General features: G+C 42.0%; 1 protein-coding gene across 1 annotated transcript; it reads right to left on the bottom strand.

The window, feature by feature from the left end:
* Positions 1-38,181: 38,181 nt before the first annotated feature.
* On the bottom strand, positions 38,182-43,059 carry LOC135702313 (uncharacterized). The gene is made up of 2 exons (XM_065223343.1): positions 42,770-43,059; positions 38,182-41,782 (listed from the first exon to the last, which is right to left on the bottom strand). The coding sequence occupies exons 1-2, from the start codon at positions 43,057-43,059 to the stop codon at positions 38,182-38,184; spliced, it is 3,891 nt and encodes a 1,296-aa protein (XP_065079415.1).
* Positions 43,060-72,089: the final 29,030 nt, after the last annotated feature.

Genomic DNA, 72,089 nt, shown 5'->3' on the forward strand with positions numbered 1-72,089 from the left:
CCAACATTGCGTCGACACCGCTGTAGACTACGTTGTCCAACCGGAATCGTCCAAAGATGTTGACCGGTGTCTGCGCTCCATCGATCAAGCAATTTCCCGGGCCAGGGAGCTACATGTGCCAGTATCCAGACAGGTGAGTAATACTCTGAACCTTGACAGGCCTACCAAAGACCTCATTAGACTCCGCAACACGATTCGTAGGCAGTACCAGCGTACTGGACTGCCTAACCTGAAGACCAATTGCAACCGTTTGAACAAAATCATCCAAGCCAGGATGGTGGATCTCAGAAATATCGATTTTGCAAACAAGATTCGCTCTCTCCCAGATTGTGCTAAGCCATTCTGGAAAATGGCAAAGATTTTGAAAAATAAGCCGAGGCCCATTCCTCCCCTTTCCTCTTCTAACCAAAATTCGGACCCATCTTTACTAATAACCCCATTTGAAAAGGCCAATGCTCTTGGACAACACTTTGTAAATTCACATAACCTTGGCCACGCCATGGTGAGTCCCCACGAGCCTGCAGTATCACAGGCAATGTCTAGAGTCGCTGCCACCCCCGTAGTTGTCCCTGACGAAAGTAGAATATCGGCTGATGAGGTGATAGCAGCGATTAAATCAACAAAGAACATGAAGGCCGCTGGTGTCGATGGAGTGGTCAACCTCGAGCTGAAAAACTTGAGTGTTGACTTCTTCAAGCACCTTGCAGTGGTCTTCAACAAGTGTTTAATGCTTGGCTACTTTCCTGCATGCTGGAAGTTAGCCAAAGTTATTCCAATTCACAAACCTGGCAAATACCCTACCAGTGCCAAAAGCTATCGCCCCATCAGCCTCTTGTCATCCATCTCGAAGCTATTCGAAAAACTGATACTCAGCCGTCTGCTGGGGGTTTCAAATGATAATAACATCTTTCTCAAAGAACAATTCGGATTTAGGAAAGGCCACTCTACCATCCACCAACTCGCACGGGTTAGTAACATCATCAAGCGGAACAAATCCGTTTCCAATACATCTGCCATGGCATTGTTGGACGTCGAGAAGGCGTTCGACAATGTCTGGCATGATGGCCTAGTGTACAAGCTGCATCGATACAACTTCCCGATCTTCCTCGTGAAGATCATCAAAAACTACTTGTCGGGCAGATCATTCAAGCTTCTTGAACAATTCTCCTTCTGATACGTTCATCGCTGATGCTGGGGTTCCCCAGAGTAGCCTCCTTGGTCCTATCCTCTTTAACATCTTCACGTCAGATGTTCCTCCCCTTCCGGGTGGTGGTATTTTGTCAATGTTTGCGGATGACACTGCCATCATCAATAAGGGTCGAGTGATCCGTGCTCTGACAAGAAAACTCCAATCAGGCCTGGATGTTCTGTCCGACTATTTTAAAAGCTGGAAGATTTGTATCAATGCAGCTAAAACACAGACCATCCTGTTTCCACACTCCAATTCACCCCGGCTTGTTGCGCCTGCTAACTCAAAAGTCCACCTTGATAACACTCCCATTGAATGGTCGAGTGAAGTCGTCTACCTTGGTCTCACCCTTGACAGTAAGTTGCTATTCCGGTCCCATGTGGACAAAACATCCACCAAGTGCAACATCTTGATTAGGTCGCTCTACCCACTTATCAACAGGAAGTCCACCCTTTCCCTTAAAAACAAGCTTGCCATCCACAAGCAAATCATCCTCCCCTGCATTGAGTACGGAACGCCAATCTGGGAGAGTTGTGCTATGTGCCATCACCTCAAACTCCAAAGGATCCAGAACAAGATCCTTAGGATGATCCTAAACAGTCCTCCACGGACCAGCAATTCTGAGGTCCACCGTCTGGCTGGCCTTCAGCCTCTTGAAGAGCGACGAACGGTCTCCATGGAAAGTTTCAGAGACACCTGTCTGAGATCAGATCATCAGATCATACGTGATCTGCCACGTTAGGTTAAGTTAGAGTCGTAGTTAGGTAGGTTATCAAATTTTTCAATTAAAACAAAAAACACTCCCCAAGGGGTATTCTGCTAACTAGATGAAATACGCAAATAGTAAATTATCCAATTAACCAAATATCCAATGAACAAAGATGAAGAGCCAGATAGGCTAATCAATTAAACTGTAAAATCAATGTATAAATCATAAACAACAGAAATAAACGAACATTTTACTACTACTACTACTGCCTCAACTCATTTTCGCTTCGGACGGCGGGTAAGCAGGTAGTAGCAGAAGCAGCAGCAGCAGAAGCAGTAGGAAGGCGGTTCCTGTCAAGCGCGCAGAGTTCGAGTTTTGCACCTCGAACTTTGCGTGTCGTTCCCGTCGAGATCATTGGCTGCTCGTAGCGGCGTCGCCTCGATGGCACAAGCGCTCCTTGTCTGAATGATAACTACAAATCTCGATTACTTTTCAGAAGGACATATCAGCTTTTGTAAACAACGCATTTTATCGTCGGTTTGGCATAACTAATAGCTCGACCCACATACTAACACCGCTAACAGGTTGGGAAAATTTTCCCCTATCTGGTGGTAGTACTAGCATGTGTGGGCGAGCTACCAGTTACGCCAAATCGACGATCAAATGCGTTGTTTATAAAAGCTGATACGTTCCTTCGAAAAAGTAATCGAGAAATACTTCTTGGGCTGTGTACCAATTGCCGAGTTAAATTTAACTCGTGGTTAAACGTGACATTTCGTAAGTTATTTTCAATGTTCGAAAATGCCGGAAATTGATCAGTTTTCAAACAGAACTCAGCCACGGATACCAAAATTTAACTTCTAGTCGGTCCGAAATAACCACGCTCGTATAGCAGTCACTTTTAACCACGAGTTAAATTAAACTCACCCATTGCGACACAGCCTTGGAAGTAAAATTAGGGCCATCCCTTCCCCCTCGGAGCGTGTTTTGCAATACACCTAATACATGGCCGGTCCCAACTTCTGAAACCCCTCTCCTCCCTCAACTACTACGTTATTTATGAAAGTTCCCTTATCATAGGGCAACACTAAAAGACAGCAGCACACACCACACAAAATGGGTTGGACATTTATGCGAAATTTCGGTATTGATAGTCAATATTTCGCGATCAGAACATTTTAGCCTGAAATCCCTCCATTTAATTCTCGGTACATTACGGAATTAAAAAAAAAATCTTAATATGGTTTTTTAAGATTTCGTGCGTTTTGTGAACGCACATTCATTATTTTGCATAAGAAAACGGGAACGGGGTGTTTCTGTGGTGATGAAAAGGATAAATGTGATAAAAATATTTATGCTTTTAGATTACTTGGAAAATTATGCTATAAAATTGTTTATACAACCCCAGTTGCTAGGTTCTGAAATTCGACAGTGAGCATTCAAAAGGGCCTACTTGTAATGTTCGATTCTCTTCATCGATTTTCTGTTTACAGCTAAACGAAACAATTCAAGCTGAACATTGCATTAGGTCCAAAGTAACACTGACAAGATTCTCTTTGTCGAAATTTCTCCTTGAATCCACTCAGCCCAGGTATTTTCAGCACACATATCGATAAAAGAAGTTTTTATCTAGCATCTAATACGACAAACACAACAAGAAACGATCCTGTGCTCAAGTTATTAAGGCTGTGTTCCATTTGGTGAATTTTTACCTAAATTTGACCGATGGAAAATTTTCAAATAAACCTGCTATTCCAGCAGACTTATTTCTGACAGACAAGGAATCAATTTGACAGACGCTCTCTCGAAAATCGACCGATCTAAAACAGAGGGATTTTCGAACATCTTAATTTATTTTCGAAGTGTCAAATCTAAGTGAAAATTTTCCAAATGGAACAAAGCCTTGGTATTTTTTTTTTATTTGTTCAATCGGTAGATAAAAGATGTACCGAGAACATATTGAAGGGATTCATGGCTAATTGATATCATCTCGATCAACTATGACATGTTGCATAACATTGATGCAAAATTGTGCACTCCGTTTTTGTGAGTGCATTTATTTTTAGCGTTTTGAAGTTGAATCGCCAAGGATCAATCTCATTTCTATAGAAAAAATTTAAGAGTACAGACAGCAGCTCTCACAAAACTTTTAACAAAGAATCTGGAACTTCACGTTTGTTGCAGTCCAGTACACAAGGAGTTTCAATTTCATGAGTGATGTCACAACCGTCCAAGATTTGTGTCTTAGAAATCTTGAAGTGATAGGGAATATCAGCCATCATGACGGTCATTGTTGGACGCTTCAATGAATCGCTTGAAGAAAGCCTTACTCATATCTGATTGTAATTTAGGAACCAAATGAAATAGAATATGTTTTTGCATTTTTATGAGGTCCTGAATTTAACCAAGTTTTACTAAGTAGGAAATCCAAAATATGTACATAGGACCGAAATCTAGAAAAAAAATGCACGAGAATTTCACTACACAGCTTAACGTAGTCTACGTCAACCCTGCGGTCGTGTCTTGTACACAACCCCAACAATTTTTTTTAGAGTCGGCGCCGCCGGGATGTTCTGAGGCAGAACATCTCTGATCACGCCTTCCTTCGGAAGGGAAGTAAAGCCGTTGGTCCCCGGTTCATGAGTTGATGGGTCGATAGGTAGGGTCCAGGTGTTGGAGCTCCATCCCTGGCGTCGATAGCATTGGTGCTCAGCACGGAAAACAAGATCGACGGAAAACAAATCAAGGGAAAAAAAATACTGGTTTTTTAGGTTATGTAACTTGTATTGGAAAACTTCTAATCATATACGACATAAACGCTCAATCAGAATGAACACTGTAAATTATTTAAAATAGTCATCTCTAATGCGCAGCAGAAGTAAAATGTAAAACATCCAAATTTAAAATATCATCCACACAGCTGGGCCACAGAGCCAGACCGCTGCATGTGCCGACGAGTTGATGCAGTCCCGCGTGGTGCGCGCTAACCCAACCTCGTAATCGTAAATTCCATTGACGGCTGGGTGGTTCTTCACCAGCATAAATCGTTTCTTCCGCCCATCCCGTGAAAACGGAACTCCAGCCAGCGCAGCGCGGTCAACCTATGTGCCCAATCAATGGAGCTCATCACTTGGTTCGTATCTTTTGACTTCAATTAAATCCACCTCTTTCGGACTTCATCCAACCGCACTTGACTCTTGGCGTTTTTCGGGCTTTCCCTCCTTGCTCGCATTCGACGCCGAAAGGCTCCGTTGTGATCCTGTGGCAGTAAAAACTTGCGAAAGAAGCACTGTGAATGAAATATGTTGCGCGATTTTCTTCCACTTGCGGTTCGACCAATCCCTAAAATATTGCTTTTATAGAGGAGTAGGTAGTTCCAGCTTTTGTGGGCCAAGAAGAGAACAGTGAGAAATATTATTTACGACTTTTATTGAATCTTACGTTCATTTGGTTTTATCATTTCAATTTCGAAGTTCATTTTTTTTCGGCAATTCAATCCTTCCCGGTCGTACACGGCTGTGATTTAGTACGCCTCGAAATGAATAAAAAATCGTTCGGATTGCTTTGCCCAGAACGGACCTGCCGCAGTGGTGGCAGCAGAATTCTGTTTTAAACTCGGTCATTAGGAGCAAAAAGTCCGCAACGCCATCTGTCGGTCACGTCACCGGCTCGTAATTAATTTATCATGCCACTAATTAAGGAACAAATCCGACAAACGAGGATCCCGTGGAATAAAACCAAACTCAACCGAAAGATAGACAACGATTGCATCCCGTGCTTCCGAAGGTTGGCGACCAAAACAAGAGAAGGCATCAATGGGTGCAAACAATCCACCAACGTCAAGCGGATGGACATCGAGGAAAAGCTAATGCAGTGCACACTGGAAATTGAACTATTGCAGAAAAAAATGATTCATTAGAGTTGGTTGTTGTTGGCGAATGACCAGAATCCCAAGCGGTTGTGCCATGAGCTTAGGACAGTGCGGTATGATACAAACATTTGATTTAGAACGCGATTTTTTTCTTTGTTTTTTGTGGCGATGGGAATTTATTCATTTTAAATAAAAGTGAATATATTTGTTAACTTTTATATTACGTGAGTTTCGGCTATGCAGTCTGGCCTACCATTTAAACTCACCAGACTGCATAGTTAAAAATCCCGTAGATTAACAAGAAAATCACTTGTCACCAGGCTTAATGGAGCCTCACTCACGAGTTTGAAATGAGCCGAGCCTAGAATTTTTCTGAGGAGTAGAATACCTACTGCCAAATCATTCCACTGAGCTTCAGAGCTTGTAAGCGAAGGGGAATAAAATGAGAGTGAGGTTTGCTGCCATTCATGTTCATGTTTTCTATCACACGCTCTTACTCTCACTCTGGGTGAACTCTGAGCTTCATGCGTCGAACAAAAAAGTCATCCGGAGTCTCGAAAAGCGCACCTCTCTCTCGAGGAGTTTTTGTTTACTTCTTCCATATTCCTGCCGCCACTCACTCGAGGCTGGCTAAACTCGCAGGACAAGAGTTTTGTAAAACCTCCAGTGAGTTTGAGGAGTTTCAGCAAGCCTGCTTGTCACTAACCTCTAAAGTAACAATTCAAACTGAACAGTAAGACAGAAGCTGATTATTGGTTGATTTAAGGTGTACAAAGCTGATTAACACCAGGCTGAATATATAGATGATTAGTGGTGCATAAAGGGAATTTAATTCCCATAATTCAATCTCAATAAGCTAGCTGATGTAAAGATTGAACAAGACTTATTTAAGATTAACACTACTCCACCAATCAGCGAAACGCTAAAAATATATCAACATGGTAGAAGAAAAGGAATCTATTGCATAATGTTGATAATTGTTGTTAATGTCACGCCTAGCATTTGCGGCATTTTAGTTCTTCTGAAAAATGAGCCTGGAAAAAAAACGAATTATTAAAAAAAAAAGTTCTTCTAAATTCATTGCCTACCTTTCTAATCCCAAGAAGCGCCAGCAGTACAGACAAAGAAGATGAGCTTTTTATGAATATTTCCATGTAGAAGTGAACTGCGGCGACGTCGGATGTATTATCATTTGCATTCCTGTGTTGACTTTTCACCACCTTATATTGCACTGCATTTTCATAACGCATTCCGGAAATTTAACTCAGTTATGACTCTAAAATAGCATCCATATGACCATCGAAATAAATCGCGCACTTAACTGCACTGGAAAATGAGAGCAATGTTTTACATTTCTACACTGCTGTACCTACTTGCACACTATTCTAACGAAGCGCTACCTCTACTGATTCTGGACTAGAGATGGGCGATCCGCTCCCGAGCTGTTCTATAGACCCGATTCTCTAAAGTGAGCTGATGACCCGCGGTTCATTTTTTAGGAACCGCAGCTCATCAGCTCACTGATATCACAAGTCTAAACCATTCATAGCGGAACTTTTCAAAAAAGGACTCATTACTTCACTTACGCATTGCATAGTCACCGCGTAAACCAAGACGCAAGCGTAATACACTGATCGACAGCATCAATGGAAAAAGCAAACTTCCAAGCGGCTGTTTGGGAGAGAGAGACATAGTATGCACATGTGCTACGGGGTGTTAATTTTCTACTGGGATTATCCAATTTATTTATGTACCCAGCTCTTATTGCTTATGTTATTCCTCCAGCATATGTGCTCTCACCTCTCTTCCCATCATTCTCTGGGGGAGCGGAAGATCCACTCAAAACAAATAACCGAAAAGCAAAATGCAGCTCTCCAGCTTATCAGCTCAGCTCCGGATCCGAATCATCTACTCGAATAATTCACTGGGAGCTGTTGACAACTCTCGGACCCGTCCAGCTCTTCGGATCTTTTTTCTCTCTCGATTCTTCACGAGAGATAATAGTGAGAGAAATTCTGCTGGAGAATTAACATCAGAAATAAAATCTGTATGTAGACTGGATTGCAAAGCTTAAGAAAAGGCGTAACATCGTGTGCCACGATGTGAATCATATTATCGCGTGTGGCATAGGTGCAGCTCTCTCGCATTTTTTGATTTTACTGATATGTTGTTGGCACATTTTGCGCGCATTTCGGTTTACGCGATGGTTGATCAGTTGTTGCGTTAGTGGCGTTTTCCATTGAAAAGTAGTGCCATATTGTAAGGCACGGATTTATTGGTTTAGACGACTTTTACGATTTTATGCAGTTTTAAGCACTAAAACCACAAATTAATTATCCGATTTTGAATTTGTGTCATAATTTCTATAATTTCAATGTGAGCTGAAGAGCTGTTCAGAAGAATCGACTCCCTTTAGTGAGCTGGATGGGTTTGATCCACTCAGCCAGATGAGCTGTTTTGCCCACCTCTATTCTGGACCACCACCATCACCACCGAGACGCATCGTGGATAGCACTGTGGAAGCGCCCGATTTCTCTGCCTCAATCGCGCTTACTCCAACCAGCACTCAGCATAGTCTTCTCGGCCCTGAGTGTAGATGTAGGTCGGGGGTCTTCCAACTAGCTACTACTGCATCCGTCCACAGGCCACATCTTCCTGGACCTTTTTAATGAATCATTACAAACTGAACATGTGCCACAAATGTGGAAGGAATCCTAAGTGGTCCCTATTCAAAAAGTTGCTGGAACGATTAAAGCCGAAGAGTTTCGTCCCATAAACATGTTGCACACATTAGAGAAAATTTTAGAACTTGTTGTTAAAGGCCAGCTGTTGGAGTATTTAAATAGTAATAGTTTGTTGATACCAGAACAATCGGGATATCCGGAAGGTCATTTTTGTGAAACCGCGTTGAATTTGGTATTAGCAAAATGAAAAAAAAAATAGCTTCGAGTGTAAAGATACGATTGTTGCTGTTTTTTTGGATCTTAAACGATCTTTTGAAACAATTGCTAGGCCCTAATTGTTGAGATCAATCAAGCGCTTTGGAATTACGAGTACTGCATATAAATGGTTTGAAAGTTATTTATCTGACAGAACTCAACGGACTGTTATTAATGATTCTGTTTCCAGTCCCGTAGGGAATAACCTTGGAGTGCCCCAGGGAAGTGTATTAGGGCCCCTGTTATTTATTATGTATGTTAATGACTTGCGACGTGTTTAACGATTTTACGACACTGATCTTTTTGCAGATGATACTGTGTTATTCATTGCAGCTAAAGATTAAGATGATGCCGTTTTACACTTGAATGAAGATTTGCGTTGAATGAAAGTAGAACTAAATTTATATTAATTTCGCGGAATCGAGTAAATGATAACGTCTCTGTTGTAATTGATGATGAGACTATTGATCGCGTTCGGGAGATTAAATATCTTGGCGTGATTGTTGATGACACACTTAAGTTCAACTCTCACATTGACAATGTCATCAAGAAAATTGCCAAGAAGTATGGAATTCTATGTCGACTGAAAAACAATTTAACTATTGCCAGTAAAATACAGCTATACAAATCAATCATCTCTCCTCATCTAGACTTTTGCGCTTCCATTTTATTTCTGGCCAATATAACACAAATATCGAGATTACAGCGCTTGCAGAATAAAATAATGCGTTTGATTTTAAGATGTAATAGATTCACTTCCTCAACTTTGATGTTAGACGCCTTACAATGGTTGTCGGTGAATCAAAGAATTGTATATTTGACTATGGTGTTCATTTTTAAAGTAGTTAACGGTTTGCTGCCTCGATATTTGTGTGATCGAATTGAAAGAGGAAGTGACTTTCATAGATATAATACTAGAAACGCGGTTGAAATAAGAACACCACATTTCTTGACTTGTGCTTCACAAAATTCATTATATTATAAAGGAATAAATGTTTTCAATTCGATGCCTAGACATATCAAACGTTTAGCAACACTTACAGAATTTAAAAGACACTGCATTTCACACGTAAAAACTGTCTTTTGAACAGTTATCCAGTGATTTTTCTTTATAAATTGACAAATTATGTATCTTGACGAAGTTATCTCGAATGGATTATTTTATATGGATAGCTGTCATAACGACTTTTTTTTTAATAATTATTGTAGAACTGCAAAAACTATTTCTGTTCGCCTCGATGGTGATGATGGATTTTAAATACATGATTTAGTAGTAGATTAATTAAACAAAAAGTAGTCTACACAGGTTTGAGCCTCGCGCGCATATTACGGATATAGAGGACTGAATTTAACATTTGATAAAAAAAAAAATGCAATTTTGAAGCTTATTTGGAAGATACCTTGAGTTAGTAGTAAGTTTTCTGGCAAATGTTGGGGGTTTGTGAGCATTCCTGACATTGCTGAAAATTATGATAGCATCAGATTGCGGGGTTACTAGTGTAATAGGATGCTTTATTGATTGTTCATTAACTCTTGATTGCTTGTAATACTTATGAATATTTTAGGTGGACAAAAAGGCGAGCTAAGAGTTGGACGCCTGAGCTTTTCCACATTTATATCGCTGTGAAGCAACTGTAAACTCTAGAGGGAGTTTATATCTGTAACTGAAACCAGTTCGATTTTGTTTGCCAACCTGGTTAAAATGTCATATTTAATTATCTTAAAGATAAATCGTCCAGCTCAAACCTTCACCATCATCATCCTGCCAACTGCCAGCATGAGATATCCGTCTACTACCAGAACGCCGGTGGTATCAACTGTGATGTCGACGATTTTCGCGTAGCTACCACGGATCTTTACTACGATATCATTGTTCTCACGGAGACATGGTTGGATTCACGCTCGCTCTCTTGTCAGGTGTTCGGCGACGAGAGAACGTGCCGGAAAGTTAAAGGTGGAGGTGTTTTAGAGGCTGCAAATTCTAGGTTTAAAGCGAAGTAACTAGAAAACAGTGCCTGTTGTTATCATTTACCATCACACGCAAGGAGCAGCGCTTCAACCAAGTGTAGATGAATTGCGTTTGTTTTGAAAATCATCGCTATGACATACGAGCAAAATGAACTAATGAGTTCAATATACATCAACGAATACGCGTTTGTTGATATTCACCACTGCTTGATTATCCATCTCAAAATTTTCAAAATTAGAAGCGATCGTCAAAAGCATAATTCAGTGCCAAAATTTCAAAGGGGCGTAATTGTATTTGTAAACAATGACTCAAGCCGTCGATTTCTCGCGAATAAAAGTTCACTCATGAAAAATAATAACACAAATAGGTAGATGAATGTTTGCTCTACTATCTTGCATTGTTATTTTGAAGGGGTGAACTTTTAGTTGCGAGAAATCGACGGCTAAAGCCATTGTTTTCAAAAGCAATTACGCCCCTTTGAAATGTCGGCACTGAATTAATCAAATTAATTTTGGGCAAAATGATAATTTTTAATATTGTCGACCCCAGAGCCTAAAACCTATATATTGGGCCTTATTACGGGTGTCACTACACGGTGATAAGGAAGTGATAATCAGAATAAGCGCCGTGATTGTCGTACAAACCAAATGGGAATCACTTTACCGTGACGACAAGTGGCAAGTTTTCACCGTGAAGTGACAAGCCCCATTATCAGCAAATCGGCATGGGCCAATAATATTCAATCGATCTGCGTGTAAAAACCAACACGACACATTCTTCAGCGCAATATTTGAGTAAAAAGAAAATAATCATATTGCATTTGATCCTCAAAATCATCCTTACCAAGATGAAAACGAATTTTAATATTGACACCATCACAGGCGATAATGAACATCCAGTGACGAACAAATGTTGACTTCGATACTCAGAGGTTGCCTTGATCAAGATAATGTTGTTATGTCAAAATTCAAATTAATGCAGGTAGCTGGTCGATCAGTTAAGGTTGTCTTCATTTTCAGCTATGTTGAGTGTAGAAGCAATGTTTTTATCAGCACTGCTAGAAAATAATGCTTGGATATGCTTAGAGCAGGTGTGGACGTCGATCAAACTGGGCGATCGTCCTTGTTTCTCTGTGCGGTGTACTTTCCTCTCGACCGTATATGCGAACGTGACTTCATCGAAACCTTTTGCCAATAGGTATTCTCTGTTCTGGATACCGCTAAAGTAACCGATGAAGTTATTGTGTTTGATGACTTCAATCTCTCGCGAATTTCATGGAAAAAATACTCGCAACGGCTTTCTCTATCCTGATATGCAACGCCTACTATGGTAAGTTACTCTCCAATTTAGATTGGGACGACTTATTAAACACCGTTGACATTGAGTCCGCCGCTCAAACTATTTTCAATGTCTTGGCATATGTCATTGACAGACACGTTCCGAAAAAGATTCATCGTCATACGACGCATCCACCATGGCATTAGGTTCTGCACTGTCGGAGTTACCCTCAATCTGATAACAGTTCAGTGGTACTGTTTACATGGACTTAATTGATTTTTTCTTGTGTAGATTTTCTCCATAATTTATCAGACTGCAGTGAGATGTAAACCACACTTATGCAATGTCAACGAGCAGCATCCTTCACCGCGCATTTCCTCGACAATTTTCAAGATAAAATTCGGAAATTTTAAAATATGTTTTTCTTTGGAAAAATGACTAAGTGCTTGTAAACAGTACCACTGAACTATCAAAAAGGTTCTGCCGATTTTGATAGTGAGTTCATTCGTGACATCACACCTAATACGAGCGAATTTCATCGACTGAAATCCAGAAACAGAGTCGTTCTTAGGAAATTCACCAAGCACCGCACACTATCTCTTCAATGTCACTATGTCAGGATCAATCACGAATACAAACGAGTTGCGAAACGGTGCTTTCTTCAGTATAGACGTGGATTGCAGAGAAAGCTTAAGTCACGTTCTATGCAGTTTTGGAAGTTTATCAACGAACAACGTCATGAATCTGGTCTGCCGTCGTCTATGATACATAATGTTAACGCGGCCTCATCTACGCAAGATATCTGTTAGATATTCTCTGACAAATTTGCAAGTGTCTCCACTTGCTGTGCCTTACTTCCTACCAGTCTTGTAAGCGGTCACCGTAGTCGACACATTTTCTGTGATAATCGACTGCCTTGGCTTCCGACACTTGCAAAACAAGCTATCAAATTACAGTACCAAACTGAAATGTCATATGAAAGGCTCTGTCATACGACATTGTCGCCGAAGACCGTCACGAATGTTTGTATTTTAGTTTTTCCCATAATGAGAGCTACTGATGCTGTGCTTGTGTGAATTCTGAAAATATCAAGCAACGATGTTCTAGTAATTATTAGCATTTCTGATCAGAAAAAGTTTTATTTACACCAAATTGAGAAATAAGGACGAAATCACGCATGTCATATGATAGTTATTTGATAATTTTCTTTTTGCTCGAATGTTGTTCTACCGTTTGCGTTGTGTAAGAGAGACGGTGGTAGAGTATGAGAGTACGAAAACAAACAGACTGTCGCACCGGACAACGAAGCGAGTGTAGTAAAAAACGTCAACAGTTTCAACCCCTGCTTCCTACATTTCTAACAGTATGTCGGATCGTGCTCAGACGGATGTCATTTATACTGACTTATCTGCTGACGTCGATAAATTGCATCGCCGCATATCAATCGCAAAACTGGACAGGCTTGGTAGCCATGGCTGCCGTTCGTCGATCGCTATCTTTTTGTTGTCATTGGTGACCACCAGTCCCGTATGTTCGCTGCCACGTCCGGCATACTCCAGGGTAGTCACCTGGGACCGCTGATTTTCCTGATTTACTTCAACGACGTGAATCTGGTAATTGAGGGACCACGATTATCTTACGCAGATGACCTTAAACTCTTCCTTCGAATTCACTTACTTGAAGACTGTTGCTTCCTTCAACGTCAGCTGAATGGTTTTGCTGATTGGTGTATTCTGAATCATATGGAAGTTAACCCGTCCAAATGCTCGGTTATTTATTTTTCGTTCAAGAAAGAGACTATTATGATCACGTATGTTATATTAGGTACTGAACTTGAGCGTGTCAGCCAAATTAAGGACCTAGGTGTGATTCTGGATACACAACTCTCTTTCAAGCAGCACATCCCGTATGCCGTCAACAAAGCTTCCAGAATTCTAGGGTTTATCTTCAGGATTGCCAAAGACATAAAATATTTGTACTGTTCCTTGACTTGCTCCATATTAGAATACTGCTCAGTTCTCTGGAATCCTCACTACAACAACGGTGAAATTCAGAAACGTAGAGTTAACTTTCATTCCCGGACTATTAAGCACAACCTGCACTTAGTATTTCTTTATCTGGCTTAGTTCAGCACCAAACGAAATGTTATTATTACAGGTGGCTTCAAAATTTATTTACCTTTCCATAAGTACCGCTAGTTCTGCTAAGGGGTCCCGAAATATTCGTTTATTGTTGAAAATGCAAAACTGTTTCCAGCGGCCCAACTTGGCCTACGGGTTTTCTTGGGCCTATTGACCATTGAAACGCCAATGGGATCAAGGCTGCAAATACTCATTACAGCTAAAATAATGTTTTTCGGAATGATAAATCCAAAAGCTGGTATGATAACATGTTTAACTTGTAACTTACAAGAAGAGGTTAAAAAGTATGCGTTTGAAACATAAAACCTGTAAATTTTGCTTTCCATGAGTCACAAGCAGCGATTTTCTGATCGCTGAGTGAGTGAGTGAGTGAGTGAGTGAGTGTGTGAAAAATCGCAGATTGTGACTCTCTTGAAGTAAAATAAACAGGTTTAATATGTCTAACACATGCTTTGCAACCTCTTATTTTATCTTACCAATTCAAAATATGATCATAGCACCTAATTATTTCATAATTTAAAAAAAAAACATTGCTTTAGCTGAAAAGAGTATTTGCAACCGTGAATGTGATTCTCTTTGGCATATGGAACAAAAAGAGAAGTGAATTCGCGTGCGTGTTTTGTACACTTTAAGTGCACCATTTGTTTTCGAGATCTTATTTTGCGTTCTTCAACACTTCGTTTTGCAGCTATTGAATAGAAGCGTCGTAGCATTACAGGATACCTTAGACAATTTGTCTACTTGGGCTATCCAGCTAGGTATCGAATTCTCCACGGAGAAAACTGAGTTGGTCGTTTTTTCTAGGAAGCATAGCCCAGCACAACCGAAGCTTCAACTTTTGGGTAAGCCCATCTTTCATTCCATGTCTTTCAAATATCTTGGGGTCTGGTTCGATTCCAAATGCACCTGGAGATCCCACATTGAGTATCTGAGACGAAAATGCCAACAAAGGATCAATTTTCTCCGAACAATTACCGGAACGTGGTGGGGAGCTCATCCGCAAGATCTTCTAACGTTGTACCGGACAACGATTTTATCGGTTTTAGAGTACGGTAGTTTTTGCTTCCAATGGGCGGCTAAAACTCACATCATCAAACTGGAACGTATCCAGTATCGTTGTCTTCGTATCGCGTTAGGATGCATGCACTCGACTCATACGATGAGTCTCGAAGTGTTGGTGAGCATGTTGCCACTATAGGATCGGTTTTCGGAATTGTGCCTCAGGCTCCTCACCCGTTGTGAAGTTATGAACCCACTGGTAATCGAAAACTTTGAGAAGCTTCTTGAGCTAAACCCTCAAACTCGTTTTATGTCATTGTACTACGTGTACATAACTCAGGATGTCAGCCCTTCACAGCATAATCCCCATCGTGTATGCTTCTCCGACTTCGGCAATTCAGTTAGTTTTGATTTATCTGTGACGCGGGAGATTCGTGGAATCCCAGAACATCATCGTTCCATGATTGTTCCGTCAATTTATGCTGCGAAGTTTGGCCAAGTTGATTCCGCAAGATCGTTCTTCACAGATGGATCACTAATAGAGGCGTCCGCTGGTTTTGGTATTTATAACGAATTTCATAGCGTCTCCCGAATGCTTCATGCTCCTTGTTCCGTACATGTTGCTGAACTGGCAGCAATACACTATAAAGGGTGATACGGTCAAAATTTGGTCAAGGGAAAACGCGTGTAAATCGGTGAAATCGTTTATTTAAAAAATCAAATTAAATTTCTTTTTCAAGTTCAATTAGTATAAAATTCAGGAAAAATATTCAGTTAGGCTTCCGCTTTTCCAAATCCGAATTGCCGGGCCTTACGCTTGACCCCTGCCATCATATTTTTTACAGCCACCTTGTCCACCTTCTTCCCCGCAGAAAGCCAGTTTGCCTTGAACTGCTGCTCGCCCTTAGCAGTTTTTTTGGTCTTCTTTAGGTTCCGCTTGACAATAGCCCAGTATTTCTCAATTGGGCGGAGCTCTGGCGTGTTGGGAGGGTTCTTGTCCTTAGGAACCACCTGCACGTTGTTGGCGGCGTACCACTCCATGGCCTTTTTACCGTAATGGCAAGATGCCAAATCCGGCCAAAACAGTACGGAACAACCGTGTTTCTTCAGGAAAGGCAGCAGACGTTTATTCAAACACTCTTTCACGTAAATTTCTTGGTTGACAGTCCCGGAAGCTATGAAAATGCTGCTTTTCAAGCCACAGGTACAGATGGCTTGCCAAACCAGATATTTCTTTGCGAACTTTGACAGTTTCATGTGCTTGAAAACATCTGCTACCTTTCCCCTTCCTTTTGCCGTATAAAACTCCTGTCCCGGAAGCTGCTTGTAGTCGGCTTTGACGTAGGTTTCGTCGTCCATTACCACGCAGTCAAACTTCGTCAGCATCGTCGTGTACAGCCTCCGGGATCGCGCTTTGGCCGTCGTATTTTGTTTATCATCGCGATTTGGAGTCACTACCTTCTTGTAAGTCGATAGTCCGGCTCGTTTTTTGGCTCGATGCACGGTACGGACGATACACCCAGCTTATTTGCGGCATCTCGGAGATAGAGGTTAGGGTTTCGCTTGAAACTACCGGCAACGCTCTTTGTCGTCTCAGCGGCTTCCGGTTTTCGATTTTCCCCCGATCCAGACTTCCTGGCTGTCGACAAACGTTTCCCCAAACACTTTAATTACATTTGTAACGGTTGATTTGGCAACTTTTAGCGATTTTGCCAACTTTGCGTGCGAGTAGCTCGGATTTTCGAGATGCGCGAGCAAAATTTTGATACGCTGCTCTTCTTGCTTGGACGGCATTTTGACAACTGAAGAGTGAATTCCAAAATCAAAATAGGAGCAACATTCTACACACACACACCTTCAAAATGAGGGGTGTTCAGGTTTTTTAAATGCAAAATTGAAAGAAATACGTCAAGTTGATATTGACCAAATTTTGACCGTATAACCCTTTACGCTAGAAACGATCGCCTCACTTGCACCAGATCACTATTTTATTTTTACGGATAGTCTCAGTTCTGTCGAGGCTATTCGCTCCATGAGGCCGGTAAAGCACTCCTCGTATTTTCTCATGAAAATACGAGAGCTTCTGAGTGCTATATCTTTAAGATCTTTTGTCATCACCTTTGCATGGGTCCCATCTCATTGCTCGATTCCGGGCAATGAGAAAACGGACTCACTTGCTAAGGTGGGCGCTATGCAAGGCGATATTTACGATCGACAAATCGCCTACAATGAATTTTTCTTCATTTATCGTCAACAGTCGCTCGCCAGCTGGCAAAATAAATGGAGTGAAGGGAGTTTGGGACGATGGCTATTCTCGATCATCCCTAAGGTGTCGAAGAGTCCTTGGTTCAAGGGGTTGGATGTGGGTCGAGACTTCATTCGTCTGATGTCTCGCCTCATGTCCAATCACTATTCGTTAAACGCTCACTTGTTTCGTGTTGGGCTGGGAGACAGCAATCTCTGTGAATGTAGACAAGGTTACCAGGACGCAGGTCACATTATTTGGTCTTGTGCTGAGCATCGCGGAGTCAGATCTGAACTGTACGATTCCCTTCGGGCTCGAGGTAGACAACCTAATGTTCCAGTTCGGGATATTTTGGCTAGACGTGATCTGGAGTTTATGAAACTCATATATGTTTACTTTAAGAATACTAACCTTAGATTGTAAGTTTGATTAACCTTGTGTTTAGTTTGTGTATTGTGCGTGTAGTTTTTTTTTTAATGTTTGTTTTCAAGATGAATAGAAATAAGTTCATGTTTTAGGATTAATTAAATATTTGTATAATAAATCATATTTCAAACCTCTTTCTCCCTTTCCCCATCCAAAAAATTGTAAATCTCCACTAACCTCGAGACGACCGCGAGTAATCGGTTCAATTCCTTTAACTCTAGATTTAAGACATTAATCATGTATAATGCAAATGATAACTCGGCTCTGTAAAGTTTATTCGATTGAGCCTGTACAAATAAATTAAAATATATAAAAAAAAGCGTCGTAGCAAACGTTTGTTTGACACGTTCACGCCGAAATCATAGATATATTTGATGTTTTGTGCTCGATAGGCTGGGAATCGGCGATTAGGCTATGTTTAAATCTTGACTGGTGGTTAAACAGTTGATTTTTTACTCCAATTTTGAACTTTATTTAAAGAACCTTTACGAAATAATGTTTACTTTAGTAAAACGCTTGATTTTAAACATTTCTTCTAGTGGACGAATTTTAGAAAAATTAGTGGAATATTTATGACTAAAAATGAGCAACATTTCAAAAAGTTTAATTCATTACATTTCAAGATATTAAGGTATTTCAAGAAAAAATTGTTTTTCTCGAATAGCTCATACTTTTAATAAACGCAACCAAATAAACCGATGATATGTGCTTACCTCTCAGTATGTTCAAACTTTCCTATAAACAATTAAATTGACTGCAAAGTCGCTAAACCGTAAATCAAAAAGTAAACCCAATACTGTACCAATATTTGATAAATTTATGATGCTTCAGCAGCCGAAATTTCAGAATCTTATCTCTTTAAATTAAGCTTTTACAGCTGTATTTCTAAAATTTAATGACATCTGTACGCTCAATTTTGAGATACACTGTACGTTTGAAATGTTACTGCAAATATTTTGTCATTTTTATGTTTCATCGAGGCCTGTAACTAATATACAATACTCTCGATAGCATCCGGTAGGACGACAATTGCAACGGGAGACCAGAAGAATCCGAAAATTCAAAATCACTGGAAAAAATCTAAAAAAAAGCTAAAGAAAGTCTACGAAATTTTATGATAAATTGGGAAAAGCGGTATCAAATAGAATTCTAGCCCTGGAAAAGTGGCAAGCAGGGATGGAGTTGCGAAATCTTCCGAAATTCGTTTGATTCATCTCACCAGCAAAAATGATTCGGCGGCCTAATTGCATTCGCCTTAATGAACCGTCGCAAAAACATATAATGTTTACTGGTTCCTCAGTTCCTATCACAAAAGAAGCAGTGCACCGAGTCTTCGTCCAGCATCATTGATTATCCCACATGTGTGGGCGTCGATAATGCCACACTGCAAGCTGCGGTTCACCGTATGGGACCGATGTAAACAGGCCATTATTATACTTTCTTCGACTTGTTCCATCGCATCGCTTGGTTGCTCTGCCATTGCCGGCTGCTATGGCCTTGCTCCAACCTGCAATGGTCCATTACCTTTATGAGAACAAGTACCCAAGTGCGCGACATGATATAATCTTTCGAAACGGAACGATGACTATGGGGACTACGCTCCAGCACGATGCACCGTAAGGATGGCCATAATATTGCACCTCCTGTCGTTGCACAATGGCCACCTGGATCGGCGCGTCGTCGTGGGAGAGGGTCTCTAGGACGACGGCTCCGGTGATAGTATGATGTATGTCATACGGTGGAACGATGATGTTACGCACAGGTAGGTTCACCGTGGGGACATTTTGCTAAAAACAAAACAATGAACTTGCTGCTTTTGCAATTTAGGATCGAGCATGGGTGGGATCGAGTGTTCGAGAAAAAAGGATTTTGATACATGGGGTGAAGTATCCCGAAACGGCTTTTGCCTGCCAATCACAGATAGTAAGACGCACCTGGTTCCAACCGGGTCCAGATGACCCAAAGTCTGCCATCTATCAACGTCATACTTCAACGACCATTCTGCAGACTTCAGGCACGCCTTAAATCAACAAGCCATCAACGAGAGTGTATAGTTTTTTTTTTTCTTTTTCCTGGAATCTAAAACACGTGATGCAGTGCGGCTCAGCAAAGTCTTGAACGGCTGGGTAGGTATGACACGTAAGCCGGTGATGTCCACCCGGTTGGATCGCCCCACTGCACGACGCATTTCGTAATAACAACCATCGGCCAACGACGGCGAGACGAGATTTGCACGGAAAGACAAAAGGAATTCAGTCAACAATTTTACAGTCAATTTACATTGCGTACATAGCCCGGCTGTTCCAATGCGTCCTCCCTGGATGGCGTACATGTTCAGATCATTAGAAACAGATACAGTCGATTCAAGCCATGCATTCGGAGGTTAACCCCGCAGCCGCATCAAAGCTACCACCACTGGACCTGGATGGTGTCCTCTCGCTCGAAGGGAAAATGTTTCCTCGGCGGCTGCTGCCGGTTTGATAGACGACCAAGCACTGTTCCTATATAATTTATTACTATTTATTTCAACTAATGACATAATATAGAAAATGAAATATGGCAAACGTCTGCGTACAAAAGCTCGTACGTACCGATGTGCTACATGTCGGTACACCTACCTGCGCATGGTAGGTGAGGAAAAGCGACATCTGCGGTTTTCCTGCTGGTTGCGTTCCATTCGTAGGCATTCATTGGAGACAAACGTGGACCTAAATAGGCGCGCGCTGCAGCATTTGGTTTGGTACGATGGTTAACCGACGACGACGGCGACGGCAATGTGTGGTTGGTGCGCCTCTAGTTGGTTGAATTTTCGGTGGTTTTGCGAGCAGTGGTTGTTGGGTGGAATGAAGCTTAGGAATATGTAGATTACTCAGAGCTCCAACGTTTGTTTTATAAAGTTTAATACAGGCAACAGGTTATCAGGTCCTAATCGAAACATGTCTATGAACATTTAATTAGTTGCTGACAGCAATGGTCCAGGAATGAAACTTGGGAGAAAATAAATACGTTGACCCAAACATTGCAACTTAAGCAGTATAGTGTCTTGAAGTTGTTGCTATTTGTTGAAAATAGGGTGGCCCTTAAAATCACAAAATAATCATTGCACAAGGATCTATACTGGTAACGGTTGTGAATAAACGGCGCCGGTGGTGTAGTGGTAAGCGTGATTACCTCTCACCCCAGCAGGCCTGGGTTCAATCCCAGTCGGCGCCGCCGGGATGTTCTGAGGCATAACATCTCTGATCACGCCTTCCTTCGGATGGGAAGTAAAGCCGTTGGTCCCCGGTTCATGAGTTGATGGGTCGATAGGTAGGGTCCAGGTGTGGGAGCTGCCTTCCTGGCACGTCAGTAGCATTGGTACTCAGCACGGAAAACAAGAACAACGGAAAAAACAAACCAAAGGAAAAAAAAAAAAAAAGGTTGTGAATATTTCTCTTTATCAGTTTTGATGATTTAAGATAGGGTGTTCCTATAAAAATAGTTTCAATTAATTGCTCTTTTATTTCCATTTGTACGTGAAAGTTGTCTTTTACAACTTATTTTTACTCATTAAATTGTATATTTTTGTCGAAGGAAGTGCCTCGTTTAAACTTTCAATGAAAAAGTTACGACCAACTTTCTCCAAAAATAAAGTCATTTTTAATTGTTGATTTCTTCAGTTTGGCTATAATTACCATAAGCGATGCATCACTCAAGCTGTTTTTCGCAGAGCTGAGAATCGATAGTATTTTTATCTCTCGTTCTTCAACGATTATCCATTTATCTCTTCCTTTCTAACAATGAATCTAACCATCACTCTCTCTCAAAGTGGCTTAGAACATTTTATCATTTCCTATTGGACACAGTGATGCCACATATACATATTTATCTGTAATCATACAGATTTTTTTTAAATATTTTAATACAGATATATGGTTTTACAGATTACAGATTTTTGTAAAATATACAGAGTTTTCATATTTATCAAAAAATAAAAACCGTGCTCTGCCGAAGGTAAAGATATTGGACTGCCTTCAAATGCAGTCAGTATCCATCGTAGGCTAAAAAAATCGTATTCCTTGTCGAACTCGTTTCGTGTGACCTTTTCGGGTTCAGCGTTACCGCACTACGACGCTATAGGCAAGGTTCGGCTGCCTGTACGTCTGTTTGTACCTCGGGTAATGAACTGCTCGAAATGTAAACAACTCGGTCACACATCGGACTACTGCTCGATCAAACCACGCTGCGATCAGTGTGGCGAGCAACATCAAAAGGGCCCTTGCGGTGCTCCTCCAAAATGCGTGTACTGCAATGGTTTACTTTCAGATATGCAATTTGGTTGTCTTGATGAAAATTGCTCGCTAAGGCAGCTTGTAGATGATGGCGTTGTTTCCGGCACCGGACCAAGTGCACCGGACCTGCAAGGACCATTGCAAGATACCTTAGACAATTTGTCTACTTGGGCAATGAAGCTGGGTATAGAATTCTCTCCGGAGAAAACTGAGTTGGTTGTTTTTTCTAGGAAGCATCATCCTGCACAGTTACAGCTTCAACTAAAGGGTAGAACAATCACTCAAAGTATATCTTTCAAGTATTTAGATGTCTGGTTCGATTCCAAAAGCACGTGGGGAAAACATAATGCGTATGTGAAACAAAAATTGCCAACAAAGAATCAATTTTCTACGTACAATTACTGGAACTTGGTAGGGAGCACACCCGGAAGATCTGATCAGGTTGCATCGAACAACCATCTTGTCGGTTCTAGAGTACGGTAGCTTCTGTTTTCAATCCGCGGCGAAAACACATATCTTGAAGCTGCAACGGGTTCAATACCGTTGCCTCCGAATCGTGCTTGGTTGTATGCACTCGACGCATACGATGAGCCTCGCAGTACTCGCGGGTGTTCTCCCACTGACAGGTCGTTTCGCAGAACTGTCCATCCGGTTTCTTATCCGTTGTGAAGTAATGAACCCATTGGTAATAGAAAACTTTGAGAAGCTGCTCGACAGAAATCCTCAAACAAGATTCATGAGTCTCTATTACGAGTACATGACGCTGGAGATTGGCCCTTCTTCATTCAGTTCCACTCGTGTTTGCCTCCAAGACTTTTACAGTTCCTCTGTAAATTTTGATCTGACCATGTTGCAAGAATTCCGTAGAATACCAGATCACCATCGGTCGATGGTTGTTCCCTTAATTTTTGCAAACAAGTACCACCATGTCAGTAACAATAAGAGTTTTTTCACAGATGAGTCAACTATAAACGCTTCCACTGGATTTGGAGTATTCAACGAATTTCATAGCGCCTCATATCAACTGCAAAAACCCTGTTCCGTATATGTTGCGGAACTAGCAGCCATATTCTACGCAGTAGAGAAAATTGTCTCACTACCTTCTGACCATTATTTCATTTTTACGGATAGTTTTAGCTCATTGGAGGCTATTTGTTCAAGCAATCCTCGTATTTCCTGCCTAAAATAATATCTAAACTGAGTACTTTATCTAACTGCTCCTATACTATCACCTTAGTTTGGGTCCCATCTCATTGCTCAATTCCGGGTAATGACAAGCCATGGTTCAAAGGATTGGACATGAGCCTTGACTTTATACGTGTCATATCAAGGCTCATGTCCAATCACTACTCGTTAGACTCGCATTTCTTCCGAATCCCCAGACAACCAGAAGTCGTATAACAATGTACACACAGTATCGTAAATTGCTACAGTTTAATTCAAAATCGCATATAAGAATGGTATACCTCGCATTATGTTTAAGTTAAATCGTATAGAATGCAAATTTCCTACCTATATGCGATGACTCATTTTTTCGTCGTTCTGTATTACAAATTAAATCGGATTACATCGTATGACTTTTCAAAATGAATTTGTTTTACAGATTAAATCGTATATGATGTTAAATCAACTCGTTTAAAATTAAATTAAAATATGCACGTATATGGCCTCCACTTTTGTACGTATAAGCCATTTATTTGCATTCTATACGAATTGTTTGTTTGTATATACGTTTGTATATCACGAAAACAACTTTGAATATACGTGCATTCTGGTTGTCTGGGTCAGGCTCGCAGGCAGCAATTTGTGCGCTTGTGGTAGTGGCTATCATGATATTGACCACGTGCTTTGGTCATGCACCCTACATTGTGTTGCTAGTTCCGAGTTATCCGCATCCCTCAGGGCCCGAGGAAAACAATCTTGGCGAGCCGAGATCTCGAATTTAATTTATGTGTTTTTAAAACGATCGATCTGAGGATTTAGTAGTTAGTGTCATCTTGTGTTCTCTCAAGTTTCTAGGTCTCTATCGGTGTACCCCCATGTTTGTCTTTTTCTCCAGTATGTCGCTTAGTTCTAATCCTTGTGTTCTCAATCCCTACCCTGCCATCCGTTTGTTACAATTTGTTACCCCTAACCTTGAGATAGCCGTGGGTAATCGGCCCCCGCTTTACTAGCGTTAATTTTAAGTAATTTTGTAAACCAAACGATGAATACCGGCTCCGCAAAGCTACGGCAAATGAGCCTGGAAAAATAAACGCATTAAAAAAACAAAAAATTATTATTTTTATGTATTTGTTCTGATAAATAATCATTTCTTCCTTTTGAGCAGCTTGAATTAAATCTTTGAGCATAAAACCGAAGACAGCGGCAGATAACGCGATTGTGCCTGTTTATACCGGTCGTTTGAGAAAATGGAAGAGTTGCCAGACTTCTTGATATGTTGTATTCGATCAAACCCAAATCGTATGTTTCGCTAAATAAAATATTATTGTATTATCTTCGAATGGCCTTGGAATCATGTGAATGGACTTCTGATGTCCAGATGTTCTAATTTCTCGTTGGAAGTAATATTAGTTTCCCTTTCTTTTTTTAAATTGATAATGTCAGAATGTGATGGTAACAATGGTTAATCAACTATACTTTTTTGTCAAATTGGTAAACAAGCCATTTCAGCAATCCCAGGAAATTTTCAGTCGGAACTCTCACTACTGGAACATGACGTTTTGAATTTTCAGACTTGTAGAAAAGATACAAATCACTTTAAAAAATCAAGATTGTAGGATTTTGAGATTTAAAAATAAATCTTTAGCAAACAAACTTTAGTCATTTTCCAAGTTTCTAAACATTGCACAAACTCCTTCTGAACTATGAAGATCTAAGCAAATCCGCACTGAGACCCTGATACAGAAATTAAACATATTTTTTTACAGATTTATGTCAGCCAGATTCAGATCAAAAAGATTTTTTGTGAAGAAACACATATTGAAATTAGAAAAAAATGTGGCATCACTGATTGGACACCGTACATATTCGATAGTGTGTTGCTGGAGTCCAAGCAGGAATGCTGCAAATGAGCGTTTGATCCCAATGTTATGTAAACAGGTGAGTTGATATGAATTTATCGGTTTTTTTGTTTGCATGCTGTTAAATGGTTGACGGTTGCGGCTGCCGTAAAAGATGAACTGGTGAAGCTCGTATTGAAACCAGAGGTAGTCCACCCAAAGAATCGACGGCCTATGCCCAATAACAACTATCGTGACCAACTGTTTCTGGTTCACTTCACGAAAGGCTACACCACTCTTGCTGCGCTGAAGAGGAACATACGTGACCTGTATCAGGTCATTATCTATTGGGAATCCTACAAACCACAACACCGTGATGTGACCCAATCCAAAAGTTGCCTCTCCTTCGGCCATGGCACGAAGAACTGTCATATGAAACCACGCTGCAACAAGTGTACTATGGCCTGGGTACCCGCGATCTCTGCTATATGGAGTCGATTTATGTGTTTCTGCAAATGTCTAGTATAAGAATTTAATTCGTTTGTCTTTTGTATCTCATTATTAGTTTTGGTTTGTCTTGTCCCCCGTCTCGATGAGTCTCATCTTCGCCCACTGGTCACCATAGCCGGTCGAACTCCAGACGAATCTAGAACCACACTACCGTTCATACTGGCGACATCGTTCTGATGAGACAACGAAACCCTACCCCCAAGCTTCTCCCCTTTTCCTATCCTTCGACAATGTACCCCTCTAACCTCGAGTAATCCGCGAGTATTCGGCCCAACTCCTACTAGAGATAGAATTAAGTGAATTTTGTTACAAACAAAGAACAATGAATTATCGGCTCCGTAAAGCTAACGCCATTGAGCCTTACAAATAAATGAACTAGATAAAAAAAAAGTGTACTATGGCCGCTATGGCCCACTCGACGGCGACCTGTGCTCAAGCTGATGACACCAAGCCGAAGTGCGTGAATTGCGGCGGTACTCACCGTGTCACTTCTCGCGACTGCCCCAAGCGAACGGAATTCATCAACATCAGGAAGCTACTAGTAGGCTACTAGCAACCAGCCAGGCCAACATCGAAACAAATGTACACTACTAGCCATCACGGATGAACAATACCCGGCAATCCACCCTCGTTTCCTGGTTCTAAATCTCCCTCCACTACCCCTCAACAATCAACGAGCTACCCCCTCAGCTCAGCATCGCCTCACTGCTGCAGCGGCCCTGCAAAATCGGCGCCTGGACTATCGTAAGCCCGTGTTGCCTCAGGCGATTCAGTTGACGAACCTCCGTTTACATCGGAGGAACTAGCATCGCTGGTTGCAGAGCTGATCGTCATCCTGCGCACCTGCAAGACTAGATCTGAACAGCTTCATGCTGCCTTATCACTCGTCACCAAGTATGGACCGTGAAGCTGTAAAATCATAGAGAGCTACTCGATTTCCTCAACGACCTGAACGCAAAACACCAAGCTTGGGACAGTAGATTTGAAGTCGAAGCGGATGTATACTTCGTTGAACCTAGCCAACATGAAGCGGACAGGATCATGAAGGCCGTACAAGGAATTCCGGGGCTCAAGCAGCAAAAAGTTTCGTTGGCAAGTAACAAACATGTTCAGACGGTACAAGACTGTATCTAAAACAACTACCATAGTATTGTTGGACGTTGAAAAAGCGTTCGACAATGTTTGGCATGATGGTCAGGTCTACAAATTGCAGCGATACGGTCTTCCAAACTTCATGTTTGGAGATAAATAAAAATTACCTCTCGAACAGGACATTCAGTGTCTCTATCAATGGCATCATATCGGATGCTCTCCACATCGGTGCGGGTGTCCCACAGGGAAGCATCCTTATCCCCATCTTATTCAACCTGTTCTCCTCTGATATGTCAGCTCTCCCTGATGGTGGATCGTCGTCTCTGTTCGCAGATGACACATCCATCATCTTTAAGGGTAGGGTCATCGGAGCTCTGAGCGCCAAACTTCAGAGAGGCCTAAATGTTCTGTACGAAAATTTCAAGAGGTGGATGATCCGTATCAACACAGCAAAGACCCAGGTCATCATATTTACTCATTCCAAATCACCCAGACTTGTCCCGTTTGAGAATAATAACTTCAACTTGAACGGAACAGTGATGGAATTGTCAAAATAGGTAGTGTACCTCGGCCTTACACTTGACACCAAGCTGCTTTTCAGGGAACATATTGACAAAACAAAAACCAATTTTAACATCCTGATGAAATCCTTTGTATCCACAATAGGAGATCCACTCTGTCCCTGAAAATCGAGCTTGCAGTCTATAAGCAAATAATCCTTCCTGTAATATAATACAGGGTGCCAATCTGGGACAGTTGCGCAAATTCTCATCACCTCAAATTATAAAGGGTTCAAAACAAGTTTTTGAAGATGATCCTCAACATTTCTCCACGAATGAGGAAATCTGAGGTTCATCGCCTGGCTGGTCTTCAGATGCTGGAGTTACGGAGAACAGCTATCATCCAAAGGTTCAGAGATTGCTGTAGGCAATCTGATCACCTGATCATTAGGAATCTGGCACGTTAGGTTAAGCCTTAGATTAAGTACGTAGGTTATCAAATTTTTAAATTCAAACCAAAACAAGCCCTTAAAATGCCATCCTGTAAATTGGCGCTAAACGCAATCATCACATTAGAAAAACCAATTAACTAGATCAAGGATATACAGGGGTTACTCAAAATAATTAGGATAGGCAAATTTTTGGTCAACTTTGGAGTGTTGTAGCTTCGTCAAATATGATCCGATTTTAAATCTTCCAAAAGCATTTGACTGGAAAACTAATATTGTTCTGCGGTGTATCCGAAAATATTCCTGGTGGTATTCCAGGTTTCCAGAAGGCTTGGCTAATTTGCTTAATTTTTGAAGAGATCTTATGTATGATGCTGATTAAAAACATATATTTTTAGTAAAAACAAAGAAGAAGAAAAACCATTTCTAAAGCAAATCATTACAGATAAATAGTTCTGAATGCGGGCAGATCATTTAATCACTCAAAACATGCCGTACGACAGCTCTTTCTTCATGGTTTCACGTCAATAGACCTTTGATAAACTTAAAATGTATCATTGATCACATTGGCCACTCTCGCAACTTCCGGTATGCCCTCGGGGGAACCTGGAGCAGGGGATAATTGCATTTTTACACCAAAACATGCCGCGCGACAGCTCATTCTACATGGTTTTTTCATGAATAGGCTTTCCATAAACATCAAATGAATCATTGACCACATTGGTCGCTCTCAGAACCACTGGGATGCCCCGGGAGAACCTGTAGGGTACAATTGCGTTTTTACTCAAAAACATGTCGTGCGACAGCTCTTCCTTCATGGATTTTAATGAATATTCATTCTATAGACTTGAAGTGAATCATTGACCTTTCCGGAGTCACTGGAATCCCCGGGAGGACCTGTAGTAGGCTGCAATCACGTTTTTGCACAAAACAATGCCATTGGGGAGCTCATTCTGGAACCAGCAGATGTCCCAGGATAACATGTAAAAGGAAAATTGTATTTTCACTTCACAATGCCGTTCAACATCTCGAACTATCTGAAGTCTTGAAATGGACCTTTGACTACTAGTAGTGGATGGAGAGGTTAGGTCTTTAAACTCTGGTTGTAGGCAATAAAAGTCTCTCTTTTGTTTTAAAAGTGTAGCAAGAGCACAACAACAACTCTTTAATGAAAAAAAAAAATGACTGTCGACGTCAGCTCTGGAGATGTCCGCCAGCACTTGTGTGCTCGCTAGTGACCATCAGTGAGTGCCATTTCCTGCATTTGAATTAAAAAAATAATGACAGTGCGTACAAACCACTCTTATTTGAAAAGTTGCGCTTTTAATCTGGGTTCCAAAGCTATTAGCTATTTGCTAAGCTATGTAGGGGAAATGGATGTAACGTCGGCCTAAATGTCACTTATTTGGGCCCATACATAAATTCAGCAATCGACTAAATTTTCAATAGCGACCAAAAATATCCATTAGTACCGTCCCAATGACGCGTTAAGCTAGATAAAATTGAAAACTATCAGATTTTTAGCAATGGCCCCTATCTTAGATCCATAAGCCAACATTAGAACTATTGCTCCTATTATTAATGAAATATTATTTATAAATTAGGAATGCCATTTAAAATTTTATGAAAATGTTATAATATAACCATCTAATATGATGTTGGAAAACAGCTGGGATTCGTCTGGGAATTGAATCCTAGAGTTGTTGGATGGCTTCTAGTGGAATATTGTACCATTATTGCATCAGAAGATGTTTTCAACGAAGGAGGAAAAATGCTTCGAATATGAGCTACCAACGTCGACCAAAGTGGCTCATTTGTATTTCAATCCGGCAACTGAGCTGGCCATGGCAGGTGTGTAAAGTCCTCGTCGTGTAGTCATGGTATGCTCCATACTGGAAAAACTGATTTACAACCATGAAGGAGTTTGCCATCTGTGCATAAAAACTAGAACTGGCAGCTTTGAAAATAATAAATTGAAAGTTGTTATTTAATGCGTAATAATGAAAGAGACAACATTTTATACAACATTAGGAGCTATTGATATTGATTCAGAGCTTATTTTCATTAAATTAACCAAGTTGTTTGGGTTGATTTTTACAATTTTTTGAATAAACAAAGAATGGATCCAAAATATTGATCTCCCAAAGACCGAATCCTGAGTCCAATTTAAAAACCTTTAGCTACACAACAGGTCCAGACGTCTTGCAGCAGAATCTTCCCTTGGACTACTAGTGAGCCAACAAGCCCCAAAGGATCGTAGATCTTCATCACGAAGCTCAGCATCGCCCTTTTAGTTGGTGTGGTCTTTCTCTCCATGTTCTCTTGTAGAATGATCGTGAAGCAGAACAAATCTTCGCTCGGCAGCCACGATATTCCTAGCATCCGCTCGAAACCGCTCTGGCTGTTCATCGAAAGAGTTTTAACCGTAGCTGGACTCACTTCACCGATGGCTTCCAGGACCGAAGATCGATTCGACACCCAGTTGCGTATATGGAATCCTGCTTTTCGGTGTACTTGCGCTACTTCCAGCGCTAGTTCGACAGCCTCCGCTTCCGTGTCGACGCTGTCTAGATAGTCATCGACATAATGTCTATCCTTGATCGCTGCCGCTGCTATTGGGTAGTCTCGTTCATTCTCCGTTGCGTTGAAGTTCTTCACGTACTGTGACTGCGCAGGAGAACAAGTTGAACCTAAAATGGCGATGTTGGAAGCCATTGTCACCATCGGTTCACTCGGTGAGTTACGGAAGACGAATAACAGCGCACTTCGATCCTTCTTCCTGATTCCGACTTGTAGGAACATTTCCTGGATGTCTCCGGAAAACGCTACCTCGCGGTCCCGACACTTGAAGATAACACATAGCTGTGGAGTCAGCAGATCAGGCCCTTTGAGTAGCATTGAGTTTAACGACACTCCGTTCACTTTCGCTGCCGCGTCCCAAATAACGCGCACTTTTCCAGGCTTGTTTGGATTCAGTACCACGCCAAGCGGAAGGTACAACGTACGCCATGGATCAAACTCTGTCAATTCCTCCTTCGTTACTACGTGGACGTACCCTTTCATTTCGTAGTCTGCTACCTGCTGTCGTACGCTGTCATAGAGCTTCGAATCATTTTGCAAGCGCTTCTCAAGACACCTCAACCGACGCTCGGCCATTGGTCGACTGTCCGGGAACTCGATGGAATCTTTTCTCCAAAGTAGCCCAGTCTCGAACTTCCCACTTGCCGTACGAACTGTTGTCTCCTCGAGAATTCTGCGCGCTCGTTCGTCTTAACTTCCTTCTAACTTGGGAGCGACAGCAACTCCAAGGCTCTCCACAGAGAAAAACTCTCGAACATAGTCGTGGAGGTCGTGCTTTGCCGTGTCAGAGCCCAGGTCAGCGCATATGTGCATTTGGCGATGCTGGAAATTTTCTTCTCCCCCCTCGTACACGGCCGCATATCACCCAGCCGATGCGAGTCTTTGCAGCGATTGGTTCTCGCTCTTTACCTTCTCGAAGCTTCGTTGTCGTCAGCAGGTGACGTTTCTCACAATTATTGATAACGGATCGATACGAGACATCGGCGGCAGAGTTTGTTGTCCTTGCCGAGGTTCCACCGAACGTCGATCGAAAGCTTCTTGAAAGTTACACAGCTAGCAGCCGTGTGGCCGTGGCACGCTGGACACATTTCTGCTTCTCCGTTGCCTTTAGCGCTCTTGTTCTGTCCTCGCCGATCACCAGATGGATTGTCAGCTGCTCCTGGATCCTGGAAGGTCGTAACACCACTAGTAGCGGTTGTCACCTTCCTCATGTACTCCCTGAACGCTTTCAAATCGACCACAGGCAGGTTCTCTTGATACAGCCGGCAGTTTATCCACGAGCTCTTGTAGAAGGATGAGATTGGAGAGGTGGTTGTTCATTCCAACAGCTTGCAGGTGGCCACACAAGTTTTGGACCGCCAAACCAAAATGGATCAACGTCTCCAGCCTTTCTGCTTTGAGAGCGGGTGTACCTCGAACTTTGGCGACTAGGCTGTGCACGATCTGCTCTGGTCTTCCGTACAGCGTGTGCAGGGTTGACAGAACTTGCGACATGGTGGATGGATGGAGAAGAAAACTGCTGATGGCTTCCTTAGCGGCTCCTTTAAGCGACCGTTGTAAACGAAGCAGATTTTCTGAGTCAGTGTAGCCGCACGCCATGGTGGAATGGTTGTAGCTACCAATAAAAAGTGTTCATTCGATGGGATCGCCACTGAACACCGGAAGTTCTCTGGAGATAACTTATCTCGCTGCCAACTGTTGAGGCGTCGGTCCCTGCATTACCGACTAGTGTTGAACGGGCGCGAATTGGTTTAAATCCGCGGAATTCTGTACGAATTGTGACTGCCCTAACGGCTTTACTAAAGGAGGCCCTATAAAGATGGTACAAAGGTTCAATGGGGTGTTCCTAATCTCCTACCCTGGCTAGTGACACTTGGACTAGGTGTCGATCTATTTCGATCGTTATCGAGCAAGTTTCGGTTAGATTTATTTTGATCATCATGGGAACCACTATCTGAAGCCGTTGGAGGGTTTGTAGTCACGGCTACGCCTTCCTGGGTTGGTCCTCGGGAGCTCCTAAGTTGTTCCGCTGAAGCGCACAGGTTCACCACAGAGTGATGATTGTCCGCCGCAGAATGCTGTTGCGTCGCCTGACGCTTTTTTACGCTTACCCGCTGTTCCGCTGCTGAGCGCTGTTCCGCTGCTGAGCGCTGTTCCGCTGCTGAGCGCTGTTCCGCGGCTGAGATTTGCCCGGCCGCTGAGCGCTGTTCCGCTGCAGATATGCTGTAGTTGAGGCGTAGAGCTTCCAACCGCTCGATCAACTGCTGCTCCTTTACCAGGAATGACTGCTACTCTTCTGTTCGCCTGGCTTGCTCTTGGGCGTCCTGTTGCTCGAAAAGCTTGTGTCGGTTCACCAGATCCAGTTCTCTCTTCCTCCGGACATCATTCTCTTTTTGATATTTCGCTTCGACGTCGTGCTGCTTCTCTAGCATGGCTTCGATTTGTTGCATACGTTGCCTGTCCCGCTCCCGCTGATCCTCGGATTGCCTCAATAAATGGATTAACTTCTGCTCGCGCTGTTGTTGACACTGGGATTCGTCCATCTCATCACGGCGCGGCGCATCTCGTTTGTCTTGCGTTGCCACACTGTATATGGTACGGTTCTCATTGGCTTAGGGGCGACACTCGGAAATTTGTCCACAATTATCGAGTTTGCAAGTCGGGCGTTTTCCGAACTCTGATCCTGTACATCGTCCAGAAAGCGAACATACGGCTGGATGTTAACTAACGGTAGAAGAGGGACATTCGCTTGACTATCGGCACGCCGTTGTTGCTGTCCGAATGGTTCCTTCGCGAAATCGTCTTCGATCCCCCGACTGTACCCTATGGAAATACTTTCCGTGGTGCGAGGGATCGATTCCGTAGTTCCAGCTGGGACCCACTGGTTACTACGTTCGGGAAATTCGTTGTTATTGTGGTGTTGATCGGGTAGCGTGTGAGTCGATAGCGGGTTCACCGTGGGTGGATATTTGTTGTTTGAACCACGCTTCCACCTTCTGTTGGCTGCTTATCTGGCTCCGACTGCTTCGTTCACCAAATATTCTTTTTAGCAGTTTTTCCTTTTGCAGCCGCTCTTCTTCCAACTGTTCCCGTGAACGCATTTCGTCCTCCAGCTTATTCAGTTCCCATGCCATCTGGGCACGCCGAGAACTTTAAGTGCTAGACCGGCCAGTTCTCAAACTAGGGGGGGGGGGACCTTCGGTACACACTTCACACAGATGAAATCACTGGATCGTACAGTAGCAATATCCACCTTTCCGCACGAGAAATGATACCAGTGCTTGCATTTCCCGCACTGTACCATGTATAACTCGGCATTGTTGGGCCGCTTACATTCCACACAATCGTATTCCTCACCGTGTTCTACGTCAATCACTGAAGGTTGGAATTCCCCGGTAGATTCGTCATCGTGAGACCGTGTCCGTGCAGCGTCACTGGAAGGAGGCTAAGAACCCCTGGTAGCTGCATCTTGGGTTGCTCGAGTTTTCGACCGAGTTTGGTGAACAAACGATCCTTGCTGCATATTGTTGCTAAATGGCCTCAAATCTTTGATAACAACCTGATAGCATTGTGAGAACAAGTCTCGTTATTCCAGATATCATTTTGTGTTCAGTTGTTATCGGAAAACTAATTTAGTTATTAACCCTGACTAATATTGTTATGAGTTGTTATTATGGAAGAATTTGTTCAGAACTACAAATATTATCCGCATGGTAAGAAAAGAGAAAAAATACTGCCATTCATTTTTCAGTTATCAGCGTAAGGCTTTAATACCAAATTGATTAAATAATTTGAAATTTCTTGAAAAAAATGTACATGGACCACATGATTTGCTATCAAGGTGTTTTCAATGAAAACTTAATCAGTTATTTATGTGATATCCATGGCGTATTATTTTTTAATATTTTTTGTTATGTTAGCTGTTTATACAACCATAATGAAAGCACGTTCAGTTATCAAATCTTGATTACCGGATATCACTACTAGCTATCAATTTGGCATAATCCTTTGCTCGGGTTGACAAATATCATTTAAAACCGTTCGGATTTATGCATTTCTAGATAGAGCTGGAATTATGGCGTAACAGCCTTTGTAAACAATGATTTCTCTTGTTGATTTCTCGGAATTCAAGACATGCCTACACAAACCAACATATCCATCGAGTAGGAGAAGTCTTCCTCTACTCGATGGTGATGTCGATTTGCCAGGGAGAGCCATGACTTCCAAAAAATCATCGAGATAAGTCACTGTTTACAAAAGCTGTTACGCCCTAATTCCAGCTCTATCTAGATTTATTGTTCGAATTTCGGTTCAATACGGTAGCATGAAAAAAACGTATAAAATCCGACCAACTCAATCGATATAACGCGGAATATTTTACAACCGTTTGCTCTTATCCCTAGGAGTGCAGCAAATTTCTTCTCTTCGAGAGCGCCTAGTGAAAATTTGCATAAAAAAATTCCTTAATATATTTAGAGATGTAATTACCTGTCTTCGCAGGAGCACATGAGCACTCAAAAGGCAGCCGAAATAAAATCAAACTGACCTGATGAGCACAATAAACGTTGTATCTAAAAAACCGCAGCACATTTTAATGTTGCACTTGAAGGCGAAATAGCTTTCAAACATTTGTTTATCACTAAGGTGGCCATCATAAAATTCAAATTATATATTTATTTCTATTTGATGGGTGCATTTAATTTTATATTAGAGGAGTGCAGAATGGATGGGCGTTTTGGTTACAGCTTTTATACGAGAATCGCATGTAAATCGATATTTCCACGCCCAGTAGGTTTTGCTGAAAAAAAAAACAAATTGCTTTTCCGAGCTTACTACTCACGGCCTGAAAGTAATGTGATGGTAGCTTTGGAACTCGTTACCCACTAAGAATTACCCTTGTCGCCCTTTGGGAAATAAGAAAAATAATGTTTATTTTCAATAACTGGTTACCTTTTTGGTTAACAGTTCTAACCACCATGACATCACTTATTGCCTTTTGTAAAGTATGAGATCACCAGTTTGTACACATTGAGTATGAATGGTAGTCCCAAGCATCATCTATTGGTTCTCTGTGTAATTACAAGAGATCTGACATTAACGGAGTAGCAACCTAGTTACGCCTATGCCTGCTAACCATGAAAGGAAACAATTTTGCTAAACGAACTTGATAAAAGAACTTACGTGCTTGCATGCACCTGATTTTGTAAATTTGTTTTGCAAATTTTAATTAAATTAAAACAATCTATAATAACCGTCTAAGAAAAAAAAAATCTCTTCACAAATGAAGCATCCAGCATCAGATAACCAACTGAAAATGATGATGGTGGACTTGCTCCCGTCGCTGTCGTCGTCGGCCAATTTCTCCATACCATTCTATACCCTCCGAGTAATTACATTGCGCAGGGGTAACAGCCAATTGGATTCCGAACACGGTCACGATAAATCGTTGTTGGCCACAAAAGACAATCACTACTGCGGCCAACTGCTCCCTGTTCCATCCCCTGTGAGCTTGCAGTGTACACAATAGATAATGTTGTACCGTTTAAGATAACAAAACTAGAAGAAATGTAATTCCATTGGTACGCTATTCCCTTCAAAGTCTTCTCAGCAAGCAAGCAAACTGGCAAACAAGCAAAAAAGATGTATCGGATTGCCGACATTCAAGCCGATTCCCAAGCAGCAGCAGTAGCTGATAGGTTGGTAATTTTATGCAACATTTTGTAACATTGATGCATCCGAGCCGAAAACAATGGGCATGGAAAAATGCGCCCGATGCGTTGATCTGTTCGGTAGGATCGATGCAAAGCAAATATAGGCGGAAGGAGTTTCAGACGGTCACGGACAAACGGAGCGAAGGTAATTAATTCCGGCCGATTGTGTTCCTTCGACTGTGGTGATGGAATTCTCCGTAATGAGGCAGGACTGCAGTGAGGGAGTCATGAGCGAAATGTTTAGCTCAGCGTTTCTCAATCGATGGGTCGTGGACTGACTTTCAGTGGATCACAAAAATTCAGGCAACTTGGTCAGGTTTTCAAAATTTCATGCAAAACTGAAGTTTTAACTATGTTGATATAATACGAATTGATTTAAGAAAACCCAATTATTTTTGTTTTGATAATTCTAAAACTAATTGAATTTCATAATAGTAAATATATTAGCATTAGCATTAGCATTAGCATCGAACAAGTTGCACAATATCGTAGGTGGTACGAATTCAAAACTATTAAGAGCAAGACGGATTTCTGTAACTGGACAGATAGTAAGTAGGAAATAAATACTATCTCCCAGATAAAGAAACATCCCGCTCCAACAGTTAAGGATTGTCCTGGCCACGTCCTTACAACTGGTAGGGATAGGAAAGGTATGTTAGTCCAACATTTACTTCAGAGAGATGCAGAGAACTCTACGACCCCTCATAAATGTCTCGGGAATTTAGGAATTATGTTAGTAGGGAAGGTAAGCCATAGGATACACCCAGTCAGTGTTGCTGGCATATGTAGATTTTTTTTTATAAATTTGAAATTGCTGTCTGCTGGAATAAAATGAAGATATAACATGGTGAACTCACCATCGTTGTTACATTCGTAGCTGAATAATAGGAAGGAATTATGATGTGTTGAATATTTTTTTTTTTTATTGATAGAGGGGAAAACCCGCGGGAGTGAAAATAATGTAACTACCTCTTCTCCCGTAGGCACAAAACCTCTATGTCTTTTCAAGTTAAATCATAATCAGCTACAAATTTCAACAATAAAACATTTTTCAAGTGGAAGCAATAAAGTTAGCAGATTCAAGATGATGGATGAAATGTAAGATAGATGGTGTTCAATCAGGGACTTAATCACTTGCTTTAAAGTCGTCGGATAACGCGCACAGAAAGCACTTAACACGCGAGTACTTATTCGGGGTGAATTATGTGGACTGTATTTAATCGTTTGCAAGGTATAAAATAATCACGCGACGTGTACTTAAACAAACGACTGTTCCTGTGAAAGGTTTATTGCGGACTAACTTATATAAAAATTCTAGGGACCTACACCACTGCGTGCGATGTTTTTTTCTTATCGGTTTGCTACCTACACTCGGCCCTACCGTTGATCGTGAAGCGATCGATATGGTACGGGATAGATTGATAAGGGACATTGGGCAGAATAGGTCAACTATATCTCCTACTGTTCATCTACTCGGGTCACTCATGATCGAGTGAGTGATCTTGCAGTGGTATGGTTTTTTTCTCTAGGTAGAAACCCGTGAAAGTGGTGACCGGTGCGAACATACCGGCCGCCTTGAAATGCCTAGTTTCAACCTACATTTATACATCGATAGCTATACAAAACAAAAATCTCCTATCTCCTAACATGCAAATCAAAACAAACGTATGTACACAAATAACAATAGATATCACTGTACTGCAGCTGCTGGAATGTATGCCTCTTTCGTCTGTCTCGTCATCGGTCACACGGCCTGTGTGGTCGATGGATGGTTGGGGATCGTCCATGGATTCCTCCTCAATTCGACATCGCTAGTTGACCCTTCGACCTCGGATGAGGCTATCTTCGACCGGAATTCTCTAAATAAGATGAAAGGCGATTTTTTAACAATAAATTACAAAGATCAAACGACTTCCCTGGTCCGCGGAGGCCGTCCGCCTCCGCTAGCGCGGTTGCGCTTCCAATGAACCCGTCGAGTAACCATCAGATGATGAAGAATTGCCTTCAGATCGGATGTTTCAGGGCTGTCCAAGTGGAATTTGGTTGTAGTTGACTCTTCGGTATGATTTCGAGGGTGATCCTTGGTCGACAGTTGATGATGACTGGTAGATGAAGGGCAGAGGAACACGGCGGACATCAGAAATTCGGACGTGCGGCTCCAGCCGCGGCGGAGGAACTGGACTATGGACGACAAAACATTCTCTAAGCTTTTTGACCGTTAATTGAAAAACAAAGACTTAACTGGTACGCGGAGACCCGCAGGCCTCCGCAGCGCTCGAAAGCGCTCGATGAAGAAGGAACTAATCCTTCCCTAGAGCTGATGTTGCAGTGGCTTCATTGTCCCGTATCGGCAGGATACAAATTTTGGATATCGCTCGTAGGAACTCTCCGTCCTTCGTGCGAACCTTAACGACGCGGATGTTGCCGTCCTTTCCCGGGTGGATCTCTACTACTCGTCCCATGCGCCACTTGAGGGGTGGTGTGTTATCCTCACATAGCAGCACCATGGTTCCGATGGAGACGTTGTTCCGTTGCCTGGTCCATTTTGTTCGAGCTTGCAGATCAGAAAGGTACTGAGTCGACCAACGCTTCCAGATGTGTTGAAGGAAGTTCTGCACTCGCTGCCATCTCGAAAGCCTGGTCTGATTGAGGTCTTCAAGTGACGGTTCTGGAATTTCTGTGAGTGGTCTTCCCACCAGAAAGTGACCAGGAGTCAGGATTTCCATGTCGTTCGGGTCATTCGAGAGTGGCGTAATCGGCCTCGAGTTGAGGCAGGCCTCGATTTGCGCCACCAGAGTTGCCATTTCATCAGATGAAATAACCATGTTTCCAAGGGTACGCTTCAGATGTCCTTTCATCGACTTCACGGCAGCCTCCCAAAGCCCACCAAAATTTGGAGATTTTGCCGGGATGAATTTAAAGTTGATATTGTCCATCGCCGTCTCTTCAGCTACTGTCTTCGCAAATTCCTGGTTATTGAACAGTTTCCGTAGTTCACCCAATTCACGCCGTGCCCCGATGAAATTCGTTGCGTTGTCGCACATGAGGATTTCTGGACGTCCACGGCGTGCGACGAATCTTCTCAACGCAGCGATAAAGGCCTGACTGGTGAGGTCTCCCACGACCTCCAGGTGGACAGCCTTCACTACAAGGCACACAAACACGGCGACGAAGCACTTAATCGGTGCTCCTTTTCTGTACGGGTACTGGATGTAAAACGGACCACAGTAATCCACTCCTACTCGTAAAAAAGGGGGAGCTGGAGTTACTCGTTCCGATGGTAAGTCTGCCATGAGTTGCTCGTGGAGCTTCGGTCGAGCACGAAAGCATTTCACACAGCGATGAATGACCATGCGTGCTAGGTTTCGAACAGCAATTGGCCAGTATCTTTCCCGCATGCTGGCGGTCAGTAGCTGTTGTCCAGCATGGAGATGCTTGCGGTGATAGTCAGTGGCTATGAGAACAGACAGCGGGTGTTGATTGTCAAGAACAATTGGATGTTTCCGGCCAGCCGAAATGTTGGCATTCGCGAGCCGGCTGCCGACCAGGATTAACCCGTTTACAAAGCGTGGAGTGAGCTGGTTGATCATCGATGTAGACTTGACTTCACCATTCTTCTGCAGTTCAGCGAGATCTTCGGGGAAACTTTCCTGTTGGGCAAGAGCTAGCAGCTGACGCAGCGCTTCTTCTCGCTCTTCATATCTGATGAAACCTACTCTACGATCTAAACGGTTCTTGCAGTTGTGGGCGAATCTTCGGATGAGAGCTACTAATCGGAGAAGATCGTTCAAAGACGATCGTAGACCGAAGACTGGACTGGTCTCGATCACTTGAGCAGCGGCTGACACAGTAGTTTTTTCTTCAAGAAGAGAGGGATCCAGGTGTTCAGTAGTGATTGTAGCAGTTGTCGGCCAGGATGTCTTATCCTGCCGAAGCCAGGATGGTCCGTGCCACCACATTTGGTAGTCCTTCAGTATATCAGGCGTCATTCCCCGTGATAGAACATCCGCGGGATTCTCTAACCCAGCGATGTGGTTCCAGATTCCTCCACGAGAAATGTGTTGGATCTCTGACACCCTGTTGGCCACGAACGAAAATTTGACGATCATCGAGTCAGTCCAAAAGTATGGTTGAGCAGTTATCTTGATACTTTGGACGACCTTCTCGAACAGATGAACGCCGGTGAGTGCGGATGACAACTCCAATCTCGGTATGGAGGTTTGTTTCCGCTTCTTTTCCAAATCTTCAAGTGGAGCTACCCTGGATTTTGCTGTAAGCAGCAAGGCAGTGACTGATCCATTGAATGAGGTGCATCGGAGATAGATGCAGGCACCGTATGCCTTCTTGGAGGCATCACAGAACATGTGGAGTTCAGCGGAGATGGTATCGCTTCCAAAGGCGACCCATCGAGGGACTTGCAGCAGTCGCAATCCTGCCAAACCTTCTCGAAATTCTCGCCACCAGTTTTGAAGCTCTTCGGGAAGAGTATCGTTCCAGGAACACTTTGTTCTCCAAAGATCCTGAAGAAATACCTTGGCTTGGACTAATGTAGGTCCTACCAGGCCTAAGGGATCGAAAAGCTTTGCGAAATCGGACAATATGATCCTCTTGTTGAGCTCAGTAGCAGGATTCCACTGAGGTACAGTGAATCTGAACACGTCCGATCGGGGTTCCCACTTCAGTCCGAGGGTCTTGACGATGAAATTCGAAGGTTCGAGGTCCAAAGATGAGCGTTCATCCCGCAGATATGGTGGGATACTGTCCATGATCTCTCGGGAATTTGAACTCCACTTTCTTAAGGTCAGTCCAGCCGTGCCCAGCACGTGGATGAGGTCTTTGGATAGCTGCACTCCTTCTTCGATGCTGTCGACGCTCTTCAGCATGTCGTCTACGTAGAAGTCGTAGATTATGGTGTCCGCTGCGGCAGGAAAATTTCCTTTCTCTTCCTCCGCCAGCTTCTTGAGGCAACGCGTTGCCAGATATGGTGCTGAAGAGGTACCGTACGTTACGGTGGTCAGAACGAAGATGCGAAGAGGTTTTCCAGAATCGGCCCTCCACACAATGCAGTGAAGAGGATGGTCCAAGCGATGCGTCTTCATCATCCGGTACATCTTCTCGACGTCGGCTGTTATTGTATATTTCCGCAGGCGGAAGCGAAGTGTTATTGAGTTTAGGTCCTCCTGAACAACAGGACCTACCATAAGGACGTCGTTTAGCGAGACTCTTGTGGTGGTTGCGCAGGATGCGTCAAATACGACACGCAACTTGGTTGTCGTGCTGTCCGGCTTAATCACCGCATGATGCGGTAGGAAATAAGCAACTGGAAATGTACTTAATTCCCGTGGTGAAATCTCACGCATGTGCTGCATCCGTAGATATTCTTCAATGAATTCGGTATACATCTTCTTCACTGCTGGATCTGCATCAAGTCTTCGCTCCAATGCCATGAAGCGACGAATGGCTATAGACTGCGACTCTCCTAGACGATCCAGCATGAATTGCTTCTTGGGTAGTTGGACGACAAATCTACCACTCGAATCTCTCGTTGTCGTCTTCTCGAAGTGTAGCTCGCAGGCTGATTCTTCCAGCGATAGGGTGCTGGTGGTGCGACACGATTCTAGCTCAAAGAACCGTGCTAATCCTTCTTCAATGTTCTCAGTGGCACAGGATGACACTGTCGTTAGGGATGTTGATACTTCCGGACTGCCTCCGGAAACGATCCAACCCAGCAGCGTGTTCTGCAAGGTTGGGCCAGTATCTCCAAGCTTGATCTGGCGTTCTGCAATCATCAACTCCAGATAGACTTCCGCTCCAATTATCAAATCAACTGCTCCGGACTCGTTGAACGTCGGATCCGCTAGGATGATCTCTTTCGGAATGTTCCACGATCGAATGTCGATGCTTCGTGTGGGTAGATCGACAGTGACTCGAGGCAACACATGGAACTTCAAATTTGTCACGTAATTAGTGACGAGCGAATGAACTTCAGCGCAAATTGCTTGAGCAGAAGCAGTGCGAGACCCTCCAATTCCAACGATTGGCAGATGCTCACGAGTTCTTTTGAACTTGAGCTTCTGAGAAATGTTTTCAGACATGTAGCATCGCTGGGAGCCAGAGTCCAGCAATGCACGAGCGAGTAAAGAATTGCCGTACTGATCATATAGATTGACGACAGCGGTAGAGAGCAAAACAGTGTGTGGTACATGTTGTGTGTTTACTAAAGGAGCAGTGTGGTAGCTTGTACTGGGGCCGTCTGTGGCGGGAGTGTGTGAATGAGCATTACTTGCATTTGTGGTGGAATTCGTGGTAGATTCCGGGTGGCTTTGTTGTGTTTGCTGAGTGTTTGTTGAGTGACCGTTAGGTGTCGGCTTAGTTTGTGGTGGTTGCGTGTTTTGTCCTTGTGGTTTCTTATTTGACTGATTCCCTTGGAATGGTCCAGATCTGTTCTGTGAATTCGCGGTGGTCGATGAGTTCGCGTGAAGCAACGAATGATGACGCTGGCCACATTGGTAGCACGATCCTCTAGTGCAAAATCTTGCGATGCGTGCAGGAGACAAGCAGTTCAAGCAGAGCGAATTTTTCCTCACGGCATCGACCCTTTCCGAAATTCTCATTTTTGAAAACTTCGCACACTTAAATGCAGAGTGCGCAGATTCTCCGCAGAATGGACAGCATCCTGATGACTGGATACCTGCATGACTAGTGGAAGGACGAACTATTTTCCTCGGTTCAGCCTGGAATTGCCTTCCAGGTGAGATAGACTGCAACACCGAACAGTGACTCTTCAGGAACTTGATTAAGTCAGCATATCGTGGGACTTCCTTAGAATTATAGTGGGACTCCCACTGGCGTAGTGTTGTGGGATGTAGACGTTTGCAGAGCATGTACTGCAGCAACGTGCTCCAACCCTCCGGGTTTTCACCAATCTTGGACAGCCTTTGCAGGTTTTTCTCAAACCCATTTACGAGTTTACTCAACGACTCGTAATTCTCCTGCCGAAGTGGCTCTAGGGCGAACAACGAGTCCAAGTGGGTCATCACCAACAACTTCTTATTCTCAAAGGCATTTTCCAAGGCGGTCCACGCAATGGGGTAGTTGGCAGAGGAAATCTCGATCGATGCGATCTCCTGAAGCGCACCACCGATGAGAGACGTTCGCAGGTAAGTGAACTTATCCATGTTAGACAAGCCAGTATCATTGTGGATCAGGTTCTTGTACGTGTCTCAAAAAGTGACCCAATCCGAGATTCTTCCGTTGAAGGTGGGCAGTTTCAGCTCTGGGAGCTTCACCTTGGACTGTGGTACAGCTACAGATTGATGCTGTTGAACTTGCAGTGCACTACTTGATGTAGATTGAAGAAACCCGAACATAGATTCCTTCAAGCGGTACACTTCATTCTCGAAATCTTTAATTATCTTCGAGTTCTCACGATCTTGTTGTCTCTGGACCCTGACTTGCCGTTGCAATCTTGCTTCCTCCGTTTCTTCCGTTTCGTCCGTGGAAATCTCATCATCGACGCCATCAGTGATCAGCTCAATGCGCATCCGAATATCGATGAATTGTTGCCAGATATCATCCAGCCTGGCTATGCGCATGTCCAAAGAACGTCTATCAGCTCCATCGTTAATCGATTGGACAAACTCCTTAATGTTGTCCAAGGAAATCCGCATGGCACGCTCCTGCTTGTGCAGCAGCCGTAGATCATCGGTTGCTGGCATAATTGAACACTTTCACTATAACTTATTACTTCACCCGAATGCGATACTCGAATCGACCACGCGGTATTGACTGGACAATGAAACCAATTCAAAATGGGAGATCAAGAACAAGGAAAACCAACCTACAAAGCGGACAAAGCCAACAAGATGGTGGAATGGTCAGGGCTCAACTCAGCTTCAAATAAATTGGACGCCACAAATTTGATCATGCAAGCAATTTGTATAATATTTATTCACGGTAGTAAATCGATTTTTCATTTCACTTCGATTGGCTCATGCAATTTTTTTCCCGCCGGCGTCGGTCTCACATGCAACAGAGATCCGCGCCACAGACAAACCTGCTCAGGGCCCTCAGTACTTATCCTGATATCGCCTAGCAAATCCGTCTGGATCCGTCGAATCTACGATGGCAGGTTCAACTCCGTCGTAGCACTCTCCGCAGGAACAGCAGCAGCAGCAGAAGGATGATGGCAGCAACAACAGACGATCGATGGCAGCAACAGCAGCAGCAGACCACCGAACCACTTTAGCCTTTAGACACCCGTGTCCTATTGTTCTCCCTTATGGAGAATAATCAGCGACCACGCGGTGGCTAAACAGTCACTTCACTTTCGCGTTTCCCGACGATCCGGTTCTAGCGGACCAAAATGTTCAATCAGGGACTTAATCACTTGCTTTAAAGTCGTCGGATAACGCGCACAGAAAGCACTTAACACGCGAGTACTTATTCGGGGTGAATTATGTGGACTGTATTTAATCGTTTGCAAGGTATAAAATAATCACGCGACGTGTACTTAAACAAACGACTGTTCCTGTGAAAGGTTTATTGCGGACTAACTTATATAAAAATTCTAGGGACCTACACCACTGCGTGCGATGTTTTTTCTTATCGGTTTGCTACCTACACTCGGCCCTACCGTTGATCGTGAAGCGATCGATATGGTACGGGATAGATTGATAAGGGACATTGGGCAGAATAGGTCAACTATATCTCCTACTGTTCATCTACTCGGGTCACTCATGATCGAGTGAGTGATCTTGCAGTGGTATGGTTTTTTCTCTAGGTAGAAACCCGTGAAAGTGGTGACCGGTGCGAACAGATGGTATGGCAGAACTCCCGCTGAGGTGTCTTCAAGGTTTCATCGCGATCGGCATTAATCTGAAAGATACAAATTATACTGCAACTAATTTGCTAATATTTGCATACTTCTACAATAGTGTAACTTTCAAACCAACAAGACCAAGTAGATAAATAAACTTGAAGGGTTGAGGCCTCGATCGCAGTCCTAAAATAAGGGTGTTAATTAAACTGTAATGTTCTGTAAAAATAAAATAAAATGGTCAACCGATTTCAAATTCAATTTGGTTGATGTAGTGTTATACGGTAGATGATATTGAGGAGAAATTATTTAGTTATACTGCATAAAAAAATAATAAAAATAATTACAAAAGATAACATTAGTATTAGCATTAATCAATATCACAATAAACATAATTAAAAGTATGCAAAAACTGAAATACAGTGTAACCATGATTGATGTTTTGTTTATGTGGAGTCAATGTGAAAGTAAATGATGGGATGATTTCAAAATGCTATTTATCATCTTATTTTAACGATGCTGTTGGATTTGATATTAAATAAGATTTTATATGATGTGAGATGGATTGTAATCATGTGCAGAGAAAAAAAAAATCACCTAGAAAAGAAGGTGATACTTAAACATAAATATTGCTAATATTAATATGTAAGTTCCTATAGAAAATGATCTAATACGAGATGTAATTTGAAGCTTGTTTTTGAAGATCCAACATATAAACATGTTATTAAAGGCCCTCCTATCAAAAGTTTATCATTTGTAATTTCTGGTATTTATTATTAACTATTTTTGTTTATTCTTATGATACCTACTTAAAACACATTACAAACTAGTATAATATTTTAAAGATGAGTTTTGGGTAAGGTTAGATAAAGTTTAGAATCGATTTACACTCATATCTATTAATAAGCTTATAAGTAAGTTCGTATAGAAATGATCTAATACGAGATGTAACTTTAGTGCGTTAAATTTGAGGTTTGTTATTGAAAAAAAAAATGAAAATCCAACATATGAACATATGATTAAAGGCCGTCCTATCAAAAGTCTATCGAAACTAATTTTTATCATTTGTAAATTCTGGTAATTATTATTAACTATTCTTATTTATGCTTATGATACCTACTTAAAACACATTACAAACTAACTAGTATAGAATTTTAAAGGTGAGTTTTGGGTAATGTTAGAAGAAGTTTAGAATTGACTAACACTCATTTCTATTAATAAGCTTATTATATAACTAATTGACATTGACATTGACAGCGTCGTTGTTTGGCAGACGAGCATTACTATTGACATTGACATGAATAGAAGTAAATTCGGTAATCTTCGCAGCAGCCCTAACGATTGGAACCAACGTTTAACTTTTGTCCACAAAATATTAAACGTCTGCTCGAATCATCAAAGGCCGCTCCGCCAATTGACGCAACATCAATACACAAGACGAAGTCCAATCTATACCTGACGTATGCCGGACGAACCTGAATAATGGGATATACCTACTCTCTTAGTGCCCATTAGACTGATGCAAAATCCAACACTTCCGCTCCACAGCGCTCAAACGGCCCCAGATCGGGCCCCGACTAGCCCCTAAAACCGGAACCCATCCGGTAAGAGAAAGACACGGCACCAACCGTCCAAAGTCTATATGGAAATTACTATGGGAAAACCAAACATTCTGCTCATGTCCATCCATCAATTAACCATATCGCTCCGCTTCAAAAAACGATAACTGAGCCTGAAGCAAACTCTCTCAGCCACAACTCTGTGTAAGACCACTTTTCGATAGACTGTAAGCATCAAAAGCTATTAATGATCCAAGCAACTACCGCCCCATGATTCAACTGTCCAGCAGGCAACACTGGTGTTTCAGACGCGTAGAATAGAGCACAGCATCATGGCTACTATGTCACACTGCAGAACACAGTGTCGCCCACAAAACAGCAGCCCCATGCCACAAGACTATCAATCCCTATATTCTGCAAAGTTATAGCTGAGAAAATTCTCTACAAGAACAGTTACAGAGCTTTTGAACAATGCAACACGGAAAAGGCCAGAAGGCAATAAACAAGAAGTCCGGATATCCCACAGCAACCCCCATACAATCCTCCAACGGCCTGCGCCAAGCCAGCCCCCCCCCACTAAACGAGTCCAAACCCCGGGAGACCAATCCGGACCCGACCCGGGACCGTCCGAACACTGCGGAGCAAATATGTCAAACCCATCATGCAGAAAGAGCTGTGATCCAAAATCTTAGCGATGCAGTCTCCGAAAGATAGTGAATATGCTGTTGAGTTTTATATGCTGATGGTTAGATAGAGAGTATCCTCATTCGTCATCTGTTTCAGATTCGGACAAATTGTATATTTCTTTGAGTTTCGTATCCAGTTTTTCTTTGTCGTCTGCCAATTCGTACCATTCCTCAACTGGTATGTTCTCAAATCTCCACATACTCTGAGCAATCGTATCCCACCAAGTAAAAGCAGGTCTACCTCTCTTTTTGTGTGGTAATCTATACTCCGCAGCCAGCTTGAGCAAATAATTCTCAGGTCTTCTTATAATGTGTCCCCAATACCTTAACTGAAGAATCCGGATCCACTTTGTTATCGATCTGGGACCATCTTTTGAAGACGAGTTATCCTCCATCTGACACAGTGACTTAATTTGACCGTAGATTTGCTTTTGGTACCTTCTCAAAGATTTCCTAGACCGCTTCGTAAGAACCGTGGCTTGCGAGCCATACACCATCGTCGGAGCTATTACGGTTTCATATAATAATGAACCCAACTTCTCTGATGGCTTTCTTTCCTTAAGAAAGTCTAAGATGACTTTCGAGGCAACAACAGCGTCTCGATTTCATAATAGTAAATATATGGAGTAAAAAACAAATAATCCAGCATTGAACTATTCTTAAATAAATGTAATCTATGACCCGGAATTTCATTATTTTAAATAATTTGGCATTATAAATAAAATTACATTTAAGAAATTCATTGTCATCTATATGATTAATAGGTTTTTATGGTTTTTCAGCGTTTCTAAGGATGTTTTGGCATTTTTAGGGCTGTTCGGTTATTTAATCTCAGTACCAAACTTGTTCTGCCAATATGGCATTTTTGAGGTCAGTTTCAAAAGTCTAGGACATTTTGACCTTTTTATGTCTATTTTGGGTCATTTTAACAATTTTGGACCATTTTTGGCGTCATTTTTTCTCGTTTTTGCTTTTTGAAGTTTAAGGCCATGTTTGGCGTTTTGAAAAATTTTAGGTCATTTTCGGCGGTATTTGGTAACGTTGGAATTTTAAAATCAGTTTGCAAAGTTCAGGTCATTTGGACAGTTTTGGTTTTGGTAACTTAATAACATGTTTGAACATGTAAAATATGTTTGTTCGTTTTTTTGGGTGAATTAGACATGTTTGGTAAGCAGCTCTTTTTTGTTTGAGAATTTTTTTATTCTTAAATCGACCGAATTTATTTATTTAAAGATGTTTTAGAGTTATAATACCTTACCTACTCCAAGATACTGTACTCCTATCAATTCAAGTGATTGAGTTAATGATACATTTTTCATTTTTTCATCAAATTTTCGACGTACCGTAAAACGGGGTATCTTTGATAATGCGGGTAACTATCAAATAGTAGAATATAATGATTAAATTTACTTTCTGCACTATTTCCGAATTGGAAATATTGGTTCCTTTCTTTACCTTAGTGTATTTCCTTTGATATCATATTGAGTTTTTTGCAGAATGTTTTACATATTTTCCAAATACCTGCGAAACAAATTTTTCTTGTATTTTACATGATTGAAAAGGCACTAAAACAAACACTTATTTAATGTATTTCATATATAGTCATGACACATTCAATATTGTTTTTTTATGGCCTATGATGTTTCTGATTATATACTCCTTAAAAGTTTCTTGTTTCTTGATCAAATTTTTTTTGCGATTCTCGCATGGTTTCCTACATTATCAAAGTAACCCCAAAACAAAAAATATGGTGTTCAGTCAAAAGACAATAAAAATAGTGCAAATGCAATAAAACCTGGTAAACATGTTACCAACGAATTGACTCTAGGATCTCCAGTACTTGTTTCAAAAAATAAAAATTTGAAAAACATTCATTGATGTAAAAAACATTTAGAATATACTTCAAAAAACAATCAAAGTTACCCCGTTTTACGGTATATATCTTCCTTAGTTTCAAAAAGTTGCAGATGTGGTCAGCTGCATCTGAAAGTACATTAAATGTCCTTTCAACTAGTGCAATGGTTGCTACCTGCAACCGTCTGCTGAAGAGTTGGGATCATTTCAAATGTCCTTGTCTTATGATTTTATTTTGCGATTCAACGACAAATATCCATTGATCGTCTGTAAGAAATCATGTACGCATGCTTAGATGATATTTTACACCACATATGCACTTTGTTTCCATACATAAATTTTCCAGCTCTTGGAACATATAATTTTCAAAAATTGGGCTCTGTCTTCTTAGAAGTTTTTCGGAAGTCAGGCCAGAAATATCGCGAAAGTAAAAATAAATCTGTCAATTTGACTGAAAACTCGAGAATTGGAGACTGCTGCAGTAGGGAAAGTTCCGTAACTACCGTAATAGTGATAGTGAATCCAATAGGAGAATTGAAGAAAACTACCACGTACAGCTGGGTTGTACGCAATGGTGACGTAGGACTACGTGGTCTTGTATAATAAATCTTAATGGTTAACTGCAGCAGGAGCTTGTGTTTTGTGTAGGAATATGAATTGAGTGGGGTTCTCCCTGTTTATACTCTTTAGTATGACGCGCTTGGCATAGATGGCCCACAACGACTCACGAAGAGCTACTGATTCCAATCAGAGGCGGTGCGGCTTTTTCCTCCTTCTATGTATGCTGAAGCTTGCTGCTTGCAACAGGCAGTCTTTCGTTGTGTACTGGAGAACAATGTTCAACGCCACGCGCAGAAAGCACTGCTGCTGCTGCTGATGATGATGATGATGCCGACGTCGGACCCCACCACACACGGTGGTTATTAGAACTGAATCCGATCAGCGGTTGAGGGTAGCCTTGATAGCTAGCTGCTTGCGGGGAGTTCGTACTACACCGTTTGAAAAATTCATGTAAATTTCTGCGAGATATAGTGCACATACAATTAACGCTAGATTTGGCGTAAATTTACACATTCCATGTAAATTTAAGCGCAATATCGCTTAAATTAGTAATATTGTATGCAAGATTGTAAACGATTACGTTGTTTATGCCAACTGTAGCTCAAAATTAAACGAGGGGAGATTTTACGCGATAGTTAAAATTCAGATTTTTTTTTCTGTGTAGAGAACACCACCACTCACCACGCGGTGAATGAATAAACACCGTTTGGTGAGACCGGATGGAATTGAACTTGGAAATCTGTTTTAGGGAAATTGCTTTTCGCAGGCAATCGGTGATAATTATAACTCAGGGGAAACATGTCAGAAGGGTCTAACTCGAAACGTAAACAATGACTTGGATCGTCTGTTTCACCGAGGGTATTACCGACCGGTGGAAACTAACGATTTTAAATTGGCTCACTACTTAACTAGCCTATTGGTCCCAAGTAAATCGATTAACGTACCCCATTCTAGTCGAAATTCTAGTACTACATTATGTTTACTTTGATTCGCTATGAAAGTTTGACAGATAAAATGAGGGGTTCGTGGATTTTCCTATGTTTCGAGGGGTGCATCGATTAGCTATGTGCAAAGACACTTTTTCATCGAAAGGCATCGAGGTGTACCAAATCCTTTAAATGTTACAATATTGATTTGTGTACGGTAAATCCATTTATATTATAGATGTTGACTACACGGTAAGAAAACAAGTATCCAAAAGTAAGTTCTTTTCACTCATCTCGGCACTATAGTGCAGGAACCCAAAAGTAGGCAAAGCGGGTCAAAGTAGTTTTCATTTACTTATGTGCAATTCGTATGGAATTTTACTCCAGCTTTCTATCCAAAAGTAAATTAGTTGTACCCAAAAGCAGGTGATGATGATGATGATGGTCCCACCTCTTACCCCTACAAAGGTTTGAGCTGGACGATTTATCTTTAAGATAATTAAATATGACATTTTAACCAGGTTGGCAAACAAAATCGAACTGGTTTCAGTTACAGATATAAATTCCCAGCGATATAAATGTGGAAAAGCTCAGGCGTCCACCTCTTAGTTCGCCTTTTTGTCCACCTAAAATATTGATAAGTATTACAAGCAATCAAGAGTTAATGAACAATCAACAAAGCATCCTATATACACTAGCAACCCCGCAATCTGATGCTATCATAATTTTCAGCAAAGTCAGGAATGCTCACGAACCCCAAACATTTGCCAGAAAACTTATTACTAACTCAAGGTATCTTCCAAATAAGCTTTAAAATTGCATTTTTTGTTTATCAAATGTTAAATTCAGTCCTCTATACCGTAATACGCGCGCGAGGCTCAATCCTTTGTAGACTACTTTTATTTTAATTAATCTACTATTAAATCAAATATTAAAAATCCACCATCACCATCGTGGCGAACAGAAATAGTGTTTGCAGAGCTACAATAATGATTAAAAAGTCGTTATGACAGCTATCCATATACCAACAGGCGCCGCTGGGATGTTCTGAGGCATAACATCTCTGATCACGCCTTCCTTCGGATGGGAAGTAAAGCCGTTGGTCCCCGGTTCATGAGTTGATGGGTCGATAGGTAGGGTCCAGGTGTGGGAGCTGCCTTCCTGGCACGTCGGTAGCATTGGTGCTCAGCACGGAAAACAAGATCGACGGAAAAAACAAACCAAGGAAAAAAGAAAGAAAAAAAAAGCTATCCATATAAAATAATCCGTTAGAGATAATTTCGTCAAGATACATAATTTGTCAATTTATAAAGAAAAATCACTGGATAACTGTTCAAAATACAGTTTTAACGTGTGAAATGCAGTGTCTTTTAAATTCTGTAAGTGTTGCTGAACGTTTGATATGTCTAGGCATTGAATTGAAAACATTTATTTCTTTATAATATAATGAATTTTGTGAAGCACAAGTCAAGAAATGTGGTGTACTTATTTCAACCGCGTTCCTAGTATTATATCTATGAAAGTCACTTCCTCTTTCAATTCGATCACACAAATATCGAGGCAGCAAACCGTTAACTACTTTAAAAATGAAAACCATAGTCAAATATACAATTCTTTGCTTCACTGACAACCATTGTAAGGCGTCTAGCATCAAAGTTGACGAAGTGTATCTATTGCATCTCAAAATCAAACGCTCTATTTTATTCTGCAAGCGCTGTAATCTCGATATTTGTGTTGCATTGGCCAGAAATAAAATGGAAGGGCAAAAGTGAGGAGAGATGATTGATTTGTATAGCTGTATTTTGCTGACAAAATTTAAATCGTTTTTCAGTCGAATAGAATTCCATACTTCTTGGCAATTTTCTTGATGACATTGTGAATGTGAGAGTTGAACTTAAGTGTGTCATCAATAATCACGCCAAGATATTTAATCTCCCGAACGCGATCAACAGTTTCATCATCAATTACAACAGAGACGTTCTCATTTACGCGATTCCGCGAAATTACCATAAATTTAGTTTTACTTGTATTCAATTTTAACTGCTTATACTTCAACCATCTACTTAAAGTACGTAAATCTTAATTCAAGTGTAAAACGGCATCATCTAAATCCTTAGCTGCAATGAATAACACAGTATCATCTGCAAAAAGATTAATGTCGCAAAATCGTAAAACACGTCGCAAGTCATCAATATACATAATAAATAACAGGGGCCCTAATACACTTCCCTGGGGCACTCCAAGGTTATTCCCCACGGGACTGGAAACAGAATCATTAATAACAGTCCGTTGAGTTCTGTCAGACAAATAGCTTTCAAACCATTTATATGCAGTACTCGTAATTCCAAAGCGCTTGATTGATCTTTACAATAATGGCCTAGAAATTGTTTCAAAAGCGCGTTTAAGATCCAAAAAACAGCAACAATCGAATCTTTACACTCCAAGTTATTTTTCCACTTCGCTAATACCAAATTCAACGCGGTTTCACAAGAATGACCTTCCCGATATCCCGATTGTTCTGGTATCAACAAACTATTAATATTTAAATACTCCAACAGCTGGCCTTTAACAACATGATTATACTCAACGTTGGGTTTGCACACTTTACTACCCCTGTTGGGTTATTTGCTCCTCCGTTTTGACAACTTTAGAAGGAGAAAAGGAGACAAACTAGTCGTAAGTAGGTAAAAGTGAACTGACTGTTGGGTACTTTTTTTCTAACCGTGTACTTGATAGAACAGAAATGGGCGATTACGACGAAGTAGCACTCTACCCTATGTCCAATCTTCTTTTGATCCATTTCGACAATCGCTAACGAACTGTGAAATAGAAAATTTACAAACAAATGGATCCACCCGGTTGCGGAAAACACGCAACCCTTAATCCATTTATTTGCGCGTTGGCAACCGGAAAACACTCACACGAGGTGTTTTCCATTATTCTAATCAAATTTCCCGAAAAAATCCCAAACGCCCTTTCCATTCGAAGCACCGTCTGTATCGAATCAAAACACGCTTAAAAACCGAAATTACCATTTAAATTGCTATGCCCAAACATACCCGTCCGTATCAGATCCAGCAAAATGCAGCAAAACATCGAGAAAGACACACACACAGTGAGAGTTGGAGGCTTTCCCCAAAACCGATTGCAACAGCGCGATATAACGTGAAAACCACCGCTACCGGTGTGGACGCTGCATTCAACTGCACGGGTGAGGCAGAAAAACCCACCCCATTCCGGTCCCTTGCCTCACCTGGATGGACTGGGTAGCTTTGACGAGTTGGCAAAAACCAACACCAACCAGTCAGGCATGCCAAACTGAAACCCCGTTTGCATGGGTGTGCCACCAGCAACGTCTGTCAAATAATCACCAACAGCAAAGGCCCCCTACGTAAACCACCGTACTCACATTCATGATGATCCATTTGATGGTGTCCTATAACAGAGAAGCTACTACCCCAGGGGAAACGCATCGATTTAGGTGGGTCGGAGGAGGAGGCAACCGCAACTGAAAAACAACTATCGGTGCACTGAGAATTTATGTCTTCGGAAGATATCATCATGGATTGAGTTTTCAAGAGTGGTTCGTAAGACCTTCTTTATTTGTTTATTAATTTACATCAACAGGTTGGGTATAGCCCCAAAGGTGTATAAGTGAGCACAGAAAATATATTCAAGCTTCATAAAAACACACAAAACACTCAAATACACAGTCAGGTAATTCAACGGTTTACTGAGTCTGGGAAAATACGGGGAAAACATTGGCGTAGCTTCTCTCGTGTCAGGTTGAAATCAAACACTGAAGAAACACGATTAAACACCCGCTGTAGGCCGGCTATAGTACCGTTCATACTGAAGATAGTGCGATGATGAGGCAATCTTAACATAGCGTTATTTCGTAGTGCTCGGGGTTGGACGTTCACGTTGATCTTTTCCAGGATTGTAGAGCAGGTAATTCAGCCTTGGAAACCATCTGCGAGGAGCAGGGCCCGCGAAGTATCTCTCCGAAAACGTAGTGGCTCAACATAAATCAGATGACATCGTAACTGGGTAGACAAAAAAGGTCTCGTCAAGGCAACTTCCGTAGAGCAAATCGAAGAAAACGACGTGAAATGGACTCAACTCTTTCAGTGCCGTTATCATTATTCGGGTTTCATACTGCAGAACAATAACCCATAGTGGATTGTACCAGGGAACAGTATAGCGATTTGAGGCAATATATGTCAGAAAAATCCTTTGCAATCGTGAAAATGAATACCAAAGCTCTTGACGCCCTATTGACAATATACGAGATGTGTTGCATATACGTTAATTGGGAATCAATAATGACTCCCAGATCATTTACGTGGTCAACACGGCAGATAGTTGTTGTCTTACCTTACCTTACCAATCAGACTAAAGCCTTGATGTCCTCTGCTGTCCGAAAAAGTCGTCCTCTCTCTACTCGATCCATGGCCACACGTCACCAGCTTCGTAGTCTGCGAAGGGTCCGCAGGTTATCTTCTACTTGGTCGATCCACCTTGCCCGCTGTGCGCATCTTCTTCTTGTTCCTGTTGGGTCGCTTTCGAGAACCATTTTCACTGGGTCGTCGTCCGGCATTCTTACGACGTGCCTAGCCCACCGTAGTCGCCCAATTTTTTCATTGTGAACTATGGATGGTTCTCCCAGCAGCTCGTGCAATTCGTGGATCATTCGCCTCCTCCACGTTCCGTCATCCATCTGCACTCCACCGTAGATGGTACGCAACACCTTCTGTTCGAAATCACCAAGGGTCTGAAGCGAGCATAGTTCAGGTCTCGTGGCCGTAGAGGACCACCGGTCTAATCAGCGTCTTGTAAATAATCAAATTTGTGAGCCGATGATTTTTTTTTACGACAGGAGCCGCATCCGGAGTCCAAAGTAGGAGCGATTCCCTGCCATAATGTGTCTTTGAATTTCTCTGCTATCTCTATCATTTTTGGCGCTCACCAATGAGCCCAAATACACGAACTCGTCGACCTCCTCGATTTTGGCACCGTCAATCTGAACTCGGGGTGAGAGGCTATCAATATCTTCCCTAGAACCTCTCCCTCTTATGTATTTCGTCGTCGATGCGTTAATGGCAAGTCCAAACCGGCTAGCTTCAGCCTTAGGTCTGATGTACGTTCCCACCATCGTCTCATAGTTCCGTGCCATGATGTCACCACTGGCACCGCTACCTGTAATTCGTGATTCAATAACTTTAAAAAGTCCAATAATGGTTGATTTACAGAGCTTTTATTGGAACTTCACAGTTACAGCATTAAATGGTTACATTTTTCCAGTTCGAACGAAACCTCGAACCTTCCTCTTGATGGAGCCCATCCCAACTAACAATTTTAGCTGCAGCTCAGCTTATACAGGCAAAAATTAGCTGCATAAGGCAAATTTTGGCAGTATAAGCTAATCTGCAGCTAAAATTGTTTGTTGGGATCAGCGCCCGCACAGTGGAAACGGACACGGAAGCAGAGCATTTCTTCCATTTTGCCCGCATTTGCTGGATGTCCTTGACTGCCCCTCCGCTTCGTCGAAGTCGCTGCTTTGAAATAGCCCAGCATTTTTCGATTTGTCGAAATTCCGGACCAATTCGGAGGATTCATTAGCTTGGGGATAAAATCGATCTTGTTGGCAGCATACCACTCCAGAACCAACTTGGAGTAGTGTTAGCGGATGAACGGCAATACACACTTTTTCAGGTATTCTTTGATGTAAAGTTGGGATGTTATCGTCGAGGATGTGACGAATTGTTCCGTTTTCAGGTCACAACTGCAAATCGCTTGCCAAATCATGGACTTTTTCGTGAACTTGTCGGCAAACACGAACTTGAATCTTCCCGGCACATTCCCACGTCCAGTCGCGATGTAAACCATAGAGGTAATTCTAAGACCAGAAGGTCCCGAAGAAACGAGCTCAACTTTTTGGCTCAGCTCTGGTACTATCTTCGGTCCCAAGCTAATCGATGCACCTCTCGAAACATAGGAAAATCCACGAATCCCTAATTTTATCTGTGAAATCTTCATAGCGAATCAAAATAAACATAGTGTAGTACTAGAATTTCGACTAGAATGGGGTACGTTAATCGTTAAACGTTTTCTTCTTTCGAGTTCCATTTGACGTTATTTCTGAACGCGATGGACTATTTTGATCAAACTTGCACCAGTTGTTCTCTATAGAACTGTAAACAAACCACTGTCAAAGATTTTAGATTCCCAACCGGGGCCCCACAAACTCACTTTCAATCCAAAATCGTCAAGTGACGATGAAGCTGTCAACCATCACTTTCAATTGACAGTCATTCTGTCTTCTCTTCGAACAGATCCCCGCCAACATTAACAGAACCACTTTCGATCAGTTTTCATGCTGTTTGTTTTGGCTTGACTCATGTTCATTTCTTCTTTCATTGTCAAATGAACTTACTTTTCCATTGAAGCGAAGCTGTTCGATTCAAATTCGCACAGTTTTTATGACTTTTGTTGATTGTTCACTAGGTTCATTTAAGCGCATGCGCATAGATCTGTGCACGTGAATGTCAAATTTATCATTGTCGGGTGGTTTATTTACCCATCAATATGGGTATTTTTTAATCGGGGTGACCTCTAGAGAATAAAAATTGATTTGTGACGCCATTTTTAAATCCAACATGGTGGCTTCCAGTTTGAGAAAAGTGAGAGTCAAATACTTATCAATAAAGGTATTTTTCGAATCGGAATGATGTCTAGAGGAGAACCACTACTCGCTAGATGCGCATCTCAATAGAATAAACCTCGTGGGCAGCAACATCTGTCGGTGTGGAAACGGTTACGATGACATCGATCATGCAGTTTGGCAATGTACGGATAATGACGCCGCCAGAGAGCGACTTTTGAATACCCTTGAGGCCCAAGGAAGACAACCCTATATCCCTATCAGAGACGTGTTGGGTACCCGCGATCTCTGCTATATGCAGTCGATTTATGTGTTGCAAATGTCTAGTTTCAGAGTTTAATTCGTTTGTCTTTTGTATCTCTTTATTAGTTTTTGTTTGTCTTGTCCCCCGTCTCGATGAGCCTCATCGTCGCCCACTGGTCACCATAGTCGGTCGAACTCCAGACGAATCTAGAACCACACTACCGTTCATACTTTTTGACTTAAATGATCTATATTTCTTGAATTTGTGTGGTTTACATGTATAACTTATCAAGTGACACAGATGCGTCTTTTCAACTTTAGTTCCTGTGAAATTTCAATTATTATTAATTACAGTTCCTAGTCCTATCAGGCCTGTTTTAGAGAATGACCACCTTGGTGGGATTGGTTTGTTTGAAAATTTGAAAAAGGAGACTACTTATAACTACTATTTACAACTACGACTAACCTACAACTACTATATACACCTAATCTACTATATACAAATTGCTTATCAAAGCATGTTCTGATAAATTACATTTTTGTGCAAATTTAGTCTTAATTTCGTTAATTCTGGAATCTATTTTGGCAATGCCTGCCTCTTCGTGTAAATTTGTTATTCTAGTGTCAAAAGGACGATCAAGTACCATCCTCAGCACTCTATTCTGAGCGACCTGGATTTTGTTCCTGTGAGTCTGTGCACATGATTCCCACACCGGAGCTGCGTAGAGGATCGCAGGTGCTACGATTTGTTTGTAGACGGCCAGTTTGTTCACCCTTGAGAGGCGGGATCTGCGGCAAATCAGCGGATACAGACTCCTAACCAAGGCGGAACACTTGACTACGGTTTTCTCCACATGCGAGCGGAATAGGAGCTTTTCGTCAAACAACATCCCGAGATAGGTTACTTCGGCGGACCACTCAACCCTTGTGCCATCCATGATTACAGTACAAGAGGGAGTCGGTTTTAGTTTGGGTGATTGCCGATGGAGGAACATGATTGTTTGTGTTTTGGAAGCATTGATTTTGATTTTCCACGTGGTGGCATAATCAGCAAAGGCGTTAAGGCATCGTTGAAGTTTGTTCGTTATTTCGCGAGGCATCCTTCCTTTGACGGCTATTGCGGTATCATCTGCGAACAGGAAAAACACGCAACCGTCACCGAGGGGAGGAATGTCGGAAGTGTAAATGCTGTAAAGCAAGGGGCCCAGCAGACTACCTTGCGGGACTCCTGCTGGGATCGAAAACGTGTCTGAGAGACAACCATTCAACGATACCTTAAACGACCTTTGCTGGAGGTAGCTAAGGGTGATTTTAACCAGATGTAAAGGAAAGTTGAAGTTACAAAGCTTGTACACAAGTCCATCATGCCAAACATTGTCAAACGCCTTTTCAACGTCTAACAAGGCCATGGCTGTGGACTTGGATACAGCTTTGTTACTTCGGATGTTATTCATCACCCGTACTAGCTGATGATTGGTGGAGTGCCCCTTTCTGAATCCAAACTGTTCCGGAAGGAGAATGTTATTTTCCTCGACAAACTTGAGCAAACGATTGAGAATGAGTTTCTCGAACAATTTGCTCAGCGCTGAAAGGAGGCTGATTGGTCTGTAGCTTGAAGGCAATGTTGGATCCTTACCGGGCTTGCGGATTGGTATGATTTTTGCTACTTTCCAGATGCTTGGAAAGTAGTGCAGCTCCAAGCATCTGTTGAAGATAGCGGTTAGAAGAGACTGCACTTTCATGCTGAGTCTCTTCAAGATCAAGTTAAATATACCGTCAAACCCGGGAGCCTTCATGTTCTTGGTGCATTTCAGCGCTGAGCAAATCTGTTGTACTGTAATCATATCCGCCGGAGGCACGACACAAGGGGAGGTATCTAGGTTTTGAACGCATTGCGCAACCTGATCATCGAGCGGACTTTGGATAGTCGAGCCAAGCAAATGCGATGAAGCTACATGCTTGCCGATCGCATTTGCTTTCTCCTGTGGGGTAATTAAAAGCCGATCGTCATCATTTTCGACTCTGAGAGGTGGAACGGGTTTGGGATGATTTTTCAGGACCTTGGCTACCTTCCAGAATGGTCTGGAGCGGTCATCCAGATTCTGGACAACACGCCCGAAACTTTCATTTCGGAGTGAGTCCATTCTGGAAGCAATCTGCCTGTTCAGATCGGCCATTTCACGTTTTTTGCCCAGGTCTCCAGTCCTCTGAAACTGGCGTCTACGAACATTTCTCAATCGAATCAATAATTGGGTGTGGGAATCAATAGCAACAAACTTACCCCTCACAGGAACTTGTCGAACGCATGTCTCGTCAGCCTCGGATATGGCCTGTTGGAGTCCTTCCAACGCCCGGTCGATGTCATCTACGGTGTCGAGTAGTGGATTTTCATCGATGTTGCTGTCCACCATTCGACCGTACTGCACCCAGTTGTCATGGTGGTAGTCTTTACGCAGGCAGCCTCTAGCAGGAACCACGTTGACACCGACTTCAGTCACCACCGGTTGGTGGTCGGAGCTGAGATCGTTGTGCGCCTCCGGCTTGGATAGTCCGATGTTTGACAGGAAAAAGTCTAGCGTGGACGGATTTCCCGCTGGAGAGATGAAAGTTGGCTCGTCCGGAAATTGCACTGTGTACAGTCCATGTTGTGCGTGGTCGAACAATAGACATCCGTTTCGATTCCTCTGGTAGTTCCGCCAAGCTTCATGGCGGGCGTTCAGGTCGCCCCCAACGATGAATCGGGAGCTAGTACGGGTGATGGCGGTCAGGTCTTTCTTGAATTGGATTCCTAATCCGTTGCTTGCGGTACACTGGCGTGGGCAGTAAACAGCGATGAACCGAACGTTTCCAGTTGGTGATTCCACCTCCACACTAATGGCCTCGATGATAGAAGTGCGGATGTGGGGCAGAGTGCAAAACTTGATTCCCTTTCTGACGATGACCGCTACACCACCCCCCCTGGAGCTGGTGCGATCAAGCCGGATAATGTTGTGGTCAGGCAACCAGAAGCTGTCACCGAACTTTAGGTGGGTTTCGGTTAGAAGACCCACGTCGATGCTATGCTTGCGGAGGAAGTCGGCAAGCTCAATCTGTTTAGCTCTTACAGAGCAAGCGTTCCAGGTAGCGATGGTTAGCGGTTTAGACACCATATTGGATGATGAACTTACCGAGCACTTGGATCTGTTCGGGCTTATTGCGGCACTTACGTAGAGCACCGGTCATGTTGATAAAAATCTCCATCAGTTCGTCTGCTGAGAACAGATCGGGATTGTTTGTTTGAGCTGTTGGTTGCCTCCAGAATCCAGGGGGGGATGGAGAGCTTTGTCCACCAGAAGATCCAGACGTTTCTTGAGGGGGCGCGGATCGCACCCTGGCATTCGCTTGTCCACGAAGAGGTGGAAAGTCCTCTGTCCTGAAAGCCGGGTCCTTATCCTTCCTTCGTGCTGGTTGATTGTTGGTGGACGCTTGATTTCGGATGCGCTTGAAATCCTCGCGTTTAGGGCACTGCTTGTTGGATCCTTGGTGAGCACCACCACAGTTGGCGCGTTTGGATGCCACAGCTTCATCCGCAGCACATTCGGAGGTGGCATGGTCTTGAGCGCAATTTCCGCAGCGTGGCTTAATGTTGCAGTTGCGGGTACCGTGTCCGAAGTTCAGACACCGCTGGCACTGAGTCACATCGCGATGGCCGCCACGGTATGGCTCCCAGCGAACGATGATGGAATTGATGGACCGGATGGCTTTCAGTGCGTTGAGCGTCACCGTTCCCTTCTGGAAGTGTACCAGGAAAAGGCTATCCGGATACGCCTTCACATTCTCGTCTCTTCTTGTCATTCGATACACGGCACTTGGGGCCAGCTTGTACCGGTCCCTGATTTCTGATTCGATAAACTTCGGGTCGAAGTTTGGTAGGCCCCTGATGACGACCTTGAACGGCTTCTCACCGGGAATGTCGTGGGTAAAGAATTCCACCTTGGAAGTCCTCAGGTGGGCGACGACCACGTCAAACTCCGTTTTGGTACGGAGCATCACTTTAGTGCCGACTCTGCCCAACTTGTATTCGGCTTTAACACCCAGCGTCGCTAGATCCGCAATGAGCACATTAAGATGGGCATTTTTCACTACCAATGGAGGTAGCTTCACTTTTGCCGTGCTCATTTCGGCAGTATTCACGGTTTCGGCAGCGTCACCGAAATCTCCAACATCGCTGTTGTTCGTCGCAGTGACATCGGACTGGCCTCGATTCTTCTTCCTCTTCTTACTGCGTTTTTCCAACACAGCTGGCTGGATATTCCCATCCATGGGGAGAACAGCAAACCTGTTCGAGGTAGGCACACCGGAGCTTCCTTCTCCGGGGTTCTGGACCTTCGCCGGGCTTCGCGACCGATGCTTCCCCATTACGGGGCACACACACACGCACGACAAACCGCGAAAGAGAGAACGCGAACACTATCGCAATGAACTTTTCAAACAACTCGAGAGAGCGAGCTAACACCGAACTGAACTGCTTGACGATCAAGCAGAGAATGATACCGTTCATACTGGCGACAACGCTCTGATGAGGCAACGATACCCTACTCACAAGCTCCTCCCCTTTTCCTATCCTTCGAAAATGTACCCCTCTAACCTCGAGTAAGCCGCGAGTATTCGGCCCAACTCCTACTAGACATAGAATTAAGTGAATTTTATTACAAACAAAGAACAATGAATTATCGGCTCCGTAAAGCTAACGCGATTGAGCCTTACAAATAAACGAACTAGATAAAAAAATGTCTAGAGGATGAAAATCGATATTCGACGCCATTTTGGAAACGAAGATATACGAATAAGTGGAAATACAGTCAAAAACACATCAATATTGGTATTCTCGTAGTTGGTATGAAGTCTACAGATCGAAAATTGATATGCAACGCCATTTCAAAATCCAAGATGGCGGCTTCTTATTTCAGAACAAGTGGGAAATATTGTCAAATACCCATCAATATAGGTATTGGAATCGGGATGGCGTCTAGAGGCCGGAAATCAATATCCGACGCCATTTTGAAATCCAATATGGTGGCTTCCTATTTCAGAAAAATGGCAAATACTGATGCCGTTCCATCAATATGGGTATTTTTGGAATCGGGTTGACGTCTGGAGATTAGAAATAAATATCCGACGCCATTTTGAAATCCAAGACGGCGGCTTTCGATGTACGGAGAAGTGTCAAATACCCTAAAATATGACTATTTTCAGAATGTGGATGATACATAGATGCCGAAAATTTGGTTCTTACAAACTGTTAAATACTGCCAAATACCGATTAATGTGGGTTTTTAGGCATCGGGGTGACATCTAGAAGCCAGAAATTGATGTCCGACCCCATCCTGAAATTCAAGATGGTGGCTTCAGATTTCAGAAGAAGTGTCAAATAACCTGCAAATGGCATCGAATATCGATTTTCAGAATCTACACGTTGTCTCCGTTCCGAAAATATCCAGATCTTAGGGTATTTGACTCTTTTTTTTAAACCCGATGGCCGCCATTCCAAAATGGCATCGGATATTGATTTTCGGTATCTACGCGTTGTCCCTGTTCCGAAAATAACCATATTAAAGGGTATTTGACACTTTTTCTGAAGCCCTGTGGTCGCCGTATTGGAGTCCAACATAGCATCGGATATCGATTTTCGGCAGCCACGCGTTGTCTCCGTTCGGAAAATACCCATAACTTAGGGTATTTTACACGTTTTATGAAACATGATGGCCACCATCTTGGATTCCAAAATGGCGTCGAATATCGATTTTCGGCATCTACGTGTCGTCCCCGTTCTGAAAATACAAATATTGTAGGATATTTGACACTTTCTGATTCCTGATGGCCGCCATATTGGATTCCAACATAGCGTCGGATATCGATTTTTGGCATCTACGCGTTGTTCCCGTTTCGAAAATACCCATATCTTAGGATATTTGACTCTTGATAAAACCAATGGCCACTATCTTGAATTCCAAAATGCCGTCGGGTATCAATTTTTAGCTTCTACACGCCATCCCCGTTCCGAAAATACCCTATTGTATGGTATTTAACACTTTTTCTGAAACCCGATGGCCGTCATTTTGGATTTCAAAATGGTGTCGAATATCGATTTTCGGCACCTTCGCGTCGTCCCCGTTCCGAAAATACCCATATTGTAGGGTATTTGAGACTTTCCCTGACCCCAATGTCCACCGTCTTGGACTCCAGAATGACCTCGTTAATTTAATTTTCGTACAATATAAAATGATTTATTATTATTACATACAATCTGGATGCCATCCCTATCGGCAACCGATATTGTTCAAATACTATCCGGATACTATATGTTGATTTCTGCGCCGCCAGGTCGTGACAAGTCGTATGAGCCCAAATTGAAGTGAAAATGAAAACAAAAAAAAAAAAACGAAGGAAGCCGTTTTCGAGTCAGGAGATCGTAGTGAGCTGTGCTCGAAGAGAGACTTAGAAAATTTTCAGCCGTCAATTTTTGCTCCGTTTTTTCTAGACTTTTGTGAAGTTGTAATTAGTGTTCCTTCAACTATTTGCCACCCCAGAGTTCTTAAACCACTGATCATCTCGGAACCTAGCACCATTGGTTGTTCTTTGTGGCTCTTTGTGTTCCTTACAAGTGGGTAAGATTCTCCGATTAGCAGCCTGAATCCATTCAGCCACAATTGTGCTTTCATCATCTGACTAATCAACTGATTGGCCATACAAGATTTTTGGTTCGCTTGTCCGATACTAAGAATAGGAAAACCTATTTTCGAGCCCAGTCAACCAACCCTTGAGTATGGAGATCACTGTAACAAGACATCGTTTATGGATCAATTTGGTGAGTCCGTTGCAATTTATTCTGGTGCTAATAATTGCAGGATCCAATATTGGACAGTTTGATGTTTATAAAGTACTATCAGTTAAAACTGTGTTTTTGAGATTTGTCTATATATATTCTTTGGTGCTTCCTACATCGGTTGCAGGACAGTGTTACCGATTTATATTGGATAATCCAAAGCTATGTTGATCATTATAACATTAAATTTTGAATAACAACCCTAATAAACAAATACCATAAACGAACTGTATCTCGGATAGGTAAACCATCCCACATAGGGTTTGGATGATACCCCGAACACGTCGTTAAGCTCTCTTTTATGGTTATTTTTATTAGGGAAATGATAAGACAATCTTATTCAAATGTCGTAATAATACCTCTGACCAAGGAAGAATGATTTATATAGTTTTCATAAAAGTTGACGATACAAATACTAATGAGGAAAGGAATTCCGCATTTCCTTTTCCCAAGTCCTTTTCCTCTCCTTCCCTTCCCTTCTTCTCTTTTCAGAAAGCGAGTAATGGCGCTATAACCATATGCCATATAGGGCTAGGACAAGAGTTAGTGCTCAGGTCCCAACCGCTAGAAGAAAATGGTAGCGAGCAAGGGCGCTATAACCTAGGCGAATACAGCATTCCCTCCGTAAAGGTTACGTCCGCACACCGCTCTCTGTTGTCCTTCGACTGAGGTCGGCTGGATCGATTGAGGGATGGCAGTGGGTTGGCGGTGCCGTCCACGCTTGTACGGAGGGAGGACTGTACGCTCGAACACAAGGGGTAAATACCTGTGTTCCATCCCAGGAGATCGGACAATCAAGGAGTGTACATTAACTTTCTTAGCTCTGTCACTCCCAACGATTTATATAGCCTATTTTCAAATCCTGCATACGGAGCGGTTGGTACGGTATGTCCCCGCTCTTTGATTACCTGTGGATTAAATGTTAACCACTGTCTATACTTATTAAGTAGACATGGTAAACATTCACTTCCACAAAAATTAACTTAACGCTACACAGTAGGCCTGGCCGCTTTATTGTTTGTTTCACATCCTTGATGTGCAGCAGGCATTAATAATGACAAGAAAAATGATAGATGTATCATTTTCCAGGATTCTTTCAAGTACTGGCTGTGTATGTGTAGACTAGACTAGACTAGACTAGACTAGAAGGAAGCCGTTTTCGAGTCATTAATTGCGTCAACTGAAACAAGTCTTTGCTTCAAATGAAATGAACTGAAGCACTTGACGAACGAAACAAGCAAAAGTCCAATCATGTTTGAAAAGAGGAATGTTCATCGTGACTGGATAACAAGAAACAAGATGACTTACACGAACATGATATTGCTCGAAATGAAGCGATTCTGCGGAGAGTTCATTTTCTTTTTTTGTTTCGAAAATGCAGAACCCTGTTCTCAACACACGAGGCGTGCTATCGTTGAGCGAGGGGCGTACCAATTTACTTTTATTCAGCCTTTATTTTTAGATAGTTTAAAGATTGAATTGATCTCTATGATGCAACAACGTCAGCATGATTTTTTTACATTACGAATATGTGGCCGAAATTATTGGGAAACACACAAAATTAAACTTAAACTATGACCATCGAACAAAGATACAGCCATTGAAAAAACGGGAATCAGTACCACTGATCCAAACAAAACTTATGAACGGTAGATGTTTAAAAAACTTTTAAATGTCCAGCACTTATTCACTTATTCACCGAAAATGTATGGCTACCGTCACATTGTCATTTTGCATCAAATTCAAATTTAATGCAAGTGTTAAGTGTTTTTGGGTACACAGCAAAAAATAAATTGTAATATTACATCTTAGAGGATGCACTTCAATCATGTCGAAAATCTCATGTTATTTTTATGGCCACAATAATAAACCAATGCAGTAAAAGCAGTGTAATGTCAATTCATGCACTGTATTAATGATAATTTCGTCCTTTTTCTCAAGTAATTTTACACCGTGCTTTGCTGTGAGCTCCGAACTTTAGGGAAGCTGCATTAAATTTCAAGGAAAACTTCATATCATTTTAGAATATTTCAATATCAGGGAACATAAAGGCTTTAGGGAGGCTTTAGGAGAGTTTCAAGAAATTCAGTAAAATTTTGAAACTGCTGGTTAGTATTTTACCAAATACAGTTTACCTCTAAGAACTGGCTTAAAGATCTCGGAACTTCCCGAATATATTGCAAAAGTAGTCGAAACGCTCTAGAAATCTGTTTTTAAGATCTTTGAAAATCTTGGTCATATTTGAACACTTAAGGAGTTCCTTTAACGTTGCTGAAGTTTTCGAAAATGTATAATGAAGTCTCCGTAGCTTACCTCAAATTTCCGTAACATTGCTCAAATATACGGAATTTTCCTGAAGCTCACGGAAATTTCCTAAATTTTTCGACACTTTCCTAAAGTTCTAGGTATAATAAGGAATTCTAGGAACATCACTGAAAATCTATGCATTCCCAAGAATTTTTTTTTTCTGTATGTATGTTTTCTAGTTTCTTTATTTCACACGGCTCAATTGTTTTACAAAACTCTACGGAGCCAAAAGCTTTTTTTTTCCCTTGATTTGTTTTCCGTCGATCTTGTTTTCCGTGCTGAGCACTAATGCTACCGACGCCAGGGAGGCAACTCCCACACCTGGACCCTACCTATCGACCCATCAACTCATGAACCGGGGACCAACGGCTTTTCTTCCCTTCCGAAGGAAGGCGTGGTCAGAGATGTTGTGCCTCAGAACATCCCGGTGGCGCCGACTGGGATTGAACCCAGGCCTGCTGGGGTCAGAGGCAATCACGCTTACCACTAGACCACTGGCGCCACTGGCGCCAATAGCTTGATTAATAAACTAAAATTCATTAGAATTAAGAAAATCAATTCGGTTTACTACCCGAACGTGGCGAGTTGGGTTTATGATTCTTCCTGGGGGTTTTGGAGGCGAACCAGCCCAAGGCTGAAAGCCTCCCTAATAAAGATAAATTAATTAATTCTTCCTGGGGGACAGTTTTATGCTGCGTTTTCATCAGTTTAGTATGTAGCTGAGTAAACTCTGCACAGCAAAAAATAAATTTTAATATTACATCCATGAGGATGCACTTCAATCATGTCGAAAATCTCATTTAATTTTCATGGCTACAACAATAAATAAATGCAGTAAAAGCAGCGTAATGTCAGTTCATGCACTGTATTAATGATAATTTTATCCCTATTGCCACGTAATATCACACCATATTTTCGACACGATTGAAGTGCATGCACTTTGATGTGATATTAAAATTATGTTTTTGCTGTGTGTTCACCTTCCATAATTGATGATTTTTTGTGTGTAGCACTGTTTGCTGCTGTTGTTGTTGATACTGTCGCTTGTTTGGCTGCTTTCCTGAATATTAATTAGCCGCGATTTCCTGATCTTATTCATTCTCCAGAACCTCTTTTTCTAACTAAACTTTTTAATCCAGCTATGTTGGCGTATATATGGCTGCTGCTTTGCTTATCTCCACTTTTACCGCGTCACACTTTTTTAATCGGACAGGTGGCCATTAATTGGTACAAGTATAGCATCTCTGCTTCATTCGGTTATAGTATCCTCTTCCTTTCCAAACCAATATCCAAAGCGAAGTTTCAATATCCATGTGAATTCCACGGACAACAGTGAGCAAATCACCCAGTCCTAGATTGACTGGGAACGCTTCCAAACGTTTGATTCTTCCAAATTCCTCCAACACAATTGATATACTATCCAGATTTGATACTTATGGTGGCAAATTGATAATACGATCGTATCGAATACTGCCCTTCGTAACCGACATGCAAACTTCCACTTCATTCCCATTCCAGTAATGGAAAGTGTGCTTTTTCATCACGGCTTTGCACTTAAACTTTAAACTTCGCTCCTTGGATATTTTATATGTGGATGCCATGTCAAGTTTGTCAGCAGCGAGGGTCTTCACGAAACGGGCCATTTTCTCAAATGTCGGTTGAGCAGCACCCAACGGTAAAAGAAGGGCTAGGGTGTTTGTCACTAGTCAAGTGTCAAGTTTGTCAGCAGCGAGGGTCTTCACGAAACGGGCCATTTTCTCAAATGTCGGTTGAGCAGCACCCAACGGTAAAAGAAGGGCTAGGGTGTTTGTCACTAGTCACTCGACATTTCATTAGCTTTGTTCTGAAGTCAAGGTCATATCAACGTAACCAGAACGAGATTCGATAGAGATCGGAGCTTAGGAGTTCGCAGAACTTCACTTAAAATCCAGAAATACTCATCCTAGATGTACTCGGACTTCACAGAACATTCGAGAAATTCCAGAGCTTCCCGGAAATTATAAGAACTTTAAAAAATCCGACATCAAATTCCAAACTCCTCAAAAATTCTAAACATATTAGATAACTTTCTGGAAGTTATGGTAACAACTCAGATGTTCTGGAAACTGCACATAAGTTTCGTGGATTTGATAATGAATAAATTTCAAGAGCTTCAAAAAAGATCCATCAATTTCCCAAAAGTTCTGTGCACTTCTTTAAAAATTCTGAGTACTGCTAGATCTCAGAACGGGGCCTCCCTTAGCTCAGTCGATAAAGGCGCAACTACAAAGGAAGATCATACTGGTTGTGGCTGAGCTCGGTTCTCGGTCCAGGCCTAAGAAGCTTTCGTCTTGGACACCTTCTTGACCTCCATGAGCATAGAGTATGATTGTACTTCCCATAATTTCCAAGAACTTCCCAGAAGTTCCGAGAGCTTCCCACAAAATCAGAGTACTTCTCAGAAGATAGAGGGTTTTCCCAGAATTTTCATGACCTCTCTAAAAATCCCGAAAAAATCCTAAAAAATCCTAGAACTTCCCAAAAATTCCAGGACTTTCTCCCAAGTTTAGAAAATTGCGAAATCTTTTGTATGTTTTGGACATTTCTGGAAAGTTCTCGGAATATCTCAAAATGTTTTGGAGGTCCTAGGATTTTCTGTGAAATTCCCGAAATGTGTTTTTGAACGGAATATCTGAAAGGTTCTAACATCTTATGGAAAAATTTAAAATTTAAATATTAAAATTTCAAAATTTTTGGAGGGATCTACTGTCTCCTTACCTGACTCATAACGAATATATGTAGTTCCCGGGGAAACGCTCCCATACAAAGTCTCATCGAGGGACGCTGAGATGATGATTGATTGTTTTTTTTTTCTGATCTGTAGAGCCTTTTTACAACTGCGTCCATTACTTATGAATATTGTTGTCTGACCCATTTTATGTTGGTGCTAGTCACATATCCTCTCACAATTAAGGTGTGATAGACATTTGATGACATTGCACGCTGTCCCACCTAGGCTCAACTCGTTTTATAAAGTATAATACCATTTTGGGATTGCTTTGCCAAACTTCAAAGGGTTCTAAAATCCCTTTTCCAAATATTGACATTCTTTGATTGAACAGTGCTCCACAGCTGCAGAGTATATGTTCAACAGTTGCGTTTTCAAATCGACAAAACCGACATTCGCTAGACGGAATTTTTCCTATTTTATATAAATGATATCTGCTAGGGCAGCGACCAGTCATCAGACCAGTTATTACCCGAAGATCTCTTTTACTAAGGTTAAGCAAAATCCGGGCTTTTGCTGCACTTGGTCTTATAAATCTTTTTGCCTGTCTGGATTCTACTATGGACGTCTCCCAACTTTTTAGTTTCATCCTTATAGTACACTCAGGGACTCCACAAAATGTTTCCGGACCGATGAAGTTCGATGCAGAAGCTTGTCTTGCTAGACTGTCGGCATTTTCATTTCCTTCAATGCCACAATGGCCGGGCACTCAGTAAAATATGACTTCGTTCCTTTCGGCCAATTGTTTTAAAGAAAGAATACATTCCCACATTAGCTTTGATCGACATGTGAACGCCTTAAGCGCATTAAGAGCAGCTTGGCTAACCGAGAATATACAGATCTTGGTAAACCTGTATTTTCTAGTTAGACAGATGTTTGCACATTCTATGATTGCTTGAATTTCTGCTTGAAATACTGTGGGACTATGTTCCATCGGTATAATTTTACTGACTCCAGGGACAAAGACCCCCAGCTCTAGTATCGTCATCCATCTTCGAGCCGTCGGTGTAAAATACAATAGATCCTGGACGTTTGTTTGATCCACCAGACTCCTATGTATGGCGGCTTGGTTTAACCACTTTGAAGGGAACATCGTAGTTTGTTTTTGTTACCATCCAATCTTCTATTGTTTTACAGCTGAATTTAACTTGAAGTCCTTAAGGATCTTTAGATGTCCTACCACGTCACCATCTAAAAGTTTATTTTGACGGTTAAACTGTAATGCACTTTTTACTGCTTGTAGTTTAACAAATGGGGCCTCCCTTAGCTCAGTCGGTAAAGGTTCAGCTACAAAGCAAGACCATGCTGAAGGTGGCTGGGTTCAATTCCCGGTCTGGTCTAGGAATTTTTCGGGTTGGAAAATTTCTCGACTTCCCTGAGCATAGAAGTATGATTGGACTTGCCACACAATTATACCAATGCAAAAATGGTACAGGCATCGAAAGCTCTCAATTAATAACTGTGGAAGTGCATCTAGAACACTTAGTTGAGAGCACGCAATAAGCTAATATGCGATATGCAATAAGCAATGCGAAGAAGAGGAAGAAGTATATCAAATTGGTGTAAGGGCAAAATATTGAGAACGGCATCCAAAGCATCTGATGATGTACTTCTCATTGCTCCTGTCATTGATATACAAGCAAGTCTTTGTATATTTCTTAACTTCTTTTGAGCGGTTATTTCATTTGTTTTGGGCCACCATATCAGTGAAGCACAGGTAATTTTTGGTCGAACTATGGCCAAATATATCCAGTGTACCATGTTCGGTCGTAGTCCCCACGTTTTCCCCACAACTTTACTACAAACCCATAGCGCATCTTTAGCCTTAGTGATAACCTTGTCAAGATGAGGGTTCCAGTTTAGTTTCCTATCCAAAGTAACACCTAGGTATTTAAGTTCATCGGCGAACTGAATTCGAACTCCATCTAGAGTAGGCTGCGTCACCATTTTTTTCCCTTTTGGTGAAAGGAACTACCCATCTAACAATTTTCACAATGTAAACGCTTTACTCATTTCATTTATACAGCCTCAAGCTGTATATGATATGAGGCAACCTTTACTCAACTTCTATACAAGCAAATCTGGTGAACTTAGTTAGCTACTTATGGCTGTTGGGATGATTGTGGCAAGCTCTTATTGCACATCCATTTACGCTTCTATACAGTTATCCTGTTGTTTAGTTGTGTGCGAACTTGAAAGGCGTTTATTCAACCTTTTCCTGGTTATCCAATAATCACTACACAGCTTTCGCTTGAAGCCGGCCCAGACAACCAGAAGTCGTATAACAATGTACAGACAGTATCGTAAATTGCTACAGTTAAAGTCAAAATCGCATATAATAATGGCAAACATCGCATTATGTTTAAGTTAAATCGTATAGAATGCAAATTTACAACTTATATGCGATGACTCATTTTTCCGTCGTACTGTATCACAAATTAAATTGGACTGCATCGTAAGATTTTTCGAAATGAATTTGTTATTACAGATTAAATCATATATGATGTTAAATCATCTCGTTTAAAATTAAATTAAAATATGCACGTAAAGGGTGATACGGTCAAAATTTGGTCAATATCAACTTGACGTATTTCTTTCAATTTTGCATTTAAAAAACCTGAACATCCCTCATTTTGAAGGTGTGTGTGTGTAGAATGTTGCTCCTATTTTGATTTTGGAATTCACTCTTCAGTTGTCAAAATGCCGTCCAAGCAAGAAGAGCAGCGTATCAAAATTTTGCTCGCGCATCGTGAAAATCCGAGCTACTCGCACGCAAAGTTGGCAAAATCGCTAAAAGTTGCCAAATCAACCGTTACAAATGTAATTAAAGTGTTTGGGGAAACGTTTGTCGACAGCCAGGAAGTCTGGATCGGGGGGAAATCGAAAACCGGAAGCCGCTGAGACGACAAAGAGCGTTGCCAGTAGTTTCAAGCGAAACCCTAACCTCTATCTCCGAGA

This window comes from Ochlerotatus camptorhynchus, unplaced genomic scaffold (assembly GCF_037179485.1).
Source record: "Ochlerotatus camptorhynchus isolate MF236.1 unplaced genomic scaffold, CSIRO-AGI_Acam_v1.1 ptg000191l, whole genome shotgun sequence".
In the NCBI taxonomy this organism is placed as follows: Eukaryota; Metazoa; Arthropoda; class Insecta; order Diptera; family Culicidae; genus Ochlerotatus; species Ochlerotatus camptorhynchus.

What these genes read in the sequence shown, in the direction of transcription:
- LOC135702313 (XM_065223343.1), bottom strand. Translation starts at nt 43,059, where the DNA reads ATGGATAAGTTCACTTACCTGCGAACGTCTCTCATCGGTGGTGCGCTT. An exon ending in GGTTGGAGCACGTTGCTGCA is followed by an intron (nt 41,783 to 42,769) that starts GTACATGCTCTG and finishes ACCCACACGAAG; the next exon opens with CATCGACATTCGATCGTGGA.